Raw genomic sequence first — 72,089 nt, 5'->3', positions numbered from 1 at the left:
GGTATATTATTATTCTTATTTTGGGCAGCTTAATCATTTAATATTCCTTTGCTATCTCCATATATTAACATTTATTAGCATTATCTAGTTAGAGCTTTATTTCATACTTGGGGGATATATTTCCTAGCATCATTTACATAGTTAGTGCTCATGATTTCCAATGCACTTAGCAAAAGAAAAGATTAATCTCTGAAAGTAAAATGTAAACTAAGTGCAGTTAAAAATGAGGTGCTGGAATTCAAGGACGAGTGAAGTACATGTGGTTCTTTCAAATCACAGATTTTAAAAGTTTGTTTTTATGCATTCACTTTGACTGTAGTTTTACTTTTTAAAATCCTGTTTGGATCCTTTATTTAAGAGTAATGTAGAAGTTTATTTTGTTTTTATAATCTTTTCTCATGGTTTGCTTTCATGAAAAAAATGATCTTCAGAAATTATTTGCTATAAATTTCCATAAATAATTCAATTTATCCTGCACTATATGTCCATTAACTATTACTGCCTTCAATCTGTCAGCCCTTCAACAATCTTTTTCTTAAATTTATAAGCAGACCTTGTGAAAACATATTATTGACTCTTATTCAGCATGTTAATTCAATGTTTTTTGAAAAACTAATAAATCTGAATGCTGAGTGAAAATAGAACAGTTTATAATTCAGTGAGATTGAAATATATCAAATCTCAAATTTTTTAAAGAGAAAAGTATAGAAGGAGATTTTTATTAATTTAAAAGCTTGAAGATGATCCGTACAGGGGGAGTGAAAAGGACATTTTGCAATTATAGTTCTTTTGGTAACAGGCAGAAATGGCTTTGAAAGACACTGCATCATTACGGGGGAAAATTTTTTTTTAAAGTGAAACTGCAGCATTATGGGTCTCTAGAAGGAGCATACCCAGATCCATGTGTTTCCTTCAAGCAAGACTAAGAACTCTGTTTTGATTTTTAATTTTTTTTTGGAGCATTTAATTCTATAGGTAGAATTTCTAGATGTAGTCGTGGACTGACTGGAAGATTATAAATACACATACATGCACACACAAGCACACATTTGTGTGTGATGATGGGGATGGCAATGGGATTGGTGTTCTTCATTGCTTTTTAACCCACTTCCTGGCAAGAAAAAATGCTGTTTCTGAAATTCCCAAAGAAGCTGGAGGCAGTTAAAGAAGTGATGCCTGGCATGGCTGATAATTTAGAATTTAGGTGATGTACACATGCCCAATTGCATCTTGTTTAGGTATGCCATATACTTATAACTAATACATGCAAATACACACACACACACATACACGCACACACTCTTCGTGAACAAACATAATCAAACAACAACAAAAACAACAAACAAGCACAAGCCAGCCAATGGGTCAATATGTTTTTTACCTTAATTGACTAGAGTTTGGATAATGACATCAATGGCGTTAAAGTCTTGATGTCTACTTCCATTCTAGTCATGTTGCTTGGCATGGAAAAAAACTGTGTTGCACAAGCTATGCAGTCTTCCCATTAGTCTCAAACACATATTACTAGAGTGGTATGATCTACCAACACTGCTGGGGAAAAATATTTTAAGTCAACAACAGTCTGTGACTCAATGTGTATAAACATCACCATTAAAAAATGTAATGCACTGAATGGAGAAAGGATCTAATGGAATAATCGTGCTCAGAAAGGATGTGTATGAGTTTTCTTCACATAATAGATAAATAAATAAAACATAAATTGGAAGGAACTTTTTCTAAAGCAGATTTAACAGGGCCGCAGATGATGGGATTTAAGGACATGTCCGGTACACTGGTTCAAAAGAATAGTGTTACGTTGGGAAATGTAATACATTGTGGAGAGGTGGTCAGTATAACTACAGTTACTGAAGACAGAATGAAAATGAGTTATTAATTAGAGAGCAATCTAATTTCAGCCTTTAAATAAATAGTTTGGTTTGATTTTAGAGATGATTGGGACTACTGTAGCCTGAAAAACAATATCAAAGCAATTAAGATAAATTAAATGTACTTCTTTGTGGCATATAATAGGGTAGATATGTTTTTAAAAGTTCTATCAAATAGTAAAACATTTATTTTAATTGGTTCTAATTACTCCATAGCCGTGCTTATTAGTGGAGTGAAAGAACCTTGAAGAATGCAAACTTTAAGAAGGTGATTTTAAAAATCCAGAGGTGACGTAGGTGGAGCACACATTCTGACTTATGGCTGGCCAGAAAACATACAGATTATTGTAAGAATCTTTTAACCTCTCTAGGTCTCCATTATGTATTTGGTAAAATCAGGAGATTAAAAACTAATTTCTAAGAATTTTTCAGATAGAAAATTTTATGATATATGAATTAATACAGCAAATAATAAATCACACCTATTTCTCCACATTAGGCTTCTTATTACATGAAAGAGGACACAGCACAAAATATGAGGATAGCTTCAATATTTTTGGACTTTTAGACTCAAAGAACTTGCTAGTTCCAATGACCAGGATGATGATGTGGACTCTCCCAATTCATTTCAGTAGACTATTTTTTTCCTTGTTTCTATCCCATTTTTTGCTGTTTTTCCTTTGTTTGATTGTTTGTTTTACCATCCACATTTCTTTTGAGAATGAAACTTCTGGCCTCCAAATTTAGTATTTTCATATCAGAAGGGACAAAAACATGGTAAAGTTTGATTCAATTATAAAAGTCAAATCACGTTGTCTTTAATACTCCTGTGCATTACATTTTTACAAATGGGAGGTAATAAGAGGTTTTCATGATGACACATCCAGGCATTTAAAACAGATACTCTTGACTAAATAGCAGACCTGATAGGGCCTAACTCAAGTTTTTCTTACAGAGTCTGCGGGAAAATTGCAGTAAAAGTTTGGTCACAATGACCAACTAATTAGAAACCTCAAAGGCACAAGAAATGCACAGCAACTGAAATAGATGAATTCCTAATTATAGAACTGTTGCAAAAATGACATTCCTTGCAGAGGTTGACAAATAGCATTTAAAACAAGAGATTTTACTTCTCTGGCATCAAAGACAAAGGTTATGTTAATGATGTTGGTAGGCATTTTATTTTTCACTGATAACACCTCTGCTGCTCTAATCATTTTGTATATCTACAGAATCTCAAAGAAATAGAGATAACTGAATTTACAGCCACCATTCTGGTAATTGGCTTGATGCCTTGGCAAACAGGGAAGTATGTGTGTTGTGTGTGCATGTGTTTTTTGCTATGCTCCCCTTTATTTTACCCTAGCCCAAACGATTCCTCTAATGCAGGGTAATAGCTAACTAGAACACTTTCCCCCAGAATATCTTATAAAGATACAGAGAGAACTCTAAATTTAATATATAACAACCTTTTTCACTCTCAGGCACTGCATATATTTTCTTGTATCTGTTTGTTTTTCTTTCTTTTGCTGTATATCTTACCATGTGAGCTAAGTGTCAAAGCCATGACATCCTTCACTCCAGAAGTATTTATTAATCTTGAATTCTACCATCTGTCCTATCCCTACCACCCTTTATCCCTCATAGCCTAGTGTTTAGTTGACAACACAGTCTCTTCTATGTGCCTTCTTAACCAGTTAGCATCTATATTGCCATTATGAACATTGTTTTCTGGCTTTACACTGGACTAAAATTTCCTCGTATTAGTTGAGAGTCCTTTGGTTTTAATTAACAGAATATAATGTAATTTGATTTAGGAAAAGGTAGAATATTCTCATATATATATATATATATACGTGTATATATATACACATATATATACATATATATATACATATATACATGTATATATATGTGTATATATATACATGTATATATATATATATTTCCTATTTATCATGCTCTTTTCTAAATTTTTTTTTATTGTACTTTAGGTTCTGGGGTACATGTGCAAAAAATATTTAGAAATGTTTAATGAAACTCAGGAGCAGGGAGACACCAAGAGATCAGGAAAAATAGAAAAAAAGGATGTGAAAATTTAATAGAGGCAAGGGAGGTTTCTCACTCCACTGTCTTTGTTTTTTGTCTTGGTATACTTCAGCATTCTTCTTCTTTATTCAGATTTCCCTGATTCTGTCCAAATAGCTAAATACAACATGGCCACCCTAGATTGCAAGAGCTTATATAATTCCAGCTACATAAAGAATACCACCCTGAACTGCCTTCCCAGATTCTCTGTGAAGATAATTTGATTATCCTACCTTGGATTGAGACCTCTCCACTGCTACAATCAGCCAAAGTCAGGGAACAGAGTTAAAGTATAAACATAGCTGCGGAGTGATCACCATTATGGATGAAAGGTAGGCACAACCTTTTCATTATAATCTATAGATAATCTTTTTTAAAAAAATTTTAAGTTCAGGGGTACATGTGCAGGTTTGTAATGTAGGTAAACATGGATCATGGGAGTGTATTGTACAGACTATTTCATCACCTAGGTATTAAGCCTAATATCCATTAGTTATTTTTGTTGATCCTCTCCCTCCTTACCCTCCCTTCTCCAACAGGCACCAGTGTATGTTGTTCCCCTCTATGTGTCCATGTGTTCTCATCATTTAGCTCCCACTTATAAGTAAGGACAAGTGATATTTGGTTTTCTGTTCCAGCATTAGCTTCCTAAGGATAATAGCTTTCATCTCCACCCATGTCCCTGCAAAGGACATGTTCTCGTTCTTTTTATGGCTGCATAGTATTCCATGGTGCATATGTACCATATTTCCATTATTTGGTCTATCATTGATGGACATTTGGGTTGATTCCATGTCTTTGCTATTGTGAATAGTGCTGCAATGAATATCACATGCATGTGTCTTTATAATAGAATAATTTATATTCCTTTGGATATAAACCCAGTTATGGGATTGGTGGGTGGAATGGTATTTCTGTCTTTAGGTCTGTCCTCCACAATGGGTGGACTAATTTACCCTTCCACCAACAGTGTATAAGCATTCCATTTTCTCCTCAACCTTACTAGCATCTGTTATTTTTTGACTTTTTAATAATAGCCATTCTGACTGGTATGAGACGGTATCTCATTGTGGTTTTGATTTGTATTTCTCTAATAATCAGTGATTTTGAGGCTTTTTTCATAAGATTATTGGCTGCATGTTTGTTTCCTTTTGGCAAGTGTCTCTTCATGTCCTTTGTCCACTTTTTTATGTTTTTTCTTTTTCTTGTTAAATTAAGTTCCTTTTAGATGCTGGATATTGGAACACTGTCAAATGCATAGTTTGCAAACATTTTCTCTCATTCTGTAGGTTGTCTGTTTACTCTGTTGATAGTTTCTTTTGCTGTGTGGAAGGTCTTTAGTTTAATTAAATCCCATTTGTCAATTTTTGCTTTTGTTGCAATTGCTTTTGACGTCTTCATCATGAAATCTTTGCCTGTGTCTATGTCCTGAAGGGTATTACTTAGGTTTTGTTCCAGAGTTTTAATAGCCTTGTGTTTTACATTTAAGTATTTAATACATCTTGAGTTGATTTTTGTATATGTAAGGAAGGTGTTCAGTTTCAATCTTCTGCATATGGCTAGCCAGTTATCCCAGAATCATTTAGGGAATTATTTCCCCATTGCTTGTTTTTGTCAGGCTTATTGAAGATCAGATAGTTTTAAGTGTGTGGTCTTATTTCTGGGTTCTCTAGTCTGTTTCATTGGTTTATGTGTCTGTTTTTGTACCAGTACCATGCTGTTTTAGTTACTGTAGCCCTGTAGTATAGTTTGAAGTGAGGTAGCATAATACCTCCAGTTTTGTTCTTTATGCTTAAGATTGCCTTGCCTATTCATGCTCTTTTTTGGTTACATATGAATTTTAAAATAGTTTTTCCTAGTTCTGTGAAGAATGGCAATGATATTTTAATGAGGATAGCATTAAGTATATGAATTGTTTCAGGCAATATGGCCATTTTAACAATACTGATTCTTCCTATCCCTGAGCATGGAATGATTTTCCATTTGTTTGTGTCATTTCTGATTTTTATGAGCAGTGGTTTGTAGTTCTCCTCGTAGAGATATTTCACCTCCCTAGTTAACTGTATTTCTAAGTATTTTATTCTTTTTATTCAATTATGAATGGGAGTTAGTTCATGATTTGGATTTCACAATTTGGATTTTAGTTTGCTGGTGTATAGGAATGCTAATGATTTTTGCACATTCATTCTGTATCCTGAGACTTTGCTGAAATTATTTGTCAGTTAAGAAGCTTTTGGACTGAGAGGATGGGGTTTTCTAAACATAGGATTATGTCATCTGTAAAAAGGGATAGTTTGACTTGCTTTTTTCCTATTTGGATGCACCTTATTTATTTCTTTTGCCTAATTGTCCTGGCTGGAAATTCCAATACTATGTTGAATAGAAGTGATGAGAGAGGGCATCCTTGTTTTGTATCAGTTTTCAGGGGTAATGCTTCCAGCCTTTGCCAATTCAGCTTGATGTTGGCTGTGGGATTGTCATGTATGTATCTTATTATTTTGATGTATGTTCCTTCAATACCTAGTTTATTGAGAGTTTTTAACATGAAGGGATGTTATTTTATTCAAAGCATTTTCTGCATCTACTGAGATAATCATGTGGGATTTGTCCTTAGTTCTGTTTATGTGATGATTCACACTCATTAATTTGCATATGTTGAACCAAGCTCGGATACCAGTGATGAAGCCTGATTGATCATGGTGGATTAGCTTTTTGATGTGCTACTGAATTTGGTTTGCCAGTATTTTGTTGAGGATTTTTGCATCAATGTTCATCAGAAATTATTAGCTGGGTGCAGTGATTCATGCCTATAATCTCAGCACTGTAGGAGGCAGGCAGATCACTTAAGACCAGGAGTTCAAGACCAGCCTGGCCAACATGGTGAAACCCCGTCTCTACCAAGAATACAAAATTAACTGGGTATGGTGGTGCTTACTTGTAATCCCAGCTATTTGGGAGACTGAAGCAGTAGAATCCTTGAACGTGGGAGGCAGAGTTTGCAGTGAGCTGAGATCGTGTCATTCCACTCCCAGCCTGGGAGACAAGAGTGAAACTCCACCTCAAAAAAATAAAAAATAAAAATACTGGCCTGAAGTTTTCTTTTTTTTTTGTTGTGCCTCTACCAGTTTTTGGTATCAGGATGATGTTGGCCTTATAGGATGAGATAGGGAGAATTGCTTCCTTTAAAATTTTTTTGAAATAGTTTCAGTAGAAATAGTACCAGCTCTTTGCACATCTGGCAGAATTCAGCTATGAATCCAACTGTTCATGCTCTCTTTTATTTGGTAAGTAGGCTATTCATTACTGCCTCAGTTTCAAAACGTGACAATCTTTTATGATCTTTTATCTTGGAACCTCAGGCTGACACAACCTTGGCATTGACTTTTCCAAATATTTTGAATAAATAAAAGAAAAATCATCTCTTTGTTCCATTCACTAGTATTTCTACTCCTGAATTAGAATTTCTCAAATTTTTATGATATTTGCTATTACCAGAAAGGACACTTAGCTTGCCAGTGTAAAGGTGACATTTTGTTGAAAATCGTTCAAAAATTTTTTCTGGATTAAATAATTTGCTAAAGCTACATTAAAGAATAATACTTTTCAAGAGTGAAAATAATGTTGCTATTTTATAATTTGGGTACATATATTATTATCTCTTTCTACCTAGAGGAAAGAAACCCAGTTTTTTTCCCTCAGACATGAAGCCTCTTTTGCATTCTGTTTTTTAGATATATCTACCTGAAAATGTAAGTGACATTCTGGTGTTTTTCTACCTTGAGGTTTCAGCTGCACTAGGAAGGTCTGCAGTTGTCATATAAGTGGTTTGGACATTTTTGGTTGTGTCTGTGTTTTTTTCTCATAAAAGGCAACCTGTTGCCAGTGACATTGATCCATTAATATTACCAATATTTACCTAGAAAATTTGTCCCTGATTTTGAAAGTTAGTTATATCCCTTGTAACTAATGTGTGTATATATCATATTTACAGATTGAGAATGTAATGGTCAAATCTAATAATACCTAACATGTAAGGAATCTCTTGAGAAATCAAGAACTTGGCAAACAAAGATTAATAATATTCAGAAATAATATTGTAAAGAGTAACATTATATGCATATTATATTAAAATTGGGTACCAACCTAGATGACTAGGTTGTGATTACTTTTAAAGTGATAGTCTTTCCAGTTCTAGCTTTACAAGGTTTCTATACATACATTGCATAAATTTGAGGTGATTCCAGTTGCTAAGACTAACCCTAGAATTGCTAAATTTTATTTACTTATACCAACAAAGGTGCATGTTCCTGATAGTAAAAGGCAGTGTACCTCTTCCAAAATGTTTTCATCTGTAACTTTGTATCATAGGAATGTATTTAAAGGTCACATTAGCCTGCATTCCCTTGGCTTCCATGCTCTTGACTCATGTAGGAAATTAGACCAGAGTTGATTTCCTATAGCCAATAAACAGTCAAAAAACACAGCCTGTGCAGCCAGTGTTAGCTTGCTATTTACAGAATAAGCTGCTTACTTAAACTGAGTAATCAGCTCAGGAACTACACTCAAGTCACAGCATCCACTGTAGAGAGAGACGCTCAAGGACATTAGCAGTCCATCTATTGTTTAACAGAGCATTTTTTAAAGTCCTATGAGTGAAGCCTTATAATTAACAAGGACAGTGGAAAGTATGCCTCAGTATTAGTATTGCATTCACTAGGAGATTAAGGTTTTTAATCCTCACTTGAAAAATAGAGAGATTTCTTTCTACACATATATTTATATATACCAAGGAAAAAAATAAGTATACTCTAAATCCAAACTTTGCTTTACACTCTGAGAAAATTTTGGATGTTAGACTTTGTGTTTTATTTTCAAATTGTCTAAAATATTCAGAATTTTGAGGCATCAATATACTTCTTGGCAAAGTTTTAGAAATCTAAGAGATGATGTAAATAGTTAAAGCAACAATGGTACAAATCTTATTTGATGGAAAATGTATTAATTTCTGTGTTTACCTTCTCATTGATATTCCTTTATATCTGTACTACAGAGGATGTAGGGAGAAAACAAACAGAAGGAATAGCAGGTAGTAGGGCTCCAGAGTATGAGTAAGTAAGATCAAGAATACAAAAGCAGTAAAAGTCTCTTGAATGGTATGTGAGGCAGTGGTGCTTTCTTAGCACAAGGAAGTCACTGGAGGTATTTAAGCAGGATAGGGATATACTCTGACCTAAGTGTTGAAAGGATTTTTGGGTCCTGAGTTGAGACTAGAAGTTAGGAGTCCTCTCACAACTTAGGAGCAGAACAATTAGCAGGTCATTATTATAATATAGTTGAGCAGGAATGGATGGTGATATAGGGTAAGGTGGTGGCAAAAGACATGCCGAGAACCAAAGAGATTCGAGGTCTGTTCTGGAGCAGAATAAATAATAATTTATTATTAAACAGACCATGAAGTAAGTAGCAACTTCTCTTTATCTCTATATAATGAATGGTTGATATTAGCATATATTTGCTAGTATCCCTTTATCAGCTGATTACACTTAGGATAAAATCCAAAATCCTTATCAGATCTCACCAGGTCTCTGAGCCTGTCACATTCTTTGGATTCACTTTCTGGCTGTATCTTTTAAATCTTCCTAATCTAGCTGTATTAGACTTTTCACAATTATCTAAATCTGCCATTCTCTTTATTACCTCAGCACCTTTGTATGTGATGTACCTCTGCCCAGATCATTTTCCCTTCTCTTCAGCTAACCAACACATTCTTCTATTCATCTCCTTCCTATCGCCTTAAATGTCACTTGTTGCAAACTTACCTTAAAATTGCTTTTTATATACTAAAATTACATGTTTTATTTTTAATGGCTCTTCTCATATATAACTTCTGTAGCAGTAAATACTGTGTATGTCTATGTAATTTTTACATTCTTAATTTCTAGCCCAATACCTAGAATGTAGTAGAAATTGAATAAATACTTTTACTAAATTACTGCCTATATCTTCCTCTTGATGAATTGCAATACGCATTAGGCCATTAAAGTTTTAAAAGTCTTCACACACATGCACATACAGTGTATAGCTATACAAAGATAGATATGTTTATATGTATAGGCATATGTATATACATATATACAAAATACACACACACACACACACACCTATCTTTGTTTAAACCAACATCTTTGGATGTTCTGTGTTCATGGAATTCTTTTCTTTTTTTAATCTATTATCTTCTAAGATGAAAGTAAAACATACTTGGAAAATACCATGTTAGATTATGAGTTTTGTGGGAAATCTTATTTTTTACATAGTTTTAAATAGTTAATATTAAATAACCTTCTTCCAATTTCCTGTAACATTGTGGAAGTTCTTTTGACCTCTCTATGCCATGATTTCCTCTGGTAAAATTAGGATAATATCAGTAATCCTTTCATTCAACTATAAGCATAAATGAGCTCACACATATATGGGCTTAGTATGGTGCTCTAAACATGCAAAATACTCATTACATATGAAATATTTTATACTAAGTAATTTGCTATAGTATAATCATATATTTGGAGGCATAAAATCTTGCATTATAAACCTGTAATCTAGTTTTACTTGAGATGTTTTCTAAAAAATACAGTTTAATAAAAAAGCAGAAAACCTTAAGCATTAAATCCTAATCTGTTGTTCTTCTAAAATACTTTATCAAATCATCTTTGGTGTGCCTCCATTTCTGTATAACTTAGGAAAAATATATAATAATCTGCTAAAATACATATTTGTGGTTACCTAGGCTATGGTTACATGAATTATAAGACTAATATCATTTTTTATATAGAGAAATATCAGAAAATTTATCTATTAAAAAAGAAACTACTATTATGGATTTTAATAACATAAAACTGAGATTTCCATAAAATGAACTCAGAAGTTTTACTTATTCATGTACTCTACTAGCACTTTTCCTAGTTTAATTAAGCATAACAATTATCATTTATTTTCTAAGTTTGCAGTGATTCATAAATTAATAGCACTAATGATAGCAATAGTAGATAAAATATTAATAATAAAAAAATCATATTTATTAAATGCCTATACTGTGTTGTGTAAAATACAGCCTCTATTCTGCTATACTGTTTGTTTCAGCAATTTTATTGAGGTTGGTTTTTATTATTTTAAATATTACTTTCTTGTAGTTTTATGTTTGTCATTTCTTTTATCACTTACTCATCCTGCTTAGTCCTCATTCTATATCAAAACTTTGCAGTTTCAGTAGAATACAGTTGAATATTTGCAGATCTAGTTCTTGTCAGAAAGGCTATAATTTAAAATCATTACTCATCAAGTCATCTCTGGAAAGCAAATAAACTAGTTCTTGGCTCATTTAATATGCAGAATAATATATATTGAAGACTATTCATTTTATACTTATTTATATAATTTTCACCAAAGAGAACATGCTACAACGTACCCATCTTTAATCTACCACACTAACCCATCAACAACAGAAAATGTATTCAATTTTTCTCTAGTAAGAGATAACCTAGCAACTGCAATAAATCCTCAATGAAACAAACAAACCCCTTTTGAACTTCCTTCAGTATAAAATAAATTCTTTGCTATGATTCAGTTGATCCATAAATGGTAATATGGGTAGGCTTTGTGTCCCCACCCAAATCTCACCTTGAAATGTAGTTCTCATAATCCCTACATGCTGTAAGAGGGACTCTGTGGGAGGTAATTGAGTCTTGGGAGCAGTTACCTCTGTGCTGTTCTTGTGACAGTGAGTTATCATGAGATCTGATGGTTTTATAAGAGGCTTTGCCCCCACTTCACTTTTTACTTCTCCATCTTTCCACCCCATGAAGAAGGATGTGTTTTCTTCTCTTTCCACCATGATTGTAAGTTTCCTTAAGCCTTCCCAGCCATGCTGAACTGTGAATCAATTAAATCTCTTTCCTCTATAAATTACCCAGTCATGAGTATGTCTTTATTAGCAGTGTGATAATAGACTAATACAGTTGATTGGTTCCAGGAGTGGGGTGCTGCTGTAAGGTACACCAAAATGTGGAAGTGACTTTGGAACTAGGTAACAAGCAGACATTGGCACAGTTTGGAGGGCTCAGAAGAAGACAGGAAAATGTGGAAAAGTTTGGAACTTCCTAGAAACTCAGAGGTGTCAGAAGACAGGAAGATGTGGGAAAGTTTGGAACTTTCTGGAGATTTGTTGAATGGCTTTGACCAAGATGTTGTTAGTGATATTGACAAGGAAGTCAAGGCTGAGTCACTGTCAGATGGAGATGATGAACTTGTTGAGAACTGGAGCCCCTGTCCTAGAGATCTGTAGAACTTTGAACTTAAGAGAGAAGGTTTAGGGTATCTGGTAGAATAAATTAAGTGGCAAAGCATTCAACAGGAAGCAGAGCATAAAAGTTTGGAAAACTTGCAGCCTGATGATGTCATAAAAAAAGAAAACCCAGCCAAGCACAGTGGCTCATGCCTGCATCCCAGGACTCTGGGAGGCTAAGGTGGGCAGATCACAAAGTCAGGAGATTGAGACCATCCTTGCTAACATGGTGAAGCCCTGTTTCTACTAAAATTACAAAAAAAAAAGTAGCTGGGTGTGATGGCATGCAGCTGTAATCCCAGCTACTTGGGAGGCTGAGGCAGAAGAATCACTTGAGCTCAGGAGGCAAAGGTTGCAATGAGCTGAGATCACACCACTGAATACCAGCCTGGTCAACAGAGCAAAGACTCCATCTTAAAAATAAGTAAGTAAATAAGAAGAAAACCCCATTTTCAGGGGAGAAGTTTAAGCTGGCTGCAGAAATTTGCATAAGTAATGAAAAGCCAAAGTTAATCACCAAGACAGTGGTGAAAATGTCTCTAGGGCGTGACACAGAACTTCATGGCAGCCCCTTCCATCACAGAACTGGAGGCCTAAGAGAAAAAAATGGTTTCTTGGGGCAGGTCCAGGGCCCCCTCTGCTGTGCACAGCCTAGGGGCTTGGTGCCTTGCATCCCAGCCACTCCAGCTGTGGCTAAAAGGTGCCAAATGTACAGATCAGGCCATTGTTTCAGAGGGTGCAAATCCCAAGCCTTGGCAGCTTCCATGTGTGGTTGGGCCAGAGGGTGCACAAAAGTCAAGAATTGATGTTTGGGACCCTCTGCCTAGATTTCTGAGGATGTATAGAAAGGCTGCAATGTTCAGGAAGAAGTTTGCTGTAGCAATGGAGCCTTCATGGAGAATGCTAGAGCAATGCAGAAGAGAAATATGGGGTCAGAGCCCACACACAGAGTGCCCACTGGGGCACTGTATATTGGAGCTGTGAGAAGAGGGCCACCATCCTCCAGACCCCAGAATGGTACATACACTGACTGATTGCACTGTGTGCCTGGAAAAACTACAGGCACTCAACAACAGTCCCTGAAGGCAGCCAGGAGGGTACCCTTCAAAGCCACAGGGGTGGAGCTGCCCAAGACCATGGGAACCTACCGCTTGCATCAGCATGACCTGGATGTGAGACATGGAGTCAAAGGAGATAATTTTGGAACATTAAGGTTTAATGACTGCTCCAATGAATTTCAGACTTTCATGGGGACTGTGACCCCTTTATTTTGGCCAATTTCTATCATTTGGAATGATATTTTGTAAATATCTGTACCCTCATTGTATTTAGGAAGTAACTAACTTGCTTTTGATTTTATAGGCTCATAAGCAAAAGGTACTTGCCTTGTCTTAGATGAGACTTTGAACTTGGACTTTTAAATTAATGCTAGAATAAGTTAAGAATTTGGGGGACTTTGGGAGGCATGATTGTTTTGAAATGTGAGCACATGAGATTTGGGAATGGCCAAGGATGGAATGGTATGGTTTGGCTTTGTGTCCCCACCCAAATTTTATCTAGAACTATAATTCTCATAATCCCCATGTGTTGTGAGAGGGAACTGGTGGGAAGTGAGTCATGAGGCAGGTACCCCTATGCTGTTCTCATGATAGTGAGTAAGTTTTCACAAGTTCTGATGATTTCATAGGGACTGTTTCCCCTCTTCACTCTGCACTTCTCTGTCCTGCTGCCCTGTGAAGAAGTATGTGTTTGCGTCCCCTTCCACTGTGATTGTAAGTTTCCTGAGGCCTCCTTAGCCATGCTGAACTGAGTTAATTAAACCTCTTTGCTTTATAAATTACCCAGTCTCAGGTATGTCTGTTAGCAGCATGAGAAGGTACTAATATAGATGGGAATGACAGAGAACTAACATGAAATAAATCTGTATTAATTTCTGTGGGTTTCTACAACAAGTACCATGAAATGGGTAGCTTGAAAGAATAGAAGTTTATTCTTTCTCATGTCTAGCAGGTAGAATCCAAAATCACATTATTGACATGGGCCCTGCTTTCTCTCTGAATAGCTCCAGACCTGTTCTGAGAAGTCTAGTTTCTATTTCCCAAATCTCCCTGTCACTAATCTAATCTTGCTCATTCCTAGACTCAACATCTAATTGAGTGTGACCATCTCACTTTTTAGGCAAAGTAGAAATAAATGAACACAGATTCTTCTGCCCACTGGAAGAATATGGCTTTCCATAGTCCTTAAAGGCAATTTGTGGTAAAATTGTAATGTCTAAACAGACTATGTCTGATTAAATTTGGTGCCACCTATACAGGCTTCTATAAATAACACTAGAGTTTTTAAATTCTCAATCACACAGGTACAAGAACTTTACCATGAAATTATAGTTGTGGGCTGTGCAATTGGTGGCACTTTGAAAATGGTAACACCTATTTAGAATAGGCAACTTTCTCATTCAAATTATTTCTGCCTTTAGGACAATTTGGATCTAATCCATTTATTGTTGTCATACTGTTGAATTCACCTGATAGCACCTAGTTTATAATGAGCATTTTATGGTAACCTATTATGACATATTTAGTTTCCAGATATTCCCAATAATGAACCAAGAAATGATAACTTGCTAAAGACTGCATTCTAGTTCCTGTCCCTTCTCTGCCTATTGATCAGCTTTTTCTCCCTTAATTCTATTAACTATAGTGTAAAATCAATTCCAGTTAATTCCAATTTGACATAACATAATTTATTTCTAATAACAGCAAATGAAGAATTCTAATACAAAATTGACACTGAGAGTTTAACATTTATTAGGCATATGGCTTCATGTCAGTAAAATAAGCAATAGGATATGAAACAATATTTCAACCATTTGGCTCAACTCAACCCAATAACCAATTTCAAATACCCATATTTCCAAGGTTGTATTGCCTATAACCTACTTATTTAGGTTACTTATTTAGATATCCATTATGGATATTTGGCAGCAATCAGAAACAGACTCTCATTATCTTAAAATTTAAAATGACTTGACCAAAAAGAGGAACTCATGGGAAGGAAATGGGACAGTTTACAGGACTGAATGAAGGACTGAAAAGTCAGATAAGTCTTGAGACAAGACATCCAGGAACAGAATATTTTTAAGGTATAGTATACACGTAAAAATACTACTACATAAATTTGCAGAGTAAGAGTGTCTTTGGTTATGTCTTTAGACTCCAAATCAATGACCCTTTCATACAAGCTTCTCAATGTATGTTTTAAAATTAATTCACAATCTCACATTCTGAGAGCCTTCTGAGTTTTATTATATATAGATAATCTGTATTATGAGTTTTATCCATGTATGATAAAACTCTGAAGGCTTTCAGAATTTACCTACATAGTGTCTTGCTCAATAATACTTGTATAATTTGGTGGGTGAATTTATAAACATTTCCACTTCCACTTTTAGGCTTTTGCCTAAAAAGAAAATGTGACATTTAACCACAGCCAATGTCATTTTATCAAATATGTAGACATTTTACTGTATGAGTATTATGCCAGATTTCTTCCCAATGGTGATTATTGTAGAGATTTACTGATTCATTAAATGCTATATTTTTATTTTACCATTAAAAGAAAATGGGCATTTACATGAAATTGACATATTTAAATATACCCAGAAAGAAAAGTATGCTCACAGACATATTAATTCAACAAGATTTAAGAAATCTATAAATTTGCACTTATATATAAAAACCATGCAGTAGGTAAATCTAAGCCCTAATTTAAAATATATTTCATATGGAAAAGCTGATGTTTTTATCATTCACTGATTCACCTTTCAGAAAGACATATTTTTTTAAAGTGGTCAAACTTTCAACTGCAAAATTTATAAATCATTTCCTTCTTAAATATTGAAAAGAAGGTAATATAAACCTTGCCCCTTATGACATAATTCTTTTTATTTTTATTTTTTTTTTATTATTTTCATATTTTTTATTGCATTTTTGGTTTGGGGGTACATATGTAGAACATGCAGGATTGTTGCATAGGTACACACATGGCAGTGTGATTTGCTGTCTTCCTCCCCGTCACACTATATCTGGCATTTCTCCCCATGCTATCTCTCCCCAACTCCCCACCCCCGCTGTCCCTCCCCTGTTTCCCCCCATAGACCCCAGTGTGTGATACTCCCTTCCCTGTGTCCATGTGTTCTCATTGTTCAATACCCACCTATAAGTGAGGACATGCAGTATTTGATGATGTAATTCTTTTAAAACTTCTGCTAAAAATTGGGCTGATTCTTCCATAGGAGGGGTTAACAATTCATGAACTAAAGATTTATTAATTTTTCCTTTTCTAATCCTCTGTATATTAAATATCTTTCAGTGGCCTTTTGTTTTTCAAAAAGATCAATGCAAATGCAAAGTAAAATAGTCATCTACTTACGTTCTTAATGTCTGGATACTTATAAATGTAGAAGATATAGCTATTGAATAGCATTTTTGTTTTGAATATTATTTCTGTACTCATTTCACAGGAAGAAATAAGAGGGAATTGTCTAGATTAATAGGTTGATTCAGTATCTTTGAATTTTGAAGTTAGAAACTTTTGCTCCACTGACTTTTTTTTTTTTTGGGGGGGGGGGACGGAGTTTCACTCATGTTACCCAGGCTGGAGTGCAATGGCGCTATCTCGGCTCGCCGCAACCTCCGCCTCCTGGGTTCAGGCAATTCTCCTGCCTCAGCCTCCTGAGTAGCTGGGATTACAGGCACGCACCACCATGCCCAGCTAATTTTTTGTATTTTTAGTAGAGACAGGGTTTCACCATGTTGACCAGGATGGTGTCGATCTCTTGACCTCGTTATCCACCTGCCTTGGCCTCCCAAAGTGCTGGGATTACAGGCTTGAGCCACCGTGCCCGGCCTTGCTCCACTGACTTTTAAAACAAGTAAGAATTTTTTGAAGTTGTTTTTATTTCATGTTTTCTAAGTTCAATTAAAGGTGGAATGACTACTGATAGGTGTAAATTCTTTTAGAGAATAATTAAGTAATAAAAAAATTCCAGTTAAGAAAAGTAAAGGTACTTGATTATATTATCCATTCAGGAGTTCATTGGCCGTTTATTGTGTCATTAGGCCTTTGTGTCAGGCACTTGCCTAGGTCTTAAGGATCAAGGATTTTTTAAAAGACTAATTAAATATAATTTTTAGTTAAAAAGATACTGTTATCACCAAAATTTTTTATCTTTCCCAGTAGTAAATCTCAATACTGGTTGATGAAACTCTTCTCAGGTTCCACCATGGACTCAGAACAAAACCACAGGAATCTTCTTTCGAGTCTAATTAAAATCATTTTTAAAAATATCAGTAATCAAGTTTGAAAATTAAATGTAGTTTTATCTTTTCATTCTTACATATACTTGGTTATTCAGTTAGAATTTATGCATACATATTAATACCTACACATAGGAATTATTATTTCTAATATGAATTTAAAATCTGTTTAGTTTATAGGTTTTGATTCTATTATAGGAATAAACCCAGACATAATTTATTTTCAGTGAATACATTATTTATCATTTTTGTATTAAAATCACAGTTTTTTGAGTTTTTAAAATTTATTATATCTTAACATCCTTAGGTTTTTCTTACCCCTACTTGTAGATTCAGACAGAATCACTATTAGCATTTTGGAATGCTTGACAATATTATTAGAGATTTTGGAAGAATCTCAAGAGTTCTTACATGTCAAAATTGTAAGGAAAAATAATTATTTATGAAGCCCAATAAAATAATTAAAGCCATTCTTTTCTGAGTATTTGCAACTTGGGTCTTATTGTGAAATTAAGACAAGTATATACACTGGGGCCTAAAAGAAAATTTCTAATACCTACTGATGTTTTAAAAACTGAAAAACAAGCAAATATGCTTAGGACTATGGAAATCCAGTTTCATCAGATAGTACCTAATAGGTGTCTTTGTTATTTTGACATTCTGTGATAGTAAGACTTATCAAATCAAATTCCTATGCCAACCATAGTCTTTCATGTATAAACTAAACCATCGCTTTTGCCTCAGACTTACAACACCTCCCCGCTTTTGTTCCTTTGGCACCTGGGAATTTTCATGGTCTGCTATATTGAATAGTGCTCTAATTTTGTAACTTGGGAGAGGAAAGGGATATAACTCTTAATAGCAAACACAAGGTAACAGAGAGAAGGCTACACGAAATCCTATTTACATAAAAACACCCTACAAACCCTCTCAGGAAAAATAATGAAGGTTATTTGGGGGTGGTTCTGTTCTTTGCACAGCCAAGGTTAACATTTCCTAACAGAAACAAAACACAAGTGGTGTGGGTGAATCTTCAGTACTGACTTTTAAAAAAATTCATGAAAGGGAATACCCTAGGTCTAGAAGCTCTAATCATTAATGGGCAGAAATTCTCTGCAAAATCATACAAGTCTGCATGGATTAAAATAGTTTCAAAGGTAATGGAGAGTCTGTTAAAAACTACCAAGTAATAATGTAAGTTTGATTATTGCTCCATTAAACGTTCCAATTTTGATCCGCAGAAACAATATTTTTGTAACCATTTCTGTCTTTAAATCCTTGGGCAGGATTTAAAGTTCCATTCATAACTTAAAATATATACTTTATTTATTAATCTGTTAGTTTTCACCTGTGTAATACAAAATAAAGATTTGTTAATTCATGCTAGTCTTCATTTGTTCTTTTACCAAATCCAATTTTGAAATCTTTTTACTGCTATAAGGTTATTTTGTTGATTAACTAGGTAAAATAGTACACTTGTACTTCTAGCTTTTTTCCCCTTATTTGTTTGCTAATATTATTTGGCTTAATTTACAATAAACTGAGCCTATTTAAAGTGTAAAATCAAGACAGAGATTTTCATTAATCCCAAGCGCTTCTTTGCGTGTCTTTGTAAATTATAGTTCCCTTGAACCCCTTCCCCAAACAACTACTAACCTACTTACAATTACTATATATCAATTTTAATTGTCTTGGGATTTATATTATTTGAAAGATACAGTATGTATTATTTTTAGCCTGGTTTATTTGATTCAGCAAAATAATTTTTAAATTTATGCATATTCAGGTGATTTAGTAGTGCTTTTCTTTTTGTTGTCTTCACATTATTGAATAAGTCATTTCTATATTATTTATAAGCTGTTATTCTATATATTATTCACATGTTTATATATTCTCAATATAAGTCCTTTTTAGAGATGTGTATGACAACATGTGGCTTGCCTTTCATTTCTTAACAAAACCTTTTAAAGGAAAAAAGGTTTTAATTTTGATAAACCCAATGTTATCATTTTTCTTTTATTATTTGTGCTTGTGTCCCCCCCCCCAAAAAAGTCTATCTTAAGTTTGCAGAGATTTCTTCTAGAAAATTTGTATTTTTAGTTTTTACTTTTAGAGTTATAACCTATTTTGAGTTAAAAATCTACCACACAAGGATGGATTTATTACTGGACTCTATTTTCTTCAAGTAATTCTTTTATCTAACATTTTAAAATATAATGGATCTAACTGGATAGCAAATATTGATATGCAACTTTTTATAATGTTTCTCCTTTTTAAAAATTGCTTTGACTACTTTAGATAATTTGAATTTTGATACACAGTTTAGATTTGCCAATTTGTATTAAAACATTATGCTTCAATTTTGAAATTGTGTTGAATCTATATCTCAGCTTAGAAATAACTGACAGTTATCAATATTAAGACTTTTAATTCATGAATATGGTATACTATTCACTCTTTTTCAGTGTTTACCTATATTTTAGATATTTTGTTAAATATATGCCTGAGTAATCAAGATGTCTATATTTTATTATAAATTAAATCATATTTTTGATAAAACTTAGGATGGCAAATGAAGTATGATACCATTTAAATGATTTTAAAATATAAAAAATAATGTTCATATATTTAATTTATAATGACTATTTAATAAACTTATTTTTAAAACATGCATGGAAATGATATACAACAAATTTGAGAGGGTACTCACTTCTTGGAAGAGGAAGGTAGGGATGAGATAAAAAGGAAGTACAAAAGATTTTAGCTATATGTTAATCTTATTTTTCTTTATAATCTCTGTATATATATGACAAAATAAATGTTAACTATTACTCTCAATGATTTTGTGAATGTTAAAATGTTTCATAATTAAAGTAAAAGAAAGATAATTGAATATGAAAAGAGTTACTAGGAGACTATCACATTAGACTATAGGAGAGAGAGTGGTTCCTAGAACTAGTGGGGCAGCTTTGGAATTGAAAAGATTTAGGTAGATTCCATTTATACCATTTCACAACACAGCACAGATTCCAGAAAGGAGGTAGTAGTCAATTTGATTATGTTTTATCTAGTCATTAAAAATGGAAGCATGTGCACACTAGCAGCTCTGTTGGTGGCAACTTGAATCTTTAAGTGCTAAGGGTAAAAAATGGCAATAAGATAATGGGACACAGTGCCCCAGGTGAGTTTCAACTTTCCACGTATTTCACTTCTGCAACAACACAGCTGAATTTAAATGAAGAAAAATACACAATTATGTTGACAAGAGGTATTTTAAATTCATAACCACAAGTGGGTCCTTAAAGCTGCTTGATCTATTTTTTTGTCTAATAACTCACCGTGTTTGCTTGTTCAGTTTGGAATTATAAAGTGCCAAATGTGACCTACAACTGAATACTCAAAGCTTCTCTACATTTTTTTTCTTTTCTTTTCTTTCTTAAAGCCATTCTCTCATTCCTTTCAAAGTATATCTAAATCAATTCTTCTAAACAAACTCTTAACTATGATCTTTTTTTTTTTTTTTTATTTTAGTGACAGAAACAATGAGGTTGTAGTAATCTGGTCTAGACATCAACCAAATCTTATTCTCCAACAAAAGTTTATCTCCACCCTCTTTACTTCTATTGAGTCTCACTATGAGAAGTCGTTTCAGCTTTTCAAGATCAACCTCCTTTACCAATGTTCTTGATTCCCTTCTCTCTTTCATGATTTTTTCATGAATTAGTTTTTCTGCCTACTTTAATGTCTCTTTCTGTTGATTAATAATAACCTAAAAATATTACTTTCATTTACATTACAAGCTTTACAGTAATTAAAATTTGTGCCTCATCTATCAAACTCATCAAAGGAGTTTAGATTTTCCCCTAAACTCCTTTTCTTCTTAGGTGAAATTTTGAAGAATAGTCTCTATTTGTATTTCTACTTTATCACATCCCATTATATCACAGACAATTTCAAATGGTTTTGTCTCTTCATTACTCTATTAAACTTTTTAATGAAATTACTCAATACCCTTCTAATTGCCAAATCTAATGGCAAGGAACTTCTGGCATTATCTTATTATATACTGCACCAGCTTCTAATAGACTGGTACAGTCTTATATGGTGCTGTGTATGTTTCTTCATAAACTATTAGGACCCTACTCTGTCTTACTTCCCGTAGTTATGAGACTATTGCTTTTCTAACAGCTTTGAAGATCCTTTTTCTTCTTCCCCTATTTGACCGTGATTCAATTATTATTACCTCATCACTTTATTTTATTTTTACTTTTTGTTGAGACATGGTCTCGCTTGTTGGCCAGGCTGGTCTTGAACTTCTGTCCTCAAGTGATCCTCCCACGTCAGCCTCCCATAGTGATGGGATTACAGTTGTAAGCCACTGCCACCAGCCTCATGTTATCATTTTTATTAATTCATATATTGTTCCTGGGCATTTTATTGTGGGTTACCTGATGTTTATGTGCCTGAGTCTAAAATCTAAATCTTTAAATTCATTCCTATCATTAGACTTATTGATAGGCTGTAGTTGAGGCTACAACTGTCTGTTGGAATCTGCACCTTGTCTCTCACAAGGACCTCAAAATCAACTCAAAATTGCACCAATCATTTATTTTCCAGTTCTAAGACCATAAATCTTCTCCTATGCATTGTACTACTTTTATTATACCACTAAGAACTCAGTTGCTAAGATGAGAAATCAATTTGTCTGGACTCTTTCTTTAGTGTTAACTCTAATCATTTGTCAAGTGTTGCCCAACTTTACTCTCAACCTGCCATAATTTTTCCTCCTTTTATCATCCCTAATACTGTTTTACTACATAATTTCCCCATTACCTCTAAGCTGAAAAACTATCATAACCTATTAAAATATTTTCCTCTTTTCTTTCTTCAAGTCATCTTTTATCACGGCCACCAAGATAGTACAATATGCCAATACAATCTCTTAAATAGCTTTCCATTCCCAATAGAATAATTTCTCATAATTATACAATGGCATTCAATATTCTCAATATTGAATACTTCTGTATATTTTAACTGTTTGAATTCCTCACCTCCAATCTTGAACTCTAGCAAAATGATAAATTGACAGTATTTCAAGAAATATTACATGTTGATATATGCTTCTAGGCCTTTGACCATTCTTTTTTCCTTTCTCTTATTTCTACATGTATTATCATTTTTCTATATTCTAAATTGTCTAAATTTTACTCATCTTAAAAAGCTTCAACTTTTAAAGACATTGCCATCTATGTAAGTGTGACCTTTATTTCTTTATCTTTCCTAAAACCAGCTTAGCATATCTCCTCTGTTGACCTAGCATATTTATCTTGTTTCCTTTATTTAATGTATGCATAAACACCTTCCAAAGCACAGTAAACTCTCTGAGGCTAGAAATAAAATCTTATTCATCTTTTCATCCAAACTGTCTAACATAACAACTATAAAATGAAGTGAAAATGAAGGCTGACTTTTGTGGTAGGCAGAATCTTAGTGACTTCTAAGACCCCTGCCCCCTTGATGTACATACCTTTTATAATCCTGTCCTATTGAGTGTGGGCAAAACCATGATTATAATGGATTATCACTGTCGTCAGTGGGTCCCAAATCACCTGTCTTTGAATTATCAAAAGGGAGATTTTCCTGAATGGGGCTTACCTAGTCATGTAAACCCATAAGGGGAACTGAGCCTTCCTGAAATCACAAAAACTTTCCTGCTATCATTGAAGAAGGAGCCTCCATGAGTTCAATAGCTGCAAGGAAATTAATCCTACTAACAATAGTATGAGTTTGAAAAAGTTCACTGAGCTTCAGATGAAAACTCAGGCCTAAACAACACCTTAGTTACAGCTTTATGAGACCCTGATCAGAAGACATAGCTGTGTCTGTACCTCTGATCCACAGAAACTCTAAGATAATAAATTTGGTTTTTTAAGTTGCTAAGTTGGTGATAATTTGTTACATAACAACAGAAAACTAACATACTTCTAAAATTGTTAAACTACAAAAAGAGCTATGTTTATCTATTTAGCCAAAATAACTGTAATCACAGGAGAATGTTTCCAATACATTGCTTGTGGTGGTCATGGAAATAGTGGCAATTGCAGGAACACTTCTGGTGAGTGACCAACAACAGTAATGTCATAAATGGAATAGTGATTGATTTCCATTTGCCTCAATGACTGAATTAAAGAAAGGAATAGCAAACTAAGACAGTAACTAAGGAGTAAGAAAATAGGAAAGAGGAGAGTTTTAAAACGTGGAGTCTTGTAAATACAGAAGGAAAACCAAAAGCAAATATATTGCTTATGTTTAAGGTCTGATTAAATCAAAGATGGTATGAACTTGGAAAGAGGCTGTATTAATTAAAGATATTTTACTCTAAATATTAAAGAGTGAGGAATCAAGGGAATAAGACATGGAAAAGTAGTTTGTGACATAGAGTAAAAAGTCAAAAAGTTCTGGAGTTTGGGATGTTGCCTAGCAACTAGGGTGCTGTTCTACAGTCTTTAGATTTAATTCAATTTATAAAGTTTGTCACAAACAGACACAGGGAAGTAAGCTCAGAAAATATAAAAATTAATATACCTTTAGCAAGACTTTATGTAGACCTGATAGATTTTCAAGATAAAACAACTCTGTTTGCTATTAATCTGACATAGCTTATTCTTTTCTTCTATTTCTATGTTCTTTCTATCTCTTTTATTGTTTACTTAATCATCAGAGATAACTGTCCTAACTTATATCTTCCTCAAATGACTTTTCTAACCTAGATAAATCATCATAATAATTCATTCCCTTTTTGGTGATTGGGTTACCAAACACTGACCCATAATACAGGAGGGTGAGTTTTCTGAAGGGATTCTGGAAAGATTCTGGAATGATTCTTGAGGGATTCTGGAGTCATGTGGGGGGAATCTTTCTCATACAGAAAATTGAATAGCCAGAGAAGGAATGGCTATTCTTCTAGTTACAGGTGCTGTTGGTACTGGATTTTAGTTGTTAAACTGTTGTAGTCATTTTGTTTCTGGCTTGGAAACAATTCCATGCATAGTACATGATCCACTGGGAAGTGGAGTTAGAGTTTTAAAATGTAGCCCCCAACTATACCTGCCTCTGAATTTTTATGTAAGAAAATATAAATTTTTTAGTTATTAAATCCAGTTTGGGACAGGATAGTCTGTTTTCATGTGGCTGATAAAGGCATACCTGGGACTGGACAACCTACAAAAGAAAGATATTTAATTAGACTTACAGTTCCACATGGCTGGGGAGGCCTAACAATCATAGCAGAAGGCAAGGAGCAGCAAGTCACATCTTACATGGATGGCGGCAGGCAAAAAGAGAGAGGACTTGTGCAGGGGAGCTACTCTTTTTAAAACCATCAGATCTCATGAGACTTATTCACTATCAGGAGAAAAGCACAGGAAAGGTATGATTCAATTACCTCCCAGTGGGTGTTCCCCACAACATGTGGGAATTCAAGAGGAGATTTGCATGGGGACACAGCCAAACTGTATTTTTCTGCCCCTGGAACTTCCAAAATCTCATGTCCCCACATTTCAAAACCAATTATGTCTTGCCAACAGTCCTCAAAGTCTTAACTCATATTACCATTAACTCAAAAGTCCACAGTTCAAAGTCCCATTTGAGACTTCCTCATCCTGGACTTTATTGTCCAAATCACTATCAAGCTTTTGGTTAAAACCATTCAACAAGTCTCTAGAAAGTTCTAAACTTTCCCACATTTTCCTCTCCTCTTCTGAGTGCTCCAAACTATTCCAATCTCTCCCTTTAACCCAGCTCCAAAGTTGCTTCCATATTTTTGGGGTATCTTTTCAGCAGAACCCCACTCCTGGTACCAATTTACTGTATTAGTCTGTTTTCATGCTACTGATAAAGACATACCAAAACCTGGGCAATTTACAAAAGAAAGAGGTTTAATTGGACTTACAGTTCCACATGGCTGGGAAGGCCTAACATTCATGGCAGAAGGCAAGGAGGAACAAGTCACATCTTACATGGATGGCAGCAGACAAAAAGTGAGAGGACTTGTACAGGGGAACTCCTCTTTTTAAAACCATCAGACCTCATGAGAGTTATTTACTTTCATGAGAAAAGCACGGGAAAGACTTGTATCCATGATTCAATTACCTCCAACTAGATCCCTCCCACAACACATGGGAATTAAAAATGAGATATGCATGGGGACACAGTAAAACTGTATCAGTAGTCTATTAGCTGAAGTTAGAAAGCATTGAAACTTATTATACTCTAAATGTCTTTTGTTCTTTAAAGTATTTTTGTAATAGGTAAGATTCATCACAGGAGACTGCCTCCTTCTTATCAACTTTGACATCAGAATTTGATTCCTGGGATAGTCAGATGTAGCCAGAGATACAGATTCTCATTACAAAATCATGGTAACTTACATAAAGGACAAGCATACAGCTGTATTGCACAGAAGTGAACCCTGAGTTTAACAGAATGTTTGAGACAGCATGACCTAGTCAGGAAAAATGCTTCATCAGAGAACCCCAAAAATCTAAAGATGAGCTTGTCTCATTTCATTATTTTGCTATATGTTGGTCTGTAATAAGAAATCTCAAAATAAGGCAAAGGGAATATGGTTGTACCCACTGAAGCTATTACAATTGTCCCTAATGAAAAATAAATATTTCTCTAGTTAAGTTTTGTTTTGCCTTTGATCATGGAAATAAACTCTCAGAACAGCTAATATGTTAAAATCTGTAATAGGAGAATAGAAATACAGAGATAAATGACTCACAATATTTGCATGTTTATTTAAGTTAAAAGGGGAAAAAAACTACAAACCAATATAAACCAAATGTCAAGACTATATATATTTTTTAATATTCTTAATTGCTGAGCAATTTTGATCAGTTCTACAAAGAACTATAAAGACTTTATATATTGTCTTCAAAATAAAAGCTACTCAAGTTTTTTCTCTATAAATTTTTGGTCATCAGTTCCAACTGAAGCCAGCATTTCTTAAATTATAAGAATGAATAAAATAGGGAGCTCATTTTCTGGTTTATAGCAGAAAATAAGACCTAAGAATGAACTGGTCATCTGGGTATCAGCATGAAATGTTTCAGAAAGGGACATGTCTCTCTTTCTTCTTCTCCTCATGTTTTATTTTAAATGAATATACATGATAGAACAAGGAATTTGTGAATGTGAAAAAAGTTCCAGTTTGTTGAAAGAATCACTACAAATTTTACCTGATAAATGATTATTGAAAACCCAAGAGATATTTCAAATAATAAGACAACTTTGGTAAATAAGTGTCTGTATTTTCTACAAGAAAGTTATTATTTTAACATGTTGTTTCCATTATTTTCCGGCAGAATAAGAGACTGCCTGAATACTAAATAACATCAATTTGGTCTGGTATTTTCCAACAGATGTATTTGAAAGGCAAACATTACATAAACCCATACATATCAGTGGAAGATGAGAAGAATGTTGCTTTGGGCAATCTGATGGTATCCTCTAATATACTAAGTTGTTTGTGTCTCTTTTTTGGTTATCTTTATGTCCCAATTATTACACCCATTAGTGCCCTTAGGATAAAGCACTGCAAAACAAAACACAACAAAGACCTGTCAGTCTGAAAATGGCAGACAGGTCTTTGAGGTTATAGATGGATTTATTGGTTGTCTGTTTCTAAATTCTTCAAAAGTACCTGAGAAATTTACTGCCTGAAAAATGTTGAGGACTGAGCACCTGGAGTCCTTTAATAATGATGATGTTAGGAAAACTACGGAGTTAATTTTCAATGTGAATTATATTGAGTACTCAGGCCCAGAATGAAACTCCTCTGGTGAAAGAAAAGGAAATATAACATTTCCTAAAGAGGTTATAAAATGTTTCTTAGATTCTATGTGTAAGAGGAATCAACAATTGTAAGAAATAACGCCTCATTCAGACTCCAGTGAACAATATGAAATACATCTCAATACCTATTTTGTGTTTTCATTTTTATACATGATATGATAATTTAAAGAACTTACATAACAGGTTTTTTATTCTTTTTCGATAGACAGTATGGTCCTTTCTTGCACTAAAAATAATCTGATTTTGTGACTCTACTAAATAAAAACAGAATGCATCATTCAAAATTTCTAACTAAAATAAATGCCTTTTTGTGTCCACATATGGCTATTTCATGGCAAATGCTTGAATGATCATTCTACCATATATTACTTTTTATTCAATAACATTAATTGAACTTCTATGTACTAAGCAGGGTACTAGGAGCAAATGGTTAAAAGGTGATAAACATATATGTGGCTTCTTTATGTGTGCTTTTTTGGTGCTCAGGATGTTTTAAGAGAGACCAATAAATAAGAACTAAACAAGCAGTCATAATAGTGTGTTAAATGCTCTAACAGGAGAAGCACCTATTTCTGGTTGAATTAAACCATGTGATTTTTTTCAAAGCACTTAATCTCTCAAAGGCTTAACTACTTTATCCATAAAGTAGGGATTATAATTTATTGCCTGGGTTAAAAAAAAAAAAAAAAAAGTGAAGCAGATGCTTTCCAGGGACCTCTTTCCATCTTAACATTTATGATTCGATGAAATAATAATTTCTTAGAAATTGTTTAAAATATAAAACATATGCCAAACACCCACCTCCCCAGAAATCACAGCAAAAAATAATCAAGGACACAGAGTCTGACACTATGACCTTGTTTTTCCTTTATAATTTATCTAGGAGAGGTCTGTTTGTCATATAGAGATTCACAGTAAAAATGTAGAGTTAGATTGGTAATGCTAATTTGCCATAGCATTTTAGTTTTACTGGCTGACTCCATGGTTATCCTGGTTCTAGTTACCAGATGAAGCTAAAGTTTCCCCTTTTGTGGATAAGCAGTAGGTATATTTTAATATAACAATATTTCTTATTAGTATTTAATATTAGTATTCCTCTGAACAGATTCCATAAAGCAGTAAAAGAAATTACTGGAAAAAATTAATAGATTTCTCTAGGTCATGAATATCATATGAAGCTTTCAAAACAGTATCAGGAAAGAAAGCTGATATTAAAAAGGAATTGGATACACTTCCAAAGAAGGTACTAATAACTGACATTGGAATATTTGACATTTTAGCACATATCAAACTTGGTATCAGAGTTTGCAGAATATGGCACTAGTTCTGTGCATTTGCCGTGTCTTCAAATAAAAGATAATACATGAATGACAACTGCCAATATGTTACTGCATTTTTGTATTTTAAATTTTCTCATTTACATTTTTCTTCCCATGTTTAATTTAAACAATATTTGAGGATATAATTTTAAAATCCACCCCCAAGTAGGCTAGAATGTCATGTATCTAGAATGATTGACAAGAATTGCAATATTACTGAGACAGAAGAACACTGGCTAGTCAAAGTCAATTTTGAAGTTAATTTTAAAAATATATTAATTTTCCTACATAGGGATGAGATCATTCAAGTTAGTAATGTGTATCATTATCACCATCATTATTATAGGAATAAAGAAATTGGAGTAGATGACAACTTAGGTCATTTCAAGTGATAATAGCTTTTGGTAGTTATAACTTTATCATAATGCTATAAATTAAATGAAATACTGTATGTAACGATGATTTGAAAATTATAGTGTTCTGTATAAAAGTATATTTCAGGCCAACTGATGGCCAGCTGCTAGTTGATCAGTTAATTCAAATGAATGATCAATTCAGTCTCTTAAAACAGCTTTACTTCTTTTAAAAAAATTGGATATGTTACTGTATTGACTGATTGTTAAGACAGTGTTAGGGTTCTGTTATCACATTATTTTTGAGGTCAGAGCTGAAGTCTTATAGGTCAGAGTCTGAAGAAGCTAAGCAGCAGCATCCCTAAGTGTTCTTTGGTTAGACAAACCTGCCTACAGACGCCTTATGTAACATGGGGTTATGTCCCTATAAGTCCATTGCTAACTTGAAAAGATCTTAAGTCAAACTCATAAGTTGAGGACCACCTGTACTACAGAATGGTTTGAAATGGATGTGAAAGAACTAGTGACCCAAACACGATGGCATTTTCCTTCTGAATGAAGAAAAAAGAGAATCCATAAAAGAATGGCAGTTCAGGGTAGGGAGACTGTTGGTCCATGGTTATGTTGGCAATATATTTGGGAATCTAGCTGTACCACTCAGGGAATCATTTAACTAAACAAATGATTGCTACATTTCCCTCAGATGTTTATCAGAAGGATAAAAGCTGTCATTTATTAAGCATCTACTTTGTATCAGACACCTGCTTATGTGTTATATTACTTATCAATTTACTTAACAAATATGTGCCTATAATGTGAAAGGCACTGTTCATAGCATTGAAAACACAGCAATGACAGAAATAAACACTATTTCATTTTCATGGTGCTTGCAATCAAGAGGAACTGGAGGCTTATAAAAAAGGAAAATTAAGGTAATTTCTGATGTCATCAGTAGTAAGGGGAAATAATACTACATAAGGTTGTAGAATGACCAGGTCAGCATGGATCAGTGCAGTCAGAAGGTTACATCTTATGCAGAGCTGAGTAATGAAGAAAGAGTAGAGTAATACTGTTAAAACAAAACAAAACAAAACAAAAAAGAAGAATTAAATTGCATCTAATTTTGCTGCAGTTCCATGATGAGGGCAGAAAAAGTGTCATCAGATTTAATGAAACTGGAGATCATGGCAAATCATATTTGAGAAGATATGATTATAATTGAAATGGCTGAGAATGAAGATATGGAAGTAGAGACAGTGTACAGAAACTCTCAGTTAGTTTGGCTATAAAATAAAACTGGTAGTAGAAGGAGAGAAATTGGTGCCCAAGAAGTAGCATTTTAATATTGTGATATTAGAGTAGAATGATAGGCATAATCTTGAAGTATTAATTATACAGATGAAGATAATAATGCAAAAATAGCAATGATGGCTTATAATACGCAAGATATTTTTCTAAGGGCTTTACCTGAATCCCCACAACATCCTTTCAAGAAAGGATACTATATTGCATCTTGTTTTACAGAAGAGAAATCTGGAAGAGTGAGATGGATGGCTTTTCAAGGTTTTATACACAGTACATGGCAAAGTAGCGATTTAAACTCACAACATTTGAGTATTCACATGAAAATCACCCTAAATATAAAAACCTCCTCTCATAGATTACTGCAAAATCAACAAACACAATATCTCTAAAGTTATCCAGCACTGCATTTGTTTCAGGGTGAAGAAAAGGGGAAGTAAACAAAGGAAATCATTACATAAAAATTGCCAGCCCTAATGTACACACCTGGTTATATTTCAGGAAGCCTGTAAAGTCTTTTGAATTGAAAGCTCCCTATTTTTTAGTTTTGTGGCTGTGGCCAAGTTCCAACATTTCTGAGCATTAGTTTTCATTTTATAAAATGGGGACATTAATTATTCTTTTAGTGGATTTTTGAGAAGTAAGCTATGTTATATATGTACAGGTGTTTTCTTGGCTATAATGTTATACTTCAGTAACATAATGGTTTTTACTGTGATTACTATTGCTATGGTTGAGTGCCGGAGTATGGCAGCCATTTCTGAATTTTACCTCTTTTGCAGGATATTCCTTCATTCCCTTGTTGGAGAAAAAGAAAACAGGATCTGACACCAATGCAATAAGTCACCTGATTATCTTTCCTTCTGTAGGTTGGGCTCTGCTAACAGGAGGCATAAGTAGGAGAGTAGGAGTTAGAGATAGAAGATAATCTCTCCTGCCTGGCAGTTTTGAAATAGCTCTCTAGTTTTTTACAAAATCCATAGGTCCTGTATGAATGCATCTCAGGTTCAGTTAATCGTTCCCATCTCTTTCTCCTTTAAGATGAAGGGCGGGAAGTGTTCATCTCACAAAGGGGACTGTTCACTTTTAGCTGGGGCAATCTTGGCCTTTCATACCTGTGCTTGCTCTTGACACGAGAAGTTCCCTCCCCCCAGGTGATTTTCCTCCAAGACATGAGGACAAATATCTCTCCATTTTACCATTATGAAATTTATAATTAAAAAAAAAAAAAAAGTTGGCCAGGCGCGCTGGCTCACGCCTGTAATCCCAACACTTTGGGAGGCCGAGGCAGGTGGATCACAAGGTCAAGAGATTGAGATCATCCTGGCCAAAATGGTGAAACCCCGTCTCTACTAAAAATACAAAAAAATTAGATGGGCGTGGTGGCACGCGACTGCAGTCCCAGCCACTTTGGAGGCTGAGGCAGGAGAATTGCTTGTACCTGGGAGGAGAAGGTTGAGGAGGAGGTTGCAGTGAGCTGAGGTCACCCCACTGCACTCCAGCCTGGCGCCTGGTGACGGAGTGAGACTCTGTCTCAAAAAAAAAAAAAAAAATAGTTTAGATGCCTTCTCCATTTGAGGGAAAAAGGGTGCTTTTTATTGTATAAAGCAGTGTCTTATGTATTTTGATATACCATTGTTTGAACTTCTGTCTTTAGCTGACAGATTCTCAAATATCCTTGATTTTGGATGTTCAGTAGATTTGTGAGAGGGGTTTCTGGAAAGACTCTCTTTTTGCCCTAGCAAAAAAGCAAAATCAATGTTTGGGTGACTGTGTAAATCTCAATGTATAAGAACATCTTTTCGTCCAGGTTTTATTTCTGCTTTTTATTGAAGACAAACACGCACCAAAAAGCAAAACAAAAGTTTTGTGAGAAACTAATTTTCTTTGGCAAGAGTATTGCTTAATATTTTGGCCTCTGAAAGTTACCCAAGCTGGTACTTGGACTCCTGTGCTAATTGTTCAGCTTACATATCATTCTACAGAGACTGTTTATTCTGTACCAAGCTGATTTCAAAGTGCTGCACTGAAAATAAACTGGTTACTGTTTTTCTTCATAAAGTTCTGCATTTGGCATCTTCACTCTTTCCAAAACGTATCTGTACATCAGAAATGTCACTATTCCAAGTGTCTTTTTAGTGTGGCTTTAGTATGGCTTCTTTCTAATATTGTACATACATTGTATCTTTGTTTAATGGTAATAAATAATAAAAATGTAGACTTTATACTTTGTACAAAATGTCCTACATACATAATTTAAAAAGTTCCTAGAAACAGCAATTATAGGTATGTGGCACAATTATTTTTCTTTAGAAAATATCTGTAACTTTATGCTTTAGTGAAATGTTAAGTACCTACATATTTTTTAACATTTTGTAAATCAAAACTTTTTGTTTTGACATTGTTTATGAAGAGAAACTTTTTACACTTGCCATTATAATATGCTCTTTTATCTAATTTTCAAAAACCCCAAAACAGTGTATCATATGGACTAAAGAACATGTGAATTAAAAAAAAAAAAAAAGACGAAGTGTGGGGATGTCTTTCTACTTATTGGTTCCCTGTGCCTGTTTTTACCTCGGTCTCTTCATTAAACACTCTTCAATTACCATTTCTGACTGCACCAAGTATTTGTTTGTTTGTTTTTAATTTTTGCCTAGATCTTGTCTGATAATCTTGTTCATAAAAGACTTTCACTGTAGATATTCTCAAGGCCTTCTTGTTTTTCTTTCCTTTTTGTTTTTTGCTGTAGTGGTTTTTAATCTTTTCTCTATGGCTTCTTTTAAGAACCATCCGCCGAGAACATTTTTGCATTTTTAGCGTTGATTCCATAAAAAAAAAAAAAAATCACCTTTCACAAGAAGATGCTGAAAGTGAAGAAGGAAGCTCCTGCCCCTCCTGAAGCCGAAGCCAAAGCGAAGGCATTAAAGGCCAAGAAGGCAGTGTTGAAAGGCGTCCACAGCCACAAAGAAAAGAAGATCCGCATGTCACCCACCTTCCGGCAGCCCAAGACACTGCGACTCCGAAGGCAGCACAAATATCCCCGGAAGAGCGCCCCAGGAGAAGCAAACTGGACCACTATGCTATCATCACGTTTCCACTGACCACTGAGTCCACCATGAAGAAGATAGAAGACAACAACACACTTGTGTTCCTTGTGGATGTTAAAGCCAACAAGCACCAGATCAAACAGGCTGTGAAGAAGCTCTGTGACATGGATGTGGCCAAGGTCAGCACCCTAATTGGGCCTGTTAGAGAGAAGAAGGCATATGTTCCACTGGCTCCTGATCACGATGCTTTGGAGGTTGACAACAAAACTGGGATCATCTAAACTGAGTCCAGCTGGCTAATTCTAAATATATCTTTCCACCATAAAAAGAAAAATCAAAGTCATGCAAAACTGTCAACCATAACTTTTGATAAGCATGAAAAAGCCAATATTAAAATCTAGGTTAGGTATAGACAAAAGTAATCAACAGTATTAATTATACTTGTTGTAAAGATCTTCTAGATTTTGTGTCCTGTTTCATTATATCCTCAGGTAAGCAGAAGGCTTAAATGCTTACATGGTTAAAATTACCAGATTTCCTTAGTGAATTGTTTTTTAAAACATATTTAATAAAACCCAATATAAATTATTCTTCTATATTATATACTAAAATATAATATTTTATATTTAATGATATATTAATATGTTAAATATGTTTAATTATTAGTTAATATTTCTATTGAATATATACTATTATTTATTACATTCTTCTTTTATATTTAACCAAAGTAAAATGAATATTGTACTATCATGTGAAGTAGGACTCGTGTCATTTTTTCAAAAGTAATTACAATTGTCTTACTATAATTTATTTAATAGTTTATGTTTTCTCCACTTTGTTTGCAATATCAGCTCTATCATAAACTAAATTTCCATATGCCTTTTCTTTCTCTTTCCTCCCTTCCTTCTTTCCTTCCCTCCTTCCTTCCTTCCTTCCTTCCCTCCCACCCACCCTCCCTCCCTCCCTCCCTCCCTCCCTCCCTCCCTCCCTCCTTCCTTCCTTCCTTCCTTCCTTCCTTCTCACTACAACCTACACCTCTCGGGTTACAATTCTCCTGTCTCAGCCTCCCCAGTAGCTAGGACTACAAGTGCATGCCACCATGCCCAGCTAATTTTTATATTTTTTAAGTAAAGATGGGGTTTCACCATATTGGCTAGGCTGGTCTCGAATTCCTGACCTCATGATCCGCCCACCTCAGCCTCCCAAAGTGCTGGGATTACAGGCATGAGCCAATGTGCCCCACCTGCCTATTCTTTCCATTGTTAATTTTTCTGTCCTCACTCAAACCACCATTTAATATAGACCTATAATAAGTCCTGATAGCTATTTGGACACATCTACTTTACCTTATTTGTTTTCCTTAAGAATGCCTTTGCTATATTCATGATGCTTAGTGTTTTCAGCAAAATTTTAAAGTTAGACTGTCAACCGCTATATAAATATGTTGGCATTTTAATTTGAATTGCATTGAATCTGTTAATTACTTTGCAAAAACTGACATCACTGTGATACTGAAATTTTTAATATCTCCTATTTATGTAAATGTTATTTAATGGCTTTAAATAATGCCTCATAATTTTCTGAGTATTATAAATATTTACACAACTAGGTATCTCATTTTGTTTTTCTACTGCAATGTGAAGGTTTCAAAAAATTATATACTCTATTAATACACTTGGGTATTAATTTGTATCCAGTTGCTAAATCTTCTCATTAATAAAATAATTCATTTACAATTTTTCTTGCATTTTCTATGAAATCTGTTTGTATATTTTTCTATGTAGATAATAATGCCATCACAAATAAAGCATATGTTTCCAGCATCCTGGCAGTTTCCTTATGAATAATTATAATGTCATTTAGTTCTAGTTTTAAAACTTCCATTTGGATTTATTCACTGACAAATAAGTTGTTTAGAACTTTAAAAAAGATTTATTGTTATTGTTGCACCTTATTCCTAATTTTATATCATTTCTTTATTCATATTTTCAAGAATTATGTATTTAAAATATAGTATCAGTAAAGGTACAATCATGATACAATGATCATCTGTTATTTGACAGGGAAACTTCAAAATAAAGAATTCCTTAGTTTAATACAAAATGATTAACTACCAAAGAAATAAAACAAATCTTGAATGGGCTCCTTTACCAACCAAATAATGCTGCATCTTCTGAATGCCACTTTCTCAATAAATGGAGTGATCATTTATCCTGAGGACCAGTTAAGGAACCTCTATTATTTTTATAGACCATTTTTTCTCATCTTATCAAGTCATCAAATAGTGAAAATTCTAGGCCCACCCAATCAAATTTTCACATTGCCACCTAAGTAATATTTTAGAAATGCGAGTTTGATGATTTCTCTGTACTGTTATAATATTGTTGAAATATTATAATATCTCAATGGCTTCTTCTTCCCTTGAGGATAGAGATCTTTAATCTGCCATAAAAGAATCTCGAATGTCTGGCTGAACCTGGATTATCACCCACTTTCTGCCTTTTCTATACTGAAATATTTGCCATGTACTAATACACAATGGGCTTAGACATGTATTTGTCCTGCAATCTATCTTTCACAAGATTTTTAAATATATTGGTTCTTTGTATTCCTATACTCAACATGGAGAAGTTTCACTCTTTTCCCCACCTTTCTTTTCTGACAAGTTTATAGTTGACTTATTCTGTTACGATCTTCAATTCAAGTTAAGCTGTTTGCTCAAGGTTATACATAAAAAGTTATAGATTCAATTGTACTGCTTAGTTTTCTGGTCTTTTAACTATGCTATTATCTGAAAGACAGAGAGACTCCACACCATAGCATACATAATGGAGTAGTAATTCTAAAGGACACTTTGTTAAGAGTTTCACATGTTTTAAAAAGAAGCACAGCTTCTTTTTAAAAAATGAAATTGTACTCAGAAACTCAATATGTAATATCTACTCTTCTTCCAGCATCCTGGGTGTAGCAATTTGAGAAAACAATGCTGTATTTGTTTTTGTTATAGCATTAGAAACTATACAAATCTGCATGCTTACAAATCATTTGTGGGATAATAGCAACTGGGCAGACAGCTTAAGAAAAACAGGAAACAATCCTCATCATACTTTAAATATTAATCAAAACAATTTTTCTGTAGGAATACTTAAGTTGAAGCTAATCTCAACAAAATGAGTCATATCCGGTTCAGAAAGAGCCAGGAATATGGGAGAAGAAAGTGACAATTTAGGATTTGTTCTACTACAGGGAGGAAGGTTATGTAATTATAACAAAAATAAATTATATAAAGCATAACAGAATCATATGCTATAACCTTATAAAAGACCTAACTATTCCAAAATTTCATGGCTTCATTATTTCATCATATTTTGTCACATTCTTGCAGGATTATTTGTCCATGTATTCAAAGCCAGTAAAAACAGGTGATAGTTTAGCCGTATATCCTGACTTTGAAAACACGTTGTTTTTCCCTCTTTGTGGGTGGGGAGTTTGTATTTTGTAATGATAAGAGGTTAAGCTTTATTAGTTAGACATAGCTACAAACCTCAACTGTGACATTTACCAAATGTTGACCTTGGGCAACTTGCTTAGCTAAGATTATTTCCCTGCTTCTGTAAAGGCAAATAATTATATCTATGTAATATGATTGCCACAAGGATATGGCATAAGGATGAATAAAATTGGATATTAATTAAGTGATAAAAAAGTGACAAAAATTAAAACTAGCTTATAAAAAATGAAATGTATTTAGAGGTTCTCATAACTCTTAGGTGCAGCAACAGCTTTGCTTCAGGTGGTACCTGACCCAGGTTTCAAGCAATGTTACCAGGACTTGGTTATACTCTACAGTCTAGCACATTTCCCTTGTTCCAGTCACATTCACAGCTTTCCCTCCATTTATCATATAAAAATACACTCATAGGTCCTCATATCCTTTCCTGTTCATCCTGTAGAAAGTTCAGTAAAAATAATAGATCTTGGATTTAGGCATGTGTAGCAAAAGTCACAAAATACACATTGATTGAATAGTCTTAGATTATATGCTGCTCTTCATATATGCTTCAATTCACCACAACCAGGGCAATGCAATAATCAGATTGACTTGGGCCTGCATCACATTGTCCATCGTTGGAGTGGGTGGTTGACCACTATTCTTCTTAGATATTGCAAACCGAGAGGCTGAAATGAATCCCTGAATAGATATTAGAGAGGGAGAGACAGCCGTTCTAGAAGAGTTAATAGATGCCAGGAAGAGGCTGGTGAGTAAACAAAAACGTCCTATTTTATATAAAGAGGTTAACTCTGTAACTGCATATCTGACAGGTTTCAGTATGCAACACTATCAAATAACAACGAATCAAACAAACAAACAAATCAAACACTACTCTATATTGGTAACACTTCATCCTCCCTGAAATTTTTGGTTTTAAGAATAATGATCATAAGCAGCAGACTTCTTTAGTTTTGACTACGTTTTCATTGAAGTTTTTCTCATGGTTACTAGGGTAGCATTTATGATTCTCTTCCTTAAACAATGAGGTTCATCAAATAAAAAATATAAGTAAAAATTAAAAGTTTTCATTTCTAATATATAGGAAATAATATATTACTCTTCTAAATTGTATTGGTTGGGATAAATGAAGATTACAGCAAATAATTGCTGGGGTTAAATAGCAGGATAATTCACAAATAATGTTCAACTGAGTGAAAGCAAAAGAGAGTCCAGTCAGTGCCACCTGTGTAGGGAAAGTTAAGTGGGAGAAAGTCAAACCAGTCTTACAATGACGGTGGAAAGTTGCCCTAAATCTGCCTGTGAAAAGTGTTCAAAGGAAAATCTTAGATAAATTCAATTTAGCAGAGTTTAACTGAGCAGACAATGATTTGCAAATCAAACAGCTCCTGAATCAGAATAGGTTCAGAAAGACGAAAAACAAACCAAAAACAAGTGATGTACAGAAAGGGGAAGTGAGGCACAGAAACAAGTGGATTGGTTACAGCCCAATGTTTGCCTTATTTGAATGCTACTTGAACAGTTGGTTGTAATATGGACAGAAGGTAGGGAAATACTGGGTAGAAGAGGGCGGTGCTTGACAAAGGGCCTACCCTCAAGCCTGAAAACTCGTGACTCTAAATGGAAACAGGCATTCCTGTTCTCATGCCTAAATGTTATTTTTTCCGTGACCACTCTGGCCCACCATGCCTGGTGAGGGTCAGAGAGGAGATTAGTTGTGGGATGCTGGAACTCCAGGGAAAGATAATCTTCCTACTCCATCTCCTTTCCAGCCTCCCTCCATCCCACTGAGAGCCACCTCCATCACTCATCATCCTTCCCTACATTCACCATCCTTCAAATCCATGTGACCTGATTCTTCCTGGATGCTGGACAAGGAGCCAGGTACCAAGAGGTCAGGGTGTAAAAGGCTGTCACCCTGACTCTCCACTGAGCTGGTTTAACACTCAATCATCAGTGGATGGCAAATGCTAAAAGAGTATTAATTGTAACGCACCCTAGAAGCTACCGTGGGGCTGGAGCCCAAAGCGCTCACCCTGGCTCTGCACTTGCCCATCTGCATGCTTCCCCTCCTGTAGGTATTTGAGTGAACAGGGGCCAAGCAAAGGAGCCACAACCCTATTGCAAGTTCCACAAGCAAGCGGGTCAGGTAACTTTCCCGCTTCAGTCACCTGTGAGTAGTTGAAGTATAGTTTCAGTCACCTGTGAGTTGTTGAAGTGTAGCTTCTGTGATTGGCTGAGACAAGGCTATTTGTTGCAAGAGCAGGCTACCGGCACATTGGGTTAGGTTACAGCTCGCTATGTTCAAAGAAATCTTCAGGCCAAACTTATAAGGAGGCAGCTTTAAACTAAACTTAATTTAGCAAAAGGCAGCCATTAATAAGCCGATTCTTCACTAACTTGCTAATATATATCAATTTGTTGCAGCTTATAAGAACATTTTCCAGTTCAGCTTAGATTACATACACCTCTAGATGTTTTGGCTTAGTGTTGTAACTTGCCAATCACATCAAAAATGACATGGTTTCTTCAGCTTGATGTCTTCAACTCTTTTTATCCCAGAGATCCAGTGTCAGTTTCTGGAAAGCCTGCTATAATGTGGAAGTAGTATGAGGAAATATGTGTTCATTAAAAAGTATTTTTAAATCTCCTGGTTTATGACAGAACTGATATGGTAATTTTGTGCTTCTAATTGCCTGATGTTTGGGGTATGCTGACTTAATAGACACTGTTGTGTAAAGAAGTTAGAATGATTTTATGTGTAATAGGTAACTAATAGAGTTGGCTAAAACCTTAGCTCCCAGGATATTTGTAGATTTTAAGTACAACACTGCTACAAATGAAACTTCAGTTACCCTAGTTATTTATACAGCACAGTTTCAACCACAACTGAAGGGAATCCATTGAAGCCTAACCAGTATTAGTGTGTTTATGCAGATAATGAAATTTTTGAGATTTTAAATATTCCTACCTATGGTAATAGGAAAAAAGTTGGAAACAGTTTATGAACGTATAAATAATTTAGGATGCTGGATTCTGTTTTAGGACCAACTTGAGAAAGATAATTTGTCCTACTTTGGCTAAAATGTAATTTCTGTAGGATAAAATGTATCACGATTCAGGGAGAAAAGAAAAATGGCAGGAAAATGTTCTTGTTATTTCATAGTTTCTTAAAGGAAAATAAGCATATCCATAGATTCTGAGAAGAGTATATTGAACTGTCATAGGATAAACCATTTAGTTGTGTTTTCAAGGGACACTTTCTCACTTTAACTTTCAGTCTCTGCCATGATTGCCTGGTTCCTCTCAAGGAGAGTTTAGAAGTGACATTACTCAGGCTTTCGTCTGAGACTTAGAAGGTAAATAGTAGTATAAAATAGTTATCCTCTTTTTGTTCAAAAGACTCAACTATTACCAAGTCTTGTTCCAAGTGGAAAACAGCAGTGAAACATTAAGGCCTTTTCAGCAATGTAAATATTTCTTAACTGACTATTTTTATTTGACACCTTCAACACCAAGTTTTAACTTTGAACATTTAGATCTGCCACATTTGATTGTAAGTTTATAGAAGCTCTTATCTTTATGAAGATTTCACTGTTCTGGGCCACTGAGGAACAATTTAGAGGAATTATTTCTTTTGGTACTGTGAAGGGGACTCAGGAGGACTGGAAATAGAAAATTATTTCACATGGTTGAACATTGTACACGAAGGGAGTAATTTGCTCATCTCAGTCCCTTCCAGGATCAGCCTAAGTACAAGAGGATATCTCATATATTTATCCATTAGCATTAGCATAAGGCACTGAGGAAAACTGCTAATGTAAAATTAGAATTTCGTAATTCAGCCTGGCCAATTAACACCCATTATTATATTACCTTGCACTTTTTCAAAATCTTCTTTTTAAATATATTAAACTACCCTTGGAGCATTAATTAAAGAACACTTGGCCGGATGCAGTGGCTTACGCCTGTAATTCCAACACTTTGGGAAGCCAAGACAGGTGGATCGCCTGAGGTCAGGAGTTCGAGACCAGCCTGACCAACATGGTGAAACCCCATCTCTACTAAATACAAAAAAAAAAAATAGCTGGGGGTGGTAATCACAGTTACTTGGGAGGCTGAGGCAGGAGAATTGCTTGAACCTGGGAGGCGGAGGTTGTAGTGAGCCAATACTGCGCCATTGTACTGCAGCCTGGGCAACGAGAGTGAAACTCCATCTCGAAACAAACAAACATAAAAGAACACTCATGACTCACTCAAGAGACACCATTTTTTATGCCAAGGCTATTGTTTTCATGGAAGAAACACCACGCAATGAGAACCAAGTTGTCCACTGGTCATCAGTGAGTCAGACACAAGTGCATAAACACAACGCTCAACTGCAGTTTTGCTGTGTCTCTGTTGATTGCTATACCTAAACTTCTTATATCCTGGTCTTGCTTTCTAACATTGAAAAAAAAATCTACCAGCATGTTGTTGAGTCATAATGAAAGCCTGAGCCATTAAAATCACCAGTCTAAAGTATTAAACGTGTTCTTGCTATTACCTTAATTTGTAAGAGTAACTGCTATTCAATCAGTTTTCAGAACATGCTGTGAGATTGAACTTGTTTAGGTCAAACTGCATCAAGGAGGGCTTCAGAACAAAGACTTTCTGCCCTTAGCACACCTTGCTCTCCTTCCTTTGTAGCAGCCGACACAGTAAGGCAGGAGTCTACCTCGTTTCCTTAGTGTGACTCTCGCCCCAGCTGCTGAGTAGGAACAAAAGCATTTAACAAAGATGAAAAGTGATTCTGACATTTTACCCAGATGTTGAGTAACAGCTAAAGACAGTACAAATAAAAATGTTTAATCGCAGTTTTAAAGGGACAATATAAATATAACACCATTTGACCTTTGGCAAAGGAAAAAAAAAGATTTTGATCTTTGTAATGTGCAATTCTTACCTTTATCAAAAAAAGCAATAGCTCTGCATTGTGTTGTGGGTTGGCTCTGGTCCAAAATGACTTCCTTCCAGCCCATCTATATAAAAATACAAGAGTAAAATTTTTATATGACCTATTTTAAACAAAAGACTGTGACAAGCAACTCTAATTAAACAGTTTACATTGTCCATTAAAAGCCTCATCAAATGTACTGAGAAAAGTTGGTTTTCTTCAGAAAACCTATCATATATTATTTGTCCAAGATGAAGAATATTTAAATGATTCAATATATTTTGAATTCTAAGATAGTCTACCAGGCCAAAGCTTTGTAATGAAATGGTTAAAATATTTTAATATTCTAAAGACAAGTAAACAAAATAAAACCTTCCACAGATACTTAATTAACCCATCCATTATTCTTTAAACCTACAATTCATGACATCTCTTACCCTTTTACTGTTCTGTTCTCCTCCCATAACCTCATTGATAAAAAATAGAAGCGACATTTTAGTGTTTTACATCAGTGTACCAGAAGATACAGCCTTGTCAAAACGCACATTAAAAATAATTTTTGCATCCTTAGAATTGGTTGAAATGTGTAGATAATTATTTTTTAATGATATGTCATTCTATATGTTCAATAAACTGTGAATAGAACTAACTAACCCCCAGTTTCTGGGCATAGTTTTTCACAATAATATTTTGTCTCAAAAAGTAAGTTCAAGACTTGGAAAAGTGAAATATGGGCCAAGTGCAGTGGCTCACACCTGTAATCCCAGAACTTTGGGAGGCCAAGGTGAGTGCATCACCTGAGGTTAGGAGTTCAAGGTCAGCCTGAACAACATGGTGAAACCCCATCTCTACTAAAAATACAAAATTAGCTGAGCAGGGTGGCACATGCCTGTTACCCCAGCTATTCAGGATGCTGAGGCAGAAGAATCATTTGAAACCAGGAGGCAGAGGCTGCAATGAGCCACGGTCTTGCCATTGCACTCCAGCCTGGGAACACTAATCTAATACTATTCCTGGGCTGCATGATATTACCCTGTGAGCCAAGCGACAGACACTTGATGCAGCATTTCACCATTCCTGCTGCTAATCTACCTGCTACTACTGTAAACCATGGTTCCACCCGCACACCATCAGGGTAGCACAGGGAAACCATGGTTTAAGTGGCAAAAAAAAAAAAAAACATTTGTATCAAAAAACAAACAAACAAACAAAAACTGGGAACAAGAGTAAAACTCCATCTCAAAAAAAAGAAAAAGAAAAATGAAATATGATGCATCATTTGTTCTTCCTAAATAAACACTATCCAGAGTTAATTTTATTAAAAAGCACCTTGGAAGTAATAGTAACAAGTAACTCTGAATCTCAGCAAGCCTAATTTTTTCAGCTCTGGCCATGGAGTACCAAACACCAATCCAGGTAAACCTACTTCATTAAACTGCTAAAAGATAGCCAGTATGAACAATTCTATTAAAACAACATTAATGATCAGATGCTGCTTGACTTCAAATCAGTTTTTTTAGTAAAAGAAAATGAAATTTTATTCAAGGCCTTAGTTTTTATTGTGTGCCCTGAAAAGAAATGGAACCAAAAGTAGGCTGTTAGACAGAAATCACTAGACATGAAATATGATTACTCATGGACTTGACATGGAATGCTCATTTGCCCAACAGTACCATTTTCCAACATTCCTTCACATCCCTCTTTCCTTCCCCTCAGCCTACTCCTCTGCACCCAGGTGAATCATTGCACAGTGGTGGGCTTCTAATGTCCATAACAAAATACAAAAAAAGAAAGAAAAAGAATATTACAATCACTATTAAAAGAGAAGTATTACTTTTAAGTACTTCCCACGGAACATTGACTCAGGATAGTGTTTTATTTGTCACATTGGATATCATTTATTCTAAGCTGTTTAATGGAGAAATCTTCCTCATTGTGACAATCATGGCCTTCCTATGTCTCTCCCATGGACTGCACTTCTCCTTTCCCCATCCCTCCATAACAGGCGCTTCTTAAAGAATGGAAGGGGTTAATGTTTGTCAATGTAGAACAAGAGATATGAACGCATTTCTAGTAAATACAGGGAACAAGACCTTCATTATTGAGGAGGCAGATTTTCCTTGGAATTTACAGCATAGAAAACTGGAGAAAGTGATTGTCTGTAGGAAGGCGGTGTTTGGAGCCGAGATGTGTTGCTGGGATTGGTGGTTGGTGGACCTTCAACCCCAGATGGCCCTGATTTACCTAGAGCCGAAGCAATATGCTGCTGAGAGAGAATCTGTTCATTTTCCACTTGAATGAAATCTGAAACCCCAGAACTCTCACAAGAAACTTGGGTCTCACAAGGTTTCAAACCAAATTTTGCAGATTCAGGAGTGAAGTCAATTGAACTTGATAAAACTGTGTGCTTTGGGTTTTTCCCCCACCTCTTCAAATGAACCATCTGTGCTATTATATCAAGCGCGGGAGAGAAGCATGTCTTATTCAACCTGTCCCAGATCTCTCTCGTTAGCAATAATCATAGGCAAACCTATTTTAAATACGTTCTGCTGAAGGTGGGAAACATCACTGACCTGCTTCCCTCTTCACTCTTGCTTGCCTCTTGACCACATAGTCTGATGGCTCCTGATAGGTATCCTCTTTTTTCACTCCTCCCATGAACTGTGTTAAATGACACGGAGCTTGTCAGTGTGTTGCCTCAGGAATAGGTGCCATGTACTCGTTGACATTGGACCTGCTACATGCTATTTGATGGGATCTGAGCCTTACTCAGTTTCAACTGGCAGGTCTTCCAGAGAACGGCAGGCATAGAACTAAATGTGTGACAGAGACAGTTGCTCTGCTGTGTTAGCAGGGCACTTAAAATTACTCCATTTGTCTTTAATTAAATGCCATTTGATTTCCTTCAACTTTTTTAAAGGTCTGATTAAATATTTAAATTTTGTATTTACTCTGAAATTATTCATGCACTTTTGTCTCAGCCAAAATACTAGTTTTTTGGAGTCAGACAGTCTAAATACTGAAACATTTCTCTCTTTCCATTTGGAACTTGCTGTGACATCATCATTGTTTGGTGGATCAATGTTTAATACATTTAGTTATATTTAACATGTCATAATTTTTCCCTCGGCCATCATCTCATATCTTTCCTCATCCATTGCACGTAGCACCATGTAAGTGTAGTTCAAGAAATAAAATTGTGCTTGCCATGTACCAGCCATTGTTTTAAGCCCTTTAATATATATTTAATCATGTAATCCTCCTAACAACCTAATAAATAGGTACTAATTCTATCTGTTACATGGAGGTTAAGTACTTTGACCAAGGTCACAGTCCAGGGAGGGCAAGAATTCCATCTGAGCAGCTCAGATATAGAATCTGCACCCTAAACCACTATGTTGTGCTGCCTCATCAGCCTCATAATTTCTTTCAGGGTTAATTTATTTTAGGCTGTTGTAAATTGTTTTGGGAGATTTTGCATTGTGTAGAAACCTGTTACAGAAGTATATAATCCTCTTGTGTTCTCTTAAATGGCTGATTGCACTGGAGCTGTTTCCTGCTCAGTTAAAATGTCTTAAAATGATCAAGTGCTGAAGGAAAGTTTTTATCACAAACACATTCCATTTAAAAAATACTCCACTTTTACAAACAAACTGTGCAATGTGACTTCTTTTATCCAGATTTTTTAGACAAACATCAAAAACAGCAAGACAATAGATAGTTGATTGACTCAAAAGTGGTGTGTTTCGAAAAGAGAGGAGGAAGTAAATGTGTCCTGTCTAAACTTCATTCCAATAATTTCAGAGACATTTGTTGTTATTGAAGCAGTATGGGGAAGAAAGAATTTCAGATGAGGAGGTTAAAATTACAGTTCTGACTGACTTGACTGCTCTTACTATGCTATTTAGAAAGATAATAAATTACCACTGAATGTGTTGTAATTTCATGATGGACACTTGCTTTTGATCTGTTGGTTGAGTCTTCCATCTGGTGGCTGAATTTGTCTTAAATGCCACTACAGGGGAGATTCTAGATCTGACATTAGCCACAAGAAATGTTTCCCAAACCTAAGGCCTTCAGAATAAGCTCTCTTTTATTAAAAATTCATTGTTAGAAATATTAAGTATTTTCCTCCTTTATGGCTGAGGTAATTATTACTTCCTAAAGATTTGAAATTTTAGACATTTTATGCCATATTGTTGGTGTTTCTTTACAGATATTTCTTAAATTGTAGTGTGAGACCAACTCATCAATTTGGGCATGGCTTATAAAAGGCAGATTTCTGAGCTTCATCCTACACCTGCTTATTACTTATTAGAATCCTCAGAAATAAGACTCAAGAACCAATACTTGAAATAGATATCCCAGGTAGTTTTTATATACAAAACACTGGGGGGTGCGGTTGGAGAAAAAGGGTCTTAACTTAGGCTCTTTTAAAGCCATATTACAAGTATCAACCTCAGGTAAAGGAGAACTTTAAAATGCCAAATAAGTGAAAATTATTACAGAAGTATGATTCAATTAAAGAGGTCGGTCTTCTCAAAAGGATCTTGTAGACATGACCATTGTGTGTACCTGCCCACAGCCATCAGTTTCCCCAGTCTGAAATAATTCCTTTCATAACATCGTCAAACATTTTTAGAGATAAAGTATAAAATAATTATTTATATACAAACGTATGTGTGTACATACATAATATGTATCTATGTATGTGTGCATGTGTGTGTATAATATAGACTAAGTTTATTCCCAAAATATACGGTTTTTTTTTTTTTTTTAACAAATGATGTGATCTTTGTTTTTAAAAATTACTTCCAGGGGCTGGGCACGGTGGTTCACGCCTGTAATCCCAGCACTTTGGGAGGCCGAGGCAGGTGGACCACGAGGTCAGGAGATGGAGACCATCCTGGTCAACATGGTGAAACCCCGTCTCTACTAAAAATACAAAAAAATTATCTGGGCATGGTGGCGCGTGCCTGTAATCCCAGCTACTCAGGAGACTGAGGCAGGAGAATTGCCTGAACCCGGGAGGCGGAGGTTGCGGTGAGCCAAGATCGCGCCATTGCACTCCAGCCTGGGTAACAAGAGCGAAACTCCGTCTCAAAAAAAGAAAAAAAAAAAAAATTACCTCCTATTTACCAGAACTTCCAGCTGGCACTATGCTTTGCAGTGGCTGGCACTAAATTCTCGAACCCTGCACATAAATTAGGATGTAAATCCAAATGTTTGAAAGGGGTCTACCAATCAAAAAATCTTTTGAGTATATGGACAGTCTTTTCCTTATCTCCTCCTATTGGACAGAGGACCTGAGCTATACTTGTTTTAGCTGGAAGTTATTCCTTGATTCTCTTATGTGGTTAAATTATAAACAGCAGTTGCTTAAGGTGATAAAAACATATCCACATCAATGTGAATTTTAAAATGTGGGACGGGTTTCCATTTCCATCTACCTGTCTCAAATAATGCAAAGGAATAATACAAAGATATTTTACCTTTAACAGCAGTAACAAAATGATAGAAAATCATCTACCTTTAAAAACAAAAATAATAGAAAACCATCTTTAATAACAATAACAAAATAATAGCAAATTATATTGTTTTGCTCACCTTGATTTCTCTGATTGAAATGCCCTTTATAAACATTTTGCTAGCGCTCCTTACACATTGCTATTTTACTGCCATTACATGCCAGTCTAACTAGAACATTCCCCGAAGGCTTTCTCAAATAATATTCTAAGTCATCTTGGCTAATGCCTCTGAACTGGAGGCAGCTGATTGTAGCCATTCTTTGAACCATAGAGATGCTACAGTTTCCCTCATTATTTACGTCTCATTTTCACAGATATGATAGGAAACAAAGTTCAGAAACAAGGTTTTAAAACAAAAATTTCCAAATGTCAATTTCAGAGGACATGTTTTGGTTAATGCTTAGAAAATTAAAACTACAGAGTCGTTTTAAGTCATTTTAATTAAAACTACAGAGTAATATTGTAATATTTATATCAGTTGATACTTAATGGATAGATACTCTAAAATGATAAAACAATATGTAAAGATGAAACTGTATTATTGAGGATCTCCTAAACTGGGAACTTCCTAGAAGATTTTCTCATTTTTCTTTGTCTACCCATGTAGTAGAGCACAATGTCTAGATCTCAGATTACAGACAAAGAAATAATGAGTTTGTTAACTAGTTCTTCTATTTGTTGTGTGTTTGGCTAAGTTGCTTCAGTTTTCTCATGTATGAAATACGAGTAAATATAATACGTATCTCATTAGAGTTCACAAGCCCCAAGACACAATAAATATGTAACTCTTAGCATTTTTCATGAAATATTCTAAATTTAGAACATTGATTATTATTATTTATTAATAGAATAAATGAGGCTAATATTTTAATTAAGGAGAGTTTAACACTCTCATATATGCTCCCTAATCTGTGTGGCTTTTTCTGCAAATACATTGTTTCCATATCCCTTTACTCACCTTGTTCTCTCTGATTAAAATCCACTTTATATACAGTTTACTAGTACTCGTCGTGCAGAAAAATTTTTACTCATTGAGAAATGGAAGACAAGGATAAGGTAATAAGAAAAATTATTCTGAGATGTGAATGCTGAAATCAACATGTAATATACGATTAACAGAGAGAGCTATCCTGAAGGTACCTATGTCGACAATACTTGAGCCTAGCTCAGTAGTTCCTAAAAGAAATTGATTTTTGCCCCAACCTAACATTTGGCAATGTCTGGAGACATTTGTGGTTCTCACAACCTATGGCAGTTACTAGCATCTATTAGAGGTCAGAGATGCTAGTAAATACTCTATAATGCACAAGAAGCCCCCATGGCAAATAAATATCCAGTCCAAGAAAGCAATAGAGCCCAGACTGAGAAACTTCACCTTAACCTGATATAATGCAAATATATTTGAAGAAAGATGCAAATATATCTAGAGAAAGATGATTACCAGAAAAGCTATTCATAAATCTTAGAAGCATAGAAAAAGAAACACAAGGCAATGTTTTCAGTGTCCAGGCAATTATCTTCCTGGGAAAAGCTAGCTTGCCAGACCAACATGACTTTTGTGCCTTGCTGGCAACCATTCTACTCTTGAGAAGAAGGAGACATAATTTGGACTCTAAAATCACTTTTTCTGATTTCGTACTCATCAAGAAATCTTTCCATTTGACTAAGTTTGTAGCTTATGCTAAAAAACGTGATTTGTGATTTCCTTCACTTGGAAAATGAGACTGTTTAATGTAGATTGACATTCTCAACATTTGGGCAGTGGTGGGATCAATTTTCTTAACTTGCTGACATCAGACCCCTGGGCAACAGTCAAGTTACCAAGGTAAATACTTATTTGCAGTCAACATGGGATGATGTTGAACAACTAACTCCATTTTTTAAAGAGATATAGGGCTTTTAGGTTATCTTTTTCTTCCTGAGTGAACTTAAGTCATTTGTTTCTTTCAAGGAGTTAAACTATTTCATATAAGGTGTCATTTGTGGTAATAAGCTTGTTCAAAATATTTCTTATTATCCTAATATCTATAGATTCTGTAATGATATCACTTCTCACATTCCTATTTTAATATTTTCCTTCTTGTATTTTTTTCTTGATAACTCCAGCTAAAGTCTATCCATTTTATTGATTTTCAAGAGCCAGGTTTTGGTTTCGTTAATTTTTTTCTATTGTTTCACTCTGTTTTTTTTTTTTTTTTTTTTTTTTTTTTTTTNTTTTAACTTAATTGATTTATAGACTATCCTTTATTTTCTTTTTTTCTACTCACTTTGAATTTAATTTGCTCTTCTGTCTCTAGTTTCTTTTTTTAAGTAAAAGCTGAAATTATTGATTTGATATAATTCTTTCCTATTATTAGAATTTAGGATATAGGACAGGCATGACGGCTCATTCCTGTAATACTAGCACTTTGAGAGGCCGAGGTAAGAAGATAGCTTGAGGCCAGAAGTTGGAGATGAGCCTTGGGAACACAGCAAGACTCTTTCTATACAAAAAAATTAAAAATAAGGTTTTTATTTTCTTGGTAGGGCACACCTATAGTTACAGCTAACTGAGTGGCTGAGTTGGAAAGATTCCTAGAATCAAGAAATTTGAGGCTGCAATAAGCAATGATCACTGACTTCCAGATTGGGCATTAGAGTGAGACCCTGTTTCAAAAACAAAAAAGAAAAAATTAGGAATATAAAATTTCCCTAAACATCATTTTAGTGGCATTCCATAAATGTTGCTATGTTGGTTTTCCATTTTCATCCAAACAAAATAAATGTTTAATTTCCTTTTCACTTCTTTGACCCTCAGTTATTTAGAAGTTACTGAATTTACAAAATTTGGGTGATTTATCAGAAATATTTTTATGTTTTATTTGAATGTTATTCCATTGTAGCACAGAACATAATTTGAATGACTTGAATGTTTTAAAACGTATTAAGACTTATTTTTTGGTCCAGGCTATGGTCAATCTTGGTAAATGTTATGTGTGCACTGGAAAAAAAATATATAGTCTGCTCTTGTTGAGTGGGGTGTTCTATAAATGTCAGCTCGGTAAGAGAGTGGATACTTTTGTTCACTGGTTACTGGGCAGTAGTGAACTCATCAAGGCAAATGTTGAGTTCTAGGCTCCTACTAGGAAGCAATCTGGCTTTCTCCAGCTGATCTCTTCCTTCTTACTGTTCAAAATTGTAAAAACTTACTGTTCAAAATTTTAGAAACTTCTAGTCTAGTCTTTTAGACCATGTGCACACACGTACTCCATGCTGTGAATGTACATAATGCACTGCACAGAAATGTAAGCGTATTTCCACATCTGGTCTTATCATAACCTCTCTTGTTCAGAACATTATACTTTCATATTATAGAAAGAACCAATGGTGGTTGAGATGGAAGAAATTAGAGGCCATTATTGCACAAGAAAGGATCAATGGTGGGTGAGATGGAAGAAATTCGAGGCTGTCTACCTCTCTAGCTCTCTTCCAGGCTAACAGCCACACGCATTTCTGCAGATTGTTCATTACACAAGAAAGAGCCAATGATGGGTGAGATGGAAGAAATTAGAGGCCATCTACTTCTCTAGCTCTCTTCCAGGCTAACAGCCACACACATTTCTGCAGATTGTTCATTGCAGAATATCTAGCTAAAGGGGAAAGTAGATGATAAAGTCAAATTTCCACTCTGTTGGCCAATCCTTCTCTTCTGATGAGCTGTGTCTGTCCAACATAAGAAATGTCTTCTTCCAATTTTAATCATGTGATGCTCTCAGGTATTTTATTTATCCAAAGAGATATCCCTTGTCTAATTATTCCAAACCAGTGACCAGTGGTGTTATATATTCTAATAGCAGCCCCCTTCTCAGCTATCCCCCATGTTACAGATGACAAAAAAACAAACAAACAAACAAAAAAAAGATGGCTAAAGTGATGAAGCTACTTTGCCCTAAGCCATACGGGTATTAAAAACATTTCCCAAAATGCGTTATGGAAATAATTATTCTAGGTGAAATATCTATTTGGGTTTTTGCACATATATGTTTACTATTTATATTTAAAAATATTTGCTCTATTGATTTAATCAAGACTTTATATGCTTAGATTTTCTTCTTATTGCTCTAATGCTGTAAAATAATCACCAATTCTAATAACTTGAAGACAAAGTTGTCAGATAAGAATGTGCAGAACACAGATATTACAGGAATAAAGGGTATATATGATTACTTGAGGCAGTTTGATTCACCATTGTGGCTAAATTCATATTTCATTTCCAGATAGCTTTACCATTGCTAGGTTAGTTGAAGACAGACCATATACTGTAATGATTTTTACCACAAGGTTTATAGAAATAAAACAATAAAAGCAGACATCACATCATACTCAACCAAGAAGCTACAAAGTGAAACGTATTAAAATTTAATTTTCTGAATTCCATTGTATTTGCCATATTAGCTTTATGAATTATTTTCTTTCTGCCATAAAATTCATTAATTTTAATCCAGGATTAACAAAATAAGGAGAGGAGAATTAGTTTTCTGCAGTGTCTTCCATACTCAAAGTATCCAAATGTGTGTAATAAATAATGAATGAGATACTGTTAGAGCAGGGACTCTGTAGGCAAACAGAGTAGCCATTGTACGAACTGGCAATAACACTCAAAAAAGATAAATACTAAAATGAAAGTCCTTTCCTGCCCTATCTTTAGTTCCTCTAAGTTTTGGTAAAACTTTTAAGTAAGTTGTTATCTGGGTGTAAATGTCACGTCTAAAGAGAGGGATCAGGGAATAGCTATTAGAAAATTCATTAATCAGGGTTGTATTTGTAGATCACGATAACCATTTATTAGCCTAAGTAACACTCCTGGGCTTTTGCACATCTAAAACCTGTCCTTCTGTGAGAAATTCGGGCTGAGTTTGGAACCCCTATCAAGCAATTCAAGAATGGGAGAGACAGATTATAGCTCATAGAGACTTGTGAAATTCAAACATATAGTCTTTTACTGCAGGTAATAATGTATATAGTAAACTAAGATGAGTTTGCCCTAAAATATATATTTTTAAATCAAAAAACAAACCCTAAACCTAGCCAAAATGAGTGACTCTATGAAGAGCAGTTTCCCACATACAAGCCTTAGTCTGTTTCTCTTTAGCTGTAATATATGTATACAATGATTTGTGGAAATATGGTAATAGCATGAACACCATGATGAATGAGGGAGGAACTGGTAAACTTAGAAGACAACTCCTTTGTAGCTCAAACTCCCTGAAAATCTTTAAATAGACTCTTTCAGGAGGAATTCTAATAAAAAAGTAATTTGTCATTTTTCTGCTTCGGGAAAGAAACTCAACTGCTTAAAGACTAGCTACTGTTTCGAGAAAAAAGAATACATATATATACATATATATGTATACATATATGTGTATATATGTATATGTATACATATGTATGTATATATATGTGTATATATATGTGTATGTATTTATATATATATACACGGAGAGAGAGAGAGAAAGAGAGAGAGAAGATTAGGCAGGGGAATGTTTCTCTACATTTTGATATATTAAGTTACAAAGTGAATTCATTGACATCTATTATATTTGCCAGAGGCCTTATCTGGAGGAACAAGTGAATCCAAAAGGAATAGCAGACATATAGGTTAATGCTGAGAAGCAAAAGCCAAACTGGGTAAGGCTTGGGTGACATCCATGTGGTTGGAAGTATTTGTAGTCTAAGGGGTGTACATTGCAGTCAAAGAAAGGAGCCAAAATGGGTTAGACAGGATCCAAAGTGGTTTGTAGAGGCACTGTTTCAGAGCATACATCCAAGGGACAATCAAGAAGTCAGAGAAGATGGGGTAAGGGTTCCAAAGCTGTGACAATTAGGACCAGATCTTGAGGCCGACCGGAAGGCAGAAACTGAAACTACAATTATAGAATGCAACCTGAGTAACTCAGGTGCAATTATGATGTGGGGTCAGCAAGCTTTTTCTGTAAAGGGCCAGATAGTAAATGGTTTATGCTCTTTGGACCACATAGTTTCCAGGGCATCTACTCACCTTAGCCATTATATCATGAAGGAAGCCACAGAAGAATAACTCAATGGGTGTGGCTGTGTTCCAATGACATTTTTCTTGCATAAACATATGATGGTCTGGATTTGGCCATCAGACTGTAAATTGCTAACCTCTGATATGAACAACAGTGCTTACAGTAATTGATAGTTGGGTAGCAATAATTGTGTAAGAGCATGGGATGCAGGGCACGTATGTGGTATACATAGACTCCTGGAGTCTGAGGACTATTCAGAGAAGGCAGGGCTGCTGAAGATTTATATTGGGAGTGGTCATTGGTCAATAGGAGACTTAGTTCAGTCTTTGGGCACTGGAGACAAGTAATATTAACAACATACAGAAATGTAAAGAACAGCAAAGGGAAAATTTACTTATTTCAGAAACTTTGTTCTTCACCTTCCAGTCATATATCCAAAGAGGCATAGAAAAGTCTTGCCATTTTGGGAGGTAAATTTCTGTTTTGTTCTTTATATTTTAAGTTCTGACAGCTGCATGTGTCTCCTTTTAAGCTAGGCTACTTTATACACAGGGCTACTAATATATGCCTTATTAGATATATTTTATTATTATTACTAGAAAAAGCATCTGATGAAATTGTGATACATCCCAGTGACTATTTAAAATAATATAGTGCCTGTGTATGTGTGTTTACAAGGTATAAAATTGCAGAACAAAACTTCATGAATCAGAGAAAAAAAAGTCAGTGCTCAGAAAGAACAAGGAGAAAACAAGGCCTATTAGTAAACTCAACAGTCTGTACTTGAGCCTTTAAAAAAACTTCAAATGGAGAAATAGCCAAATATATTTTTTAAGACCTGGAGGCAGAGCATTTTTATGTGAGATATTTTTGAAAATACCATCTTTCAGTTACTTTTAAAATATTTTTGATCTTCAAATATCTTTTAGCCATTTGTGTGTTTTGTTCATAAAACAGTGGATATATATTCTTATTTTTCTGTTTTGTCTTTTAGCTACAATAATTCTAAGTAACATCTAGAGTCACATCATTTGCTCTTGTAGAATTATAATATCAAAGGATTAGGAAGAAATAATATCAAGGGAAAAGGAAGGTCTTCCTTATAAATTCTATTTATACCTCGAAAGATAATTTTGTTTAGTATGGTAAAACTGTAGTTTGTTCCATTTACATTACTGTAATTTAAATAAACCAATATTGCCATTATAATCATTATCATCACTATTTATCTTGTCAGACGTGGGTAAAGTAGCTGTATACATTATGTCTCTGGTACTTACCACAAGCCAAGGAAATAAATGAGAACAATAGGCCCAGATAGGTTAAGAATCTTCTTGTGGTCACTAGCTGGTATGTGACAGAGCTAGGACTTGAAACCAAATCTGGCTGATCCTCTTAACTATTATACCTAGTACATATATAAATACATACATACATACATACATATGCCTACAGAGTATAATAAAATTATAATATATTAAAACTAATTGCCAACATATATCGAGCACTTATTTATTGAGATCGAACTCTTGAGTCTGATGCTTTTTCTATTATAGTGTACCCTATATTACCAATAAGCTCTATACTCATGTCTCTGATTTTTAAAGGTGTCTTCAAGAATATTAGTGACAATTCCATTCTCTTGTTGTTGTTGTTTTGTTTTCTTTATTTCTTTCTTTTCTTTTTTTTTTTTTTTGAGACAGAGTTTCACTCTTGTTTCCCAGACTGGAGTACAATGGCATGATCTCAGCTCACCACAACCTCTGCCTCCCAGGTTCAAGTGATTCTGCTTCCTCAGCCTCCTGAGTAACTGGGATCACAGGCATGCGCCACCAGACCCAGCTACTTTTTTTTGGGTTTGTTTTGTATTTTTAGTAGAGATGGTGTTTTACTATGTTGGTCAGGCTGGTCTCGAACTCCTGACCCCAGGTGATCCACCCACCTTGGGCTCCCAAAGTGCTGGTATTACAGGCATAAGTCACCGTGTCTGGTGACAATTCCATTCTTTAGCACAGCACAACTGCCTCTGTCTTAATAGTTAAGTTCTTCTGGCCCTACTTAATTTTGTTTACTAGATAACAAATACAAATTTGCTTTTAGTGAACACAGAGTCGTATTTCTTGAGAGATTTAGTCTTCATTTATCAATTACATGTTATAAGGAAGGATTATATTCACAATGCAACTTTTCCATCACTATAAAATAAAATCAACCATATTCTTTTGAATATGACTCTTTTCTCTTTTATGTTCATTCCTTCATTCACTGCAACAATATTACCTGAGCACATATAATGTACCAGGTCTGATTTTAGAACCAAATTGAGTGGTGAACAAACAGGACAAAGTTCCTGCTGTCGCAAGGTTTTCATTTTAGTGCATAGAGAGAGTGAACAAATGAATAAACAAATACATCAATACTATTTCAGGTAATAACAGGCACTATGAAGAAACAAAAGGAAAAGCAAGAAGTAGAAATTTATGAAGCAAGGTGGAGATGTGATATTTTAGCTATCTTGCTCCAACCTTCCAATTTACTTACATGGAATGTTGCTTAGACGGAGTCTAAGTAAGTGTAAACTGTCATCTATGAGTCTCCAGGGGCTCCTTAAATATCTATTTCTTTGTAGCCTTGAGAGTTCCATATTCTCTCAACTTTGAAATGCTGTGAATAATATAATTTAAAATGAAAATTTATTGCTGTCCAAAGAAACATACTTTTAATGATATTTCAATGCTCATAAAACAAACAGCCAGAAGGTCAGGTTTTTCCACCTATCAGTTACTTGACTGATATCCCATGTTCCACATAAGAACAATATGTGGCTAGAAACAATCTGTGTGTGTGTGTTTGTGTGTGTGTGTGTGTGTGTGAGAGAGAGAGAGAGAGAGAGAGACTGCATTATGTGACTGCTTGACTATAGCAGGAATGTGGATTTGGCCCCAAGTTCAGAAGGGAGCAGTAAGATTGTTTTAAGGTTATTGATTTTAAAGATGGCAAGGGAAACTTATGGGCCATTATATTCTTGAGTCTTAAAGTAAGAAATCTGTCATAAGGAAAGTGGATTCAATAGCATCCAAACAGGTTCAGAGATTGATGGAGAAGCACCTAGCAAACCATGAATAATGGGTTAGAGTGGTGCATCATTCCAACTAGGGATGGCATTTGAATGGTGTCATTAATGTGCAGTAAGCTATGAGCAAAGGATCTAGAGGCAACATTAACCATAATGATTCACAGAAGTGAAAACACCCATGCCCAGGTGCAAAGTCAACATTCCTTAACAAATCTATCCAGTAACTCCAGATGTTTGTATTGAAGGTCGCTTATAATTAATGTAAATTTTCCTGTTTTTAACAGCCTCCATCCTCATACGGTCCTATTTAAAACAACTTAGGTTTTCACATTTTTTTCTGAAAAACATTCTTTTTATCTCTGTTAATTTAAATTTTATAAAGGGAGATATGATTTGTTGAGAATTTTATTAACTTAAAACATTTGACTTTTAGTTGAAGCTCAATCCTGGTGTGTAAATTAATGTACATTCAGAGAAAACAATTTCATAAGATTTCATAAGAGAAAGGGTTTCATAGAAGGACAGAAGGGAATTTATAAAGGATCCAGATCTCCAAGAATGTTAAATTGCCATAATATAAAAAATTAATAGTAACTAAAGATCATTACTTTTAAATACTCAGGATATTAATTTTTTAAAACTCTCATTCTTGAAATATTTGGAGAAAAATGTTTAATGTATAAAGTAAGCAGCAATACATTTGTTCCTATTTTGAATGTTCTCCCATGGAGATTTGACCTATCTTTTATACATACACATACAAGCTGCCAGGAATCTCCAGGCATTAAAGAGAATTTGAGTAAACTTCAACATGGAGGTGAAGCTCATAACAATGACATTGAAAGTCCTGAGAATACATAATCAGAGCCCAAGATGAAAAAAATAAATCTAAAACCACATAACCTTAGGATTTTTAGTGAAATACTGAAATGAAGATAATTATTTATAAAGTTATAAGCCATTCAAAATGTTTTAGGAAACACTAAAAGGGAAACTAAATATCATTAAATTTTACACACACACACACACCCCTTCTTATTGTCAAGTTCTGAAAAAGTGTAGAAAATTCACAGCCATTCAGAATGTAAAATTGTCCTGTTCATGGAAGAATGTCATTAAAAATGTGGTTACAAAGAGGTTTGTATTAAAGAACATTAAACTTTAAATAACTAAATCAAAAGTTATAATAAAACACTATCAGAAACTCTTCTCTCCTTAAGGATCTCTTCAGAAATTTGTTTTAACAAGCTTGTCACTGATTGACATGGTACACATTGAAGGTTTCAGTCTTCTGATTTTTAACTAAATTTCTACATTGAATAAGATAATGCCTTTAAAGATATTTTTGCTAATTTACCAATTTTATATGAATATTGAAGTTGTAGGAGTAAATTTTATATTTAGAGTAAAGATGTAATTTTTAAAGTTTAAAAATGAAAAGAGGTAAAGAATACTTACAACATAATGTATTTAGTAAATTAAAATTAATGCCTATTACCTCCTTTTCTTTATCAACTCTTATTAAAAATCTACTTTTAACATTAAAATTTATTTGAAATTCAATTACAATATGAAAAATGGTACAACTCTGAACCTAGCAGATATACAACCTTGGAGAATGAAGAGTTCTAACAAATGCTTTTTATTTTGTTGGTAAATGTTAAAAGATTGATGATTAGAGAGTCACAGAGGCACAGAGTTTGGCATACGAGCTTTGACTTTTGGATATCAAGGAAACTTTTCTGTGGAGAAGGTGACGCTGAGATGAACTTGGGGTATGGTTAGGGAGTTGCGCAAATGAAAGACGGGGCAGACAATGAGTAAGAAAAAAGAATAGTAGTAAATCTAGAAGCAGTAGAATGCTTATTTTCTATCATGCTATGTTGCCATACAATCATGGTAGTTTAAAACTTAGATAGAATAAACTAGTTATTCCAATATTTACTGAGCAACTAGGATGCACCCAGCACCATGCTAGATACTGGGTAGATGTAGAGATTCTGTAAATTTCTGCCGCTATTATCAATAAACTTACTTACTGAATGGAGACCAACAGGTCACTTCAAGAAAAAATGTTAGCATAATAAAAGCAATGTTCAATTGAATCAAACAAACTAAAGCTTTGTGCTGTATTGAAGGGAAGCTTTTCTGGATTACAGGAAGATGTTTCTCTTTATGCTTTAATAGGTAGATTATTTTTTCATTTCCTAGGTTTGATGTTTTGTTGTATAGTCTGCTAATATGAGAACATAAAGAAGATAAGAAACATGCTCCGAGTTTAGAAAGCAATTTGTATTCTGAGGCTAGGGGAGAGTGTTTTTCTATCTCACTTGGTCCCTTTGCTGTTTACTTTTTCGCTTGCTGCTAAATTTTTCACAATACCTTTATCAAATAGTGTTTCTCATATTGTGAATCTTGAAGCAGAGATGGACCACGTGATAGCTCATGATCTTTACATGAGAATCAGTGTTAGAAAAACAGAGCTAAGATACAAACATATTTGTACCTGCAACAATTCTGCCACGTAGTTTGGAAGAGAACTTGCAATCTACTTATGGGTTAAGTCCAGCTTTATTTTAAACCAGTTGACTGAGTTTATTATTAGGGACTAATTTATCTTCATACTAAAAAGATGTCAGATCCAGACATGTCCTCAATCTAGTCACTGACTAATGGGTCTATCTTACTATCATACCTGCTTCTAGTTAGGTATACACATAGTGAAAGTGTGACATGAGTATTATTTGAGACATTAAATAATTATATTACTATCCTTAGTAGAAGTATCAATCTATTTTCCAAATCCCATAGTAACTATTATTCAAGCAGCCTAGGAAAGTTAAATTATGATCACAAAAAGGCACAATTTATCACCCAAATTATTTTATAGTCCTTTGGGTTTTGATAAGATTGAATGGTCAGTGGCTCTGGCTGGTGGATATCAATGACCCAATTGGGAATTGTTAGATGATGAACAAATAGATAAGACTTATACCTTCTCCTGGATGTGATAATTGAACTGAGGTGAATTCCTTGAGCAGAAAGATTAGGTAGGTTAGAACTAATAGTGAAGAAAACTCTATTTTCCAGTTTATTCCAACTTAACTCTAGGGACATAAAACTTCAATTTGCTGGTTGAGCAAAGGTCTTGAGGTGATGTGCAAGCAATGTTACAGTCAGAATTCAAGGTGTCTAGAGTGGGTATCAGTTATAAACCAAAAGCTTAGGGTTAGAATGTAATCATTTAAAGTATCAACAGCATATTTGTACCTGTGCTCAAAATCTATCTTGGAGAAAGATTTCTTTGCTAAGAGGTCTGCTAGTAAGATATATGCATTGGAGACTGACAGGCTACCATAACTGTGATAACTGAAGTTGTCATCTTCTTTTTTCTTCCCAAGGCTAATTGTTATTAAAAACTAATTTGAAATTAAGCATAATTAGTCACACAGACTTCATTACACATTTTTCTCATTTGTTCATCATTTATTCATTTATTCTTTTTTTTTTTTTTTTTTTTTACGGAGTTTCACTCATGTTACCCAGGCTGGAGTGCAATGGCGCGATCTCGGCTCACCGCAACTTCCGCCTCCTGGGTTCAGGCAATTCTCCTGCCTCTGCCTCCTGAGTAGCTGGGATTATAGGCACGCACCACCATGCCCAGCTAATTTTTTGTATTTTTAGTAGAGATGGGGTTTCACCATGTTGACCAGGATGGTCTCGATCTCTTGACCTCGTGATCTACCCGCCTCGGCCTCCCAAAGTGCTGGGATTACGGGCTTGAGCCACCGTGCCTGGCCTCATTTATTCTTTCATTGAAGATAAATTTATTGAGTTTCAACTATCGAAATCAGAGCTAGAGATACAGCATGAATATGATAGGCTCAGACTATTGTGCTTGAAACTCTACAGTGTTGGTTGTCAATGTCTGAAGTTCTAGAAACCTTAGGAGGCCCCTTGCAAAACACTATCCAGTATTTGAAACCATGGCAACCAGACAACTTAGCGTAACAAAGAAGAAATACGGAGTATAACGTGAAAAGAGCTGGATTTGAATACTACCATTGACTTGCACAGAGACCTTGAGAAAATCTATTTCCTCACTCATACATTAGAGATAAAACTTTTTTTCATGTAACAAGTATTTATGGAGTAGTTACTATATGTCAGGAGTTAAGGAAGCTGGGGCAAAGCAACAGATAAATTATGAATGGTCGGTCAACAATCTGGGAAAAGGGAAAGGAACAGCGTATAAAGTCCAAAGAGTGAGGCAAATATGTCGAATCACATCATAATCCAGACAGCATGATTCTGTATTTAAATAAAAGTATAAATATTTTTATATTTATAAAATTATTTACATTTTTATTGTTACATCTAATGTTTAATCATTACCATGTAAATTTTAAATTCATCAGTTTCCATCTTTTTCTGATCCTGGATGATCTATAGATTATTTGTTTCCAAGATTATACAAAGGCAGTCTCTTCTGTGAAGGGTTCTCTTTTTTTTCTGTAGAGAAGGAGCATCAGAGTTCCATCTGAAAGGTGGCTGCAGGACACTGCTTCTTAGGTACTCACTTAGAAGAAACAGAAAGACCTCACTCTTCAGAGACACCTCTTGGAATGGTAGGTTGTGTGACTGAGAATTAAGTTTCAAACTCCAAAATAATTTACCCAAGAAGACTAACATAAACATTTACAGTAGCCAGGGAATGAGCCATAGCTGTTGCTGAAATCGCCATACCTTCTGTTTTAGAGGGACACCAGGCAGAAAGAATAGCTGAGACATAACATGCTGGAAAATGGGACTGAGTCACAGTCAAGGGACACTTGGTTGGGACTGAGCTATGAGACAGGTGTAGAGTTAAAGAATGACAATGGATGCCTTTTGATAGTGTGAGAATCTTTGGGTAGACAGAAAAGAGATGCTTTTAGTTAAGGCTGAAAAGGATCAGGCAATCTGTGGGAACTAATTCATTGTTCAGAAAAAACAAGGGGGATAAGCGGAACCAATGAGTCTACCCAAAAGGCATTATCTCAGAGAGAGGAGTGACGTCAGCATCACATACTAAGCAGTGCCACAGTTTAGTGGTATGGTCTTTTACTTCCTCTCATGTTAAAGGGACCTCTTTCCTCAAGGAATATTAACAAGTGTTTATAGAGTGATGGGGACTGGAAAATAGGGCTAAGGAATTTCTATGAAAGATATAAACAAAGAAATAACATAAAAAGATTCCCTGAGAAAAATAACACTACTCATATATTGCCTTCATATAGATTTGGAAAATTACAAAGCCCTTTCACTTCTGTTATCCTCCCAATTCTGAGATTAGGGTGTATATTATATACTTAATATGACTATACCTAATATGTATATATGTCTTTGTATTTGTATATATGTGTATGTATCTGCTCCTGATCAATTGACATATTGCACTTGTACTGTGAACTTATTGAATAATGACCTATGCAAATGTTACTTTAATGCCTAAGCTCTAGGAGAACTGAGATCATGGCTGTCTTTTCCTGCTGTATCATCTGTCTTCAATACTTGAGAAGAGCCACGTAAATACTATTAATATAGAAAATATTTTCTTTATTTTGTAGATGAGTAAGTTGAAACTCAGACAGGTAATGTGGTTTCTGTGTGGCTTCCTAGTGTGAAAATTGTATACTCCAGGAGTCCAGATCCAGGTCTCTTCTCTGTACTTCATTACTTTTTCTTTCTTTCTGGGTTTTTTTTTTTTTTTTGTGAGAGAGAAAGAAAGGAGCATCTCACCTCGGGCTCAGAAAGAACTACACTTGACAAATTTCTAAGTCCTAAGACAATTATAGGTTGAAAAAAAAATCCTTATGTCTCAGTCACTGGCTCCGGGTCTCTTCTTCAGTCTCTCAAACGTGGCGCCATCCCTGTCTTGTCGTTTTTTTTTGAGACAGAGTCTCCCTCTGTCACCCAGTTTGGAGTATAGTGGCATGATCTTGGCTCACTGCAACCTCCGCCTCCCATGTTCAAGCAATTCTCCTGCCTCAGGCTCCCGTTTCCTGTCTCAGACTCCCAAGTAGCGTGATTACAGGCACCCACGACCACATCCACCTAATTTTTGTATTTTTAGTAGAGACAGGGTTTTACCACGTTGGCCAGGCTGGTCTTGAACCCCTGACCTCAATGATCTGTTGGCCTCGATGTCCCAAAGTGCTGGGATTACAGGAGTGAGCCACTGAGACTGGCCAGGTCTCTGCATTGCACATCCCTTGCTGGTATACAAGGGAAGACAAAATCAACTGAAGTTTTTAAGAGAGGAGCCGGGGCAACCACCAGATCCCTGAAAGACAATGAATTTAGGTAGGGAGGAGAACCCCAAGAGAAAGGCAAAAAAGCACACAGGGTGGACTGTGGTAAGTGCTTAAATCTCTTTTATCCTTCTCAATCTTGTTGTCAAGAAAAGATGTTTATTCCTATAAATTTTAATTAACTGATTATAGAGCCATTATAAAGCTGTCAAATTAAATGAAGTTAGTGGAAACGCATTTATTAAGCACCTACTATATGCTAGAAACTATCCTTTTGGGGTTATACACATTATTTCATTTACTCCTTACTGGAGAATAGTTCATTCCCATTTTAAAGATGAAGAATCTGAGACAAATAAAAGTTCATTAAAATTTCCTGGTTTGTAAGTTTTAAGTCATTTAAAGTTTTATAGCAAATGGCAGAGATAGTCTTTATAATTCCATGTCTCTCCAACTGTAAATCACAAGCTTATTGAATCAGCAAATAACTCTCAAGTATTTACCATATGAACTGACTGTTCAGTATGGACTATAGACCTGTAAGGAGGCGAGTACAATTAGTGAAATGTGGTAGGACACTTCCAGATGCTAAGGAAACATTTGGAGAAGTAGCATATGATGCCATCATGAGGCTGTCAGAAAAATCTTTATAGAGGAGTTATCTTCAGATATGAGACCTAAAGAACACAGAAAGCCTTAAAGTCTTTTCACTGTATTTTCAAAATGTGGAAATGTGGATATCTTACGTTCAAATTATCTAGATAACTGTCTTAATTGTCTGCATTGCCTAACCTCCACCTCATTCCCACTCATGCAAGTGTGACTTCAGAAATGGAGTTGTTACAAGATGAATAATCTTACCAAATGGCAGAGAACTAAATGTGAATTGATTTTATAATGATATAATTTACCAGCAAATTCTTTCTAGCTCTATTGTGGAATCATCTACATGTGACACTTTGATCAATAACTCTCATCGTTTCTCTCTTTATATAATACATGTGGCCTTTTCTGTCTTCATTTCTGAAAGTACTGACATTTTTTTATTTCACTTTTCTGTGTAACATGATTTCAGATTCTTTTGTGTTTATTATATACCCAAATCACATTGACACAAAGTATATGAATTTGGCTCTGTGGTTTTAATTTTCCTTATTTGGTGTCTGTGAATGTCATTAACATGCCATCTACATCTCTTACACCCACACACTTATTTTGAAGACAATGTAATAAATGAGAAACACAAATTCCACTGAGCACCAAACTATATTTCTGGTCTTGCTTTGCTATCTTCAGCTAGCTTTTAATCTCCATGAATATTGAATGACTTTCAGATTTTAGAGTGAAATATTATGGTACACTGCCAGGTACACGACAGTTAAAACACCCACAGACTGTTGGCAGCGAATAAATCAGTGAATGTTCATGTGGGTGAACAGTGTCTTAACAAGGGAACCATATGTGTTCCAATGAAAAATTTTGTAAAAATGGCTTTATAAAGGTATTTTTTTAGCTATGTAAAGAAAAAAAATTCAACAAAAACTATTAAGACAACAGTCCTGCCCTTCATGACCTTTACATGTTGCTAGCAATTAGCCAAGCTTCTTAAGAAGTTGTTTGTAAAAGTCATCTTCAGTTCAAGACTAATAAGTAATAGTCACATTGTCAGAAAAAAGTCTTCTCAAGTCCACTGCTTTAGGAAGTACTGTTTTGTTTTTTTTTCCTCTTCAAAAATATTGTGTAACGTGTAAAGATATATGGGTTATAGTAACAATGTCAGAAAACAGTATGAAAAAATCAAGAGTATTTCTGTTTGAAAGTTATTTTGCTCTGTATGTTGCATTAATTTACACACACACACACAACTAAAAGAGGAGAAACATATCAATCAATTTATGTTACCTGAAAGCTGGAGTTTTTAGAAGGTGAAAGCTACAGAGCTTGTTTGATAAGTAAAGGAGGGTTTCCCTTCATCTCTGATGACTATCTTGGCTGAGGCTTTATATCCACACAAAACTTGTACATGAATAGCAGGCTTGTCATAATTGCCAAAAGCTGAAAGTAACTGAGATATTCTTTAATCAGTGAATGTTTGTAGCCATAAACTTAGAATATCCATATAATGAAACATTATTCAGTGATAATAAAAAATAAGTTCTCAAGTCATGAAGATGTATAAATGTATATTGCTAAGTGAAAGAAGCAGGTCTGAGAAGAATACCTACTCTATGATTACTAATTTATAATTTTTTGGAAAAATAAAACTATAGAGACAGTAAATACATCAGTGGTTTTCAGCAGTCTGGGGTTAGAAGGGTTGAGTAGATAAAGGCACAGGGGATTTTCGGGACAGTGAAACCGTTCATATATCCATGATTATAATATACACGTTACTATAAACATGGATGTAGGACACTATGCATTTGTTGAAATCCACAGTGCTTTAGACATGGAACAAACAACAAAATTTAATAAATGCAAATTTAAAAAGTAACTTAGGAGGTGATGTTTTCTGTGGATGGCATGTAGAACATAACAAAACAATCTAAGTACATTGCAAATGTATGAAACAATCTAACTGAAAATGTTGGAGAAATAAGTACTGACATAAATAACTCTAGAAATGTGTGCTGTCTGTGAGACTGAAGGTTAGCGAACAAACAAACCAAAATGTAAATAATTGACCAGGCACAGTGGCTCATACCTATAATACCAGCACTTTGGGAGGCCGAGGCCAGCAGATCACTCGAGGCCAGGAGTTCAAGATCAGCCTAGCCAACCTGGGGAAATCCGGTGTCTACTTAAAATAGAAAATATAGGGCTGGGCACGGTGGCTCACACCTGTAATCCCAGCACTTTGGGAGAACAAGGCAGGTGGATCGTGAGGTCAGGAGTTTGAGACCAGCCTGACCAACATGGTGAAAACCCATCTCTACTAAAAATACAAAAATTAGCTGGATGTGGTGGCATGTGCCTGTAATCCCAGTTACTCAGGAGTACTGAGGCAGGAGAATCTCCTGAACCTAGGAGGCGGAGGTTGCAGTGAGCTAAGATCGCACCATTGCACTCCAGCCTGGGTGACAGAGTGAGACTCAATTAAAAAAAAAAAAATAGCAGGGTATGGTGGCATGCACCTGTAATCCCAGCTGCTGGGGAGGCTGAGGCATGACAATCACTTAAATATGGGAAGCAGAAGTTGCAGTGAACCAACTTCGCACCACTGTACTCCAGCCTGGGTAACTGAGAAAGATTCTGTCTCAAAAAATAAAAATAAAAAATAAATGTAAATAAACACTGCACTTTAGTTAATAAAATAATTTACCTTAAAGTTTACAATATGAGAATTCTTATTTCACTCTACTTGCATGCAAAATTAAATAGTTTACTAAATTTACAGCAAATATTGGGATATAAGATGTCAATAAGGGAAGAAGACTAAAATGATTTATATGGTAATGGAATAGAATTGAAGATATCGGAATGAACTTATAGATAATATAGATACATGATTATATATAGAAATATTTACGGATATGTCTATATGCATTGTGTGTGTATGTGTGTGTATGGAATTCCTTGTTCTGTCAGCCAAGAGGCCTAGAAGCAACATTTTAGTGGCAATGTACACAGATCTTGGTTTGTAATACCACTTAATATGGTATGGCCATGTGTCCACCCCTGCAATCTCCCCCTAAATAATAGCTCCTATAATTTGTAGGAGCTATGTGAGGGACCCAGTGAAAGATAATTGAATCATGGGGCAGTTTCCCTCATACTGTTCTTGAGGTAGTAAATAAGTCTCATGAGATTTGATAATTCTTCAAGGGAAACCCCTTTTACTTGGCTCTCATTCTCTCTCATCTACCACATGCCATGTAAGATGTACCTTTCACCTTCCACCATGATGGCGAGGCTTCCCTAGCCATATGGAACTGTAAGTTCATTAAATTCCTTTTTCTTTATAAATTACCTGATCTCAGGTGTGTCTTTAACAGCAGCATGAAAACAGACTAATACAGTAAATTGGTACTGGTAGGGTGGGGTGCTTCTCTAAAGATATCTGACATGGAAGCAACTTTTGAACTGGGTAACAGGCAGAAGCCAGAATAGTTTAGAGGGCTCAGAAGAATACAGGAAAATGTGGGAAAGTTTGGAGCTTCCTAGAAAATTGCTGAATGACTTTTACCAAAATTCTGATAACGATATGGACAATGACATCCAGGCGGAGCTTGTCTCAGATGGCGATGAGGAACTTGTTGGGAAGTGGAGGAAAAATGACTCTTGCTATGTTTTAGCAAAGAGACTGGGGACATTTTTCCCCTGCCCTAAAGATTTGTAGAACTTTCAACTTGAGAGAGATGATTTAGAGTATCTGGCAGAAGAAATTTCTAAGCAGCAAAGCATTCAAGATGTGACTTAGGTATTGTTAAAAGCATTCAGTTTTAAGAGAAAACAGCAAAACTTTCAGAAAATGTACAGCCTTATGATATAATAGAAAAGAAAAAAACATTTGCTGAGGAGAAATTCAAACCAGCTGCAGAAATATGCATAAGTAACGAGGAGCTAAATGTTAATTGCCAAGAAAATGAGGAAAGTGTCAGAGACATGTAGCAGCCTCTCCCATCACAGGCTTAGAAGTCTAGGTGGAAAAATGGTGTCATGGGTCAGGCCCAGGAATCCCCTGCTGTGTGCAGCCTAGAGACTTGGTGCCCTGTGTCCCAGCCATTCTTGTCATAGGTAAAAGGGGCCACAGTACAGCTAGGCTGTAGCTTCAAAGGGTGCAAACCCCAAGCTTTGGCAGCTTCCAACTTGTATCGAACCTGCAGCTGCACAGAAGTCAAGAACTGAGGTTTGGGAACCTCCACCTAGATTTCAGAAGATGTATGGAAATGCCTGGATGTCCAGGCAGAAGTTTGCTGCAGGCATGGAGCCATTACGGAAAACCTCTGCTAGGGCAGTGTGGAAGGGAAATGTGAGGTTGAAGCTCCCACAAATAGTCCCCACTTGAGTACTGCCTAGTGGAGCTGTGAGAAGGGGGCCACTGTCCTCCAGACCCCAGAATGTTCGATCCACTGACAGCTTGCACCATGCACCTGGAAAAGCCACAGACAAGCAACACTAGCCCATGAACGCAGCCAAGAAGGAGGCTGTACCCTGCAAAGCTACAGGGTGGATCTGTCCATGAATGTGCGAACCTACCTCTTGCATCAATGTGACCTGAGTCAAAGGAGATCATTTCTGAGCTTTAAGACTTGGCTGCCCCACTGGATTTCAGCATGGGGCCTGAAATCTTTGTTTTGGCCAATTTCTCCCACTTGAGAGGACTGTATTTACCCAATGCCTGTACCCCCATTGAATCTAGGAAGTAACTAACTTGCTTTTGATTTTACAGACTAATAGAGAGAAGGGCCATGCCTTGTCTCAAATGAGACTTAGGACTGTGGAGTTTTGAGTTAATGCTGAAATGAATTAAGACTTTGGGGACTATTGGGAAGGCATGATTGGCTTTGAAATGTGAGGACATGAGATTTGGGAGGGGAAAGAGGTGGGATGGTATGATTTGGCTGTGTTCCCACCCAAATCTCATCATGAATTGTAGCTCCCATAGTTTCTACATGTTGTGGGAAGGACCTGGTGGGAGATAATTGAGTCATGGGGGTGGTTTCCTTTGTTTAGTTCTCATGGTAGTGAAAACATCTCATGAGATCTGATGGTTTTATAAGAGAAATCTCTTTTGCTTGACCCTTATTCTCTCTTGTCTGCCACCATGCAAGATGTGCCTTTGCTCCTTCTTCACCTTCTGGAATGATTGTGAGGCCTCCACAGTCATATGGAACTGTGAGTTCATTACATCTCCTTTTTTTATAAATTACCTAGCCTCTGGTATGTCTTTATCAGCAGTGTGGAAACAAACTAATACATCACTGTCCAAAAAAACAAACTGGGGATCTTTGGAGAAATGGCTAATTCTAGAAAGCAGGTAGAGAATATACAATTGAAGCCTGGACCACCTTGTGTGTGTGTGTAATATAGAAATAATCCTTACTCCTTGACAGATCCTCTCCCAAGAGAGACCTCAAAAGTAGAAAATTCTTCCTTTGTCAATCTTTGTAATTTGGACAGAAAGTAAGGAATTAATAAAAGAAATTCTTTAATGAGGAAAATACATCAAAGGGACACACCATGCAACTAAAGAGTTTAAGATAGCCAAATATAAAATAATTTGAGCAAAAATGCATAAATAAAATAGGCCAGGCATGGTGGCTCACACCTGTAATCCCTTTGGGAGGCCAAGGCCAGTGGATTGTTTGAGGTCAGAACTTCGAGACCAGCCAAACCAACATGGTGAAACCCTTTCTCTACTAAAAATACAGAAATTTGCTGGGCGTTGTGATGAACACCTATAATGGTAGCTACTCGAGAATCTGAACCTGGAGAATTGATTGAACCTGGGAGGCAGAGGTTGCAGTAAGCCAAGATCATGCCATGGCCCACTCCAGCCTGAGTGACAGGTGACAATAAGACTGTGTTTCAAATATATATATATATGTGTGTGTGTGTGTGTGTGTGTGTGTGTGTGTGTGTATTTGTATGTATGTGTGTGGTAATATATATAACCACTCAAATATAAAATAAATATATATTAGCCAATATTGTATTAATATAAGATTGAATGAATAAATAAATGAGAGATAAGAGATGAAACTCTCAATGCAGATCTATTTCAAATAATTTATGTAGATAATTTGCCTTCAAGAAGATGGAGTAAAATTCTTCACTCCTAGGTTTGGGCCATGCATAGTGAATTCATTCTAGAAAGTACAATATGTAGGCCAGGCATGGTAGCTCACACCTGTAATCCTAGCACTTTGGGAGGCTGAGGCGGGTGGATCACCTGAGGTCAGAAGTTCGAGACCAGCATTGGCCACATGGTGAAATCCTACCTCTACTAAAAATACAAAAATTAGCTGGATGTGGTGGCACATGCCTGTAATCCCAGCTATTTGGGAGGCTGAGGCAGGAGAATCGCTTGAATCCAGGAGGAGGAGGCTGCAGTGAGCCAAGATTATGCCACTGCATTCCAGCCTGGGTGACAAAACAAGATTCCAGAAAGAAAAGAAAAGAAAAGAAAAGAAAAGGAAAGAAAAGGAAAGGAAAGGAAAGAGAAAGAGAAAGAGAAAGAGAAAGAGAAAGAGAAAGAGAAAGAGAAAGAGAAAGAGAAAGAGAAAGAAGAAAGAGAAAGAGAAAGAAAGAAAGGAAGAAAGGAAGGAAGGAAGGAAGGAAGGAAGGAGAAAGTGGAAATAAAGAAAGAAAGGAGGGAGAGAGGAAGGGAGGGAAGGAAGGAAGGAGAAAGTATAGCAAGTAAAAATGAAAAAGAGAACTTCACGCAGGAACCTGCTCAATGCTACTTCAGTCAGGTAATCAAGGTCATTATCAGAAGTGACAAGTTGTGTTGATACTACATACCTTTGATATAATATGATGAAATGGTAATACTCTATCACTGTGGTTTTCATCCTCAAAGCATATTTATTACCCAAGTCTAACCATGAGGAAACCATCAGATAAATCCTAGCTGAGTGACATTCTATGGAACATCCGACAAGCACGCCTTAAAATTCCCAAGGTCATCACAATTAAGGAAAGCCTGAGAAACTGTTGCAGATAAGAGGAGCGTAAGGATTCACAACTACAAATGTAATGTGGTAGCCTGGATAAAATTTTGGAACAGAAAAAGCACATTAAGTCAAAACAGGAAACCTGAAAAATATGGACATAAGTGAATGAATAATTCAATGTTGGTTCATTAATTATAACAAAAGTACCTTTCTAACGTACAATGTTAATAGGAAAACCTGGGTGTAAGGTATATGAAAACTCACTGTAGTAGCTTTGCAACTTTTCTGTAAGTCTAAAATTCTCTACAATAGAAAGTTAATTTTAAACATGAGAAAATTTTTGTCAAAATGTATTAAAAATGGAGTTAAAATACTAAAAATAATTAGCAAATTTTAGACTTAGATGAAAGCTACAGAGATTGAGAAGTAAAGGAAGATATTCTCACTCTCAAGGTATATCTTGGGAGAGAGATCTGAAAAGGAATAAAGATTTTTTTATATACTATACACACACAATGCACATATGTGTACATGTATGTATGCAAAGAAGGTATAAACAATGTTCATATGATACATAATGGCTACATAGGTCCAGTCCTCAACTCCCTGACACAACCCCAATTCACTCAGTCTTCATTTTTTTCACTCAGCAAACATTTATTAATTGCTAACTACATGCTTTGTACTATTCTAACCTCTGTAAAGATGAAGACACAAGATCCCTGTCCTTCTGGAACTTAAATTATGATGATGAAGAAGGGACGATTAACAAATAAATACTACTTTAGGTTTTATTTGTATATTGTTATTTATTTATTTATTTATTTATTTATTTGTTTGTTTGTTTATTTTTGGAGACGGAGTCTTGCTCTGTCACCAGGCTGGAGTGCAGTGGCACAATCTCAGCTCACTGCAACCTCCGCCTCCCAGGTTCAAGTGATTCTCTGCCTCAGTCTCCTGAGTAGCTGGGACTACAGGTGCATGCCACCACACTCAACTAATTTTTGTATGTTTAGTAGAGATGGGGTTTAACCATATTGGCCAGGATGGTTTTGATCTCTTGACCTTGTGATCTGCCTGCTGTGGCTTCCCAAAGTACTGGGATTACAGGCATGAGCCACTGCACCCAGCCTACTTTAGGTTTTATATATACAATGAGGAAATACATAGGATGATAGGTTATCTTGCTAGTCAAGGAAAAAATGAAATGTTCAAAAATCTAAAAATCTACAAATATGAAATGAATATCCTACTGTTGAAACTGATAAATCTAATGACTTGCCATTGAAAAATTCACCAATGGCTCTCCAGAAAAAATAAAATCCCTGAATACCATGTCTGCCTGGCAAAAGCAGTGAAAGCAATTGTATTCTGCCCTTACCTTGGTTTTGCCTCCCAATTCACATGAGAGGACACTGATTGGTCCAACCTAAATCTGACTTTTAATTCCAGCTTCCAGGAAATCTGGAGACATAACTTTTAGCTTTGCATTCTCTTCATTATAGAAAATATGTGAGATATAGGAAGGACTGGACGTTTCAAGGCTAAAAGTATTTGTATCAAATATTGCTGAGTATTCAGG

This window comes from Cebus imitator, unplaced genomic scaffold, assembly GCF_001604975.1.
Source record: "Cebus imitator isolate Cc_AM_T3 unplaced genomic scaffold, Cebus_imitator-1.0 Scaffold3, whole genome shotgun sequence".
NCBI classification, from domain to species: domain Eukaryota; kingdom Metazoa; phylum Chordata; class Mammalia; order Primates; family Cebidae; genus Cebus; species Cebus imitator.
This window is presented reverse-complemented; position numbering follows the sequence as displayed.